Genomic DNA, 72089 nt, shown 5'->3' with positions numbered 1-72089 from the left:
TTAAACCTGAGGATGTAGATTGGCTTGTGTGCCAGTCGGAATCTGAAGGTGGAAGAGGATTGAACACTAGAATACCAAGAAATTTGCCCTTGCGGATGTAGGGATTTTTAGCGGAGATGGGCTTAGAGATGCCATCTAGCTGATTGGGGGGGTCATGCTTCCCAGGGTGTGTATATGATAGATCTTCAGAATGTTTGGGGTTCAAGCTTCCAAACGTATATCTGGGATAGAGATTCATAGATGTTCGGGGTTCGAGCTTCCGAAACATTTCTGTCGTAGATTTCAGATTATCCGGGGTTCAAGCTTCCGAAACATATCTGCTGTAGATTTCAGAACATCCGGGGTTCATGCTTCCGGAACGTTTCTGTCGTAGATTTCAGATTATCCGGGGTTCATGCTTCCGGAACATATCTGTTGTAGAATTCAGATCATTCGGGGTTCGAGCTTCCGAAACATATCTGCCGTAGATTTCAGAACATCTGGGGTTCATGCTTCCAGAATGTTTCTGTCGTAGATTTCAGATTATCCGGGGTTCAAGCTTCCGGAAGATATCTGTTGAGAATCTGGGGTTCAAGCTTCCAGACTGTATATTTGATAGAAATTGGTTTTGTAAATGATATTTTCATGATCGGTTGGTCGACCTGAAAGGAAAAGTTAGCTTTTGTGCAATGTCATGATGCATGTAATGTATTGTATGTTTTTTTTGAAATGAATGGGAGTGTTATGCATATGCCACGAGGTATATGATGCATGAATGTAAAAAGTTGTTAAAGACGACAGCAGATTGCAATAGTGTTTTGCGGGGAAAATAAATCCCTGGCTTTTCAGCACCTTTGAGGGATTCTTTGAATCTCGACTCGACTTCCCCAGATGAATTGGATAATAACATGTCATGCCCTTTGTACGTATTGGCGTTTTAGACAACTGAGCCCATCGTAGGAGATATTTTTGTTTCTCGGAGTATTTCTAAAGCATGCCTGTCGGGAGGGCTTCTTGAGATTTATGTTGTTATAAGTAACATGCCCAAGTATCATGAACTTAGGAACAATGTCCCTGATTAATCCGGGTCGGAGGTAATTTTCAACTATGCTTGGGTGAATGCCCCTGATTGTTCAACACTTTTGAGAAATTCTTCAAACCTTGACCTGATTTCCCCGGATTGACTAAATTATTACTCAACGGAGTATCCAACTGCTTTTGCGCCCCTGAGGGTGATCAGAATTTGAGATATTCTCGCTCGAACTCAACGAAGTTTTGAAGACAACTTGTCCTTTGAAAGGATTAAAATTTTCATTTACAGTTCATGATGGAAGCTTTCCTGGTGTCAAGTACTTGTTCATATGCAAAGAATGTTTATTATGAGAAACACAATTTTAATGCAAAGTTCATGTTTGTCTTGAAGTTTAAAAAGGAAATTTTTGAAAGGATGTTAAAACATCGATTTTTTTTTTAAAAAAGTGGTGTGATACCAACTCAAGCGTTTAGCAAAACTCCTAGGAGTCAGTATACCGTATTCTCGTTACAGTATGCTTTCGAATTAACCCTGCTTCAATTAGGACTTTTGAGGGTTGTAACGTGGCCAGGTTCATGGTTTTAGAAAAAAAGGATTATTAGGCTCAAAATTTATTGGTGCCCACCCCCTTCGTGATGTTCTCCAACCTAAGTTCAGTTAACTTGACGTGAGCATTCATCCTTCAAGAGGAGTTTGAGACGTACGATTGAGGAGTAGACGGGGTGTTTTGAGATGGCAGTCACTTGCCTTTTATTCTTGGTGTCTGATCACACGATCTTGAATTTATAGACACACGAATTTGCCCCTTTTTGTTGAGGATCTTTTTTTGTTTCCCTAACTTTTGCCTGGACAAATTCTTTTGAATTATGAGTTTGAAGTCCAGCGGGATGCCCTAACTTTTGCCTTAGTCATTTGTTTTCAAGTTATTGACTTAGCGGGCTTTCTTTTCTCTCTTTTTTTATTCGCTCTTTTTTTATCTTTTTTTTTTAGCAAGTCGTGTGATCCTGAGACGTCTTTGATTTGTAGGAAAGATTGTGACTGCCGCATTTCTTGGTTGACGAGGGATAGTCGTTGTTGTATCGTCATATTTTAACCTCCTATTGCGAGAGATGACCATTGCGGTCTCGAATTTTTCTCAAACTTTTGAAGGATAACCATTATTGTATCTTTAGATGCGAGCTCCTGCTGAATTTTGACCACTCAATCAGGTTAACTGAACACTACCCTGCCCCTGGGTTAAATGTGAGGGTTTTTTCGTATAGAAAAGAAACTCCTACTTCAAGGCTCAAAGTGGTTGACAAGGGATTAACTTCCTTATATCTCCAGTGTTTGGATTTGAAACGATGCCTGTACATCATCAACAGGGTTTTACTCGAAAGCACACCATTTGAGACTATGGGTATTATATGTTCGTCATTCTCCCTTCAGAGTCATCATGCTTTATCACTGAGAGTTTGGTATCACAAGCAAATAAAAACATATTAGAGCGAGAGCGAATGATTTTTTTCAAGACAAACATATCCATTGCATCGTTATTATAGTTCAAAAACAAACAAGTATTGCATATAGACAGTATTGAACAAGAACAAGAAAGATAACGCATGAAAATGCATGAGAAATTACGAATTGCCAATATTGAGGAGATTTTCTCCGTATGGACTTATTGCTTCAGAAGGTCCATTGAGTCGAAGGAGAACTTCAAATCTGGCCTGCAGGTGTGAATATGATAGCCTTTGCATCAATCAGGTCTTGTACCTTATCTCGGACTGGTTGGCAATTATCGATCGACTGACCAAGTGCCCCAGAGAGGAAACCAAACCAAGCGTTCGTATTTGAACTACAGATTACTTCTAAGAAGAAGATTCTGACGAAGCCACAAAGGAGTTGTAAGTATCAAGCTTTAGGGATTTGAGGTAGAAAATGAGAAGCTCGTTGTCTGGAAACCTGTTATGCAATGATGTGTATGCAAATGCATATGCAATGCTTTCAAGGATCTTTTTGGAACCCAATTTGCAACATTGACATGTAGTTGCAGCTTTGTTGAAGAACTTCGACTTCCGTCTTTGAACGTCCTTCTTTAAGAATCAGGCTCACCATATCCAGTGGGTCATAGCCTCTGATTCGGGGTATGGTACTTTTGAGCTTAAAAGCATGTGGCTAAAGGAAAACAAATCCTCTTTCCCCTTGATAGGAACTGTACCCTTGAGTTTGAAGGCATCTGGCTAGAGGAAAATAAATCCTCTTGCCCATTGACAGAAGTTTATTCTACTTTCGAGTTTGAAAAGCATCTGGCTGGAGGAAAATAAATCCTCTTGCCCCTTGATATGAATTAAGGCTCTTGATAGTCCTTCCATAACAGTACCTGGGAATTATGCATCCTAAATACCAAAGATCCCTGAAAAGGTTAGTCAGCACATTATGTAAAAGCATAGGGTAGTACGGACAAGTAAGTCCTACAAATAAAACCTGCAAGGAGATCAAGTGGTTAGATAACAAACATGTCACACAAGAGTCCTTAGGTTTACAGCTTGCATGGAGTATGACCAGGTGATTACCCTTCCCCAAAGGTACTTCTAAGGATAAGGATGATATCAGCAACGGGTTCTACCAGTGACCCAGAATTGTCAGCCCCTTCTAAAGCACCCTCGAACATGGTACATGCATACCACGCAATGATACTTTAGGAAGAAACCTATCTGAGCTGTAGTATCGGGCTGCGACCATAACTTGGCATGCACCAAGAATAGCCCTCCCACTACGTTCCTAAAAGTTAAGGTGGGTTAAAGGTGACTAAAGATCCTTGAGCTCCGACGCACCCAAAGATACATGCGTAAACCTCTCTCATGCAAAAGAGGTACACAATAACCAATGGAGGCCTAACTCAAGCGCGAACTTCATTTTGACCAATCCCAAGCATGCACAAGGGAGGTCTCCATGACTATGCCGCTCCTATCTTAAAGTGCACTCGAATCCGGGTATAGAATTCATCTTCCACAAAACCCAAGCAACCATGATAATTAAAACAATCAAACAAACAAATTAGTGATCTAAGCCCTAAGGTAAACCCCTCTTAAAGACTCCCCAGCAGAGTCGCCAGTTCTGTAACTCGGTGAACTGACTTTTATTTTTTAAGCAAACAATGTTGCGGTGAGCATGAGTCGCCACCGACTTTTATTTTGTCCAATGTTAGGAAAGGTAAAAAGTACAGAAAAAGACCTCTTTTAAAAAGAAACGGGCTCGGGGGGTAAGTTATGAAAAGGGAAGGTGTAAGCACCCTTTTCATCCGTAGTTATCTACGGGCTCTTAACTTGCTTAGCTCATGTTTGTTTGTTTTGAGTTGAAAAGGAGTATAAGGACTTTAGCGTAAATGCGTAGCCTTAGTTTTTTGAAAGAATATTGAAAAGATGTTTTTATTGAGCTAGGCAGTTTAAGAGCACTACCCTAATTGATTGGTCTTTTTCTGTAATTTTTAAAATTTCCAGGACTATCCATACTATATAGAAGTAGGTAGTCCTTGTCTTATTGGACGTGCGGGTCATCGAAGGGTCAACGAGGTCGTTTGAAGGCAACGGGTAGAGGTACCCTTAGCAATATTCGAAGGGACAATCATTGTTTCGTAGGCAACCACTCGAGGGACTAGATCATATTATCGAGGCGACACCGCGGGTCATCGAGAGACTCATGATCTTTGCAATGATTTTTGATTCGAGGGACTTTGCTAATTGGTACCTCTACGTTCGAGGAACACGACCATTTAATCGAAGGCAACCAAGAGGGGCGTACCCTAAGGGTGAGTGCGTGCAAGTGTGTTGGTTTCGATTATATTCAATCTTGAGTTAAAGTTAACTATGATTTGTTTTTAGTCTTGCCATACACATCCTAATTAGCATACATCTAACACAATAATAACAAAAATTGCGGAAATTAAAAGTGCGGGAAAGTAAATAAATTCACTATGATTTTTACATACTTTGACCTATATACATTCTAAGATCTTAAACAAAATAAATAAGTTAAATCAAACATGCGACATACACGGGTTTTTGAGATGAGAGAAGAAATCAAGAATGATTTTGAATTTGTAAAAGAAAATATTTAAAATTAAACCAATACCAATTTTACTCCTAGTTATAATTTTAATTAAAACTAAATGATTAATATTAGATACTAAACTAATTTATAAAACCAAACCTAATTTAAATTTAAATCTAATTATTTATCTTTTTCTTTTATTATTGATAAAAAATAAAAGGGTTAATTTTGATTTTAAATCTTTTTAGTGATTTTTGGTTGGTTAGTTTAATCAAAATAAAATAAAATAAAACAAACATAAAAGAAATTAAAACAAAGCAAAAAAACAAAAACAGCAAAAAAAACAAATAAATAATAGGCGCTGGGATCTGGTGCGGAATTTGAACGGTGGCTAGCGGTGATGTTTGCGGCAGTCACGAAGGATTCGACGGATGATGATTATGCGAGCACGATTCCTGCGCGGCGGCTGGACACCAACCGGTTGTACGGTGTTGGATCTGCTTCTATTTTTCCTGCAAAAATACTCTTTACAAATATTAATGAGATGTTAGTATGATAATTAGTAATGACTTTGCATAAAGTGAGAGTTGGTATGAATTAAGTGGTAATGACAATTGAATCATATGAACATCATGGTTGATGATGTAATTCATGGTATGTATAGTATGTACAATATTTTTATGGACACTGAAGAAACATGGAATTGGTTGAGATATGGTGAAACAATGAGGGATGGTTCGGGTCTGTTAGAAAATAGTTTTTTTTTAGTGATAAGAATTTTTGTTTGGTGAAGTGAGAATGAGTGGAAGAGTCTGTAAGGTAAATTTGTTTTGAGTTCTAGTGACTAGAAAAAAAGTTTGATTCTAAAAAGAAAAGTTTTTGTATAGAAAAAAAACAGGTATCGTGGAGGTTGAGTGTTGGTTTTTACGTGTGTCCCCCCTGTGAATGGATGTTGTTGCCTTTATATAGAGGAGAAGAGTGGGAAATGATGGAAAGAACAATGCTTTGATGATCATAAAAGTGAGAGATTATTTCCTAAAATTTTTTGAAAACTTTCTAAAACATGAGAGACATGGTCTTTGAAGGAGGTTTAAGACTAATGAATAAGTTTGATTTTGTTTCTAGAATCTTAAAAAAAAAAGCGCTACTCTTTATTTTAAATTTGTTTTGATTTTAATAGTAGAAATAATAATATCAACACTAAATCAAAAAATAAAAAAGTACTAGAAAAAACAAAAAATTTACTCTGAGTAAAAATAAAACAAAAAAAGAGATTTGGATTTTTAAAATATTTTATGATTTTTTTTGGATTTTTCGTGAATAAAATATGAATAAAGAAAAAATTTAATAAATAATAATTACGAAAATAATATTTAAATATTAAAAACAGGTTTTTTATTTATTTATTTTGAATATAAGTAAAAAAAATGAATATTCTAAAAAAAACTTAATTAAAAAACGAGAATTAAAATTAAATGATTAAAAAGAAAAACTTATTTTTTTGTGATTTATTTAAAATAAAATTAGAAGTAAAGTTAGAAACAAATAAAAGGAAAAATGGAAGTGGGATTCGAACCCGAGACCTTGTACCTACAACCCATGCTTCCTTACCAATTGTGCTATATTATTTATTCGAAATAAAAAGCCAATTGAAAGTTTATGAAGCATCAATCAACATTTCGCTATTTACTAAAATATAACAATTTAATAGTAAACTATTATATTTTAAAAATAGACTTTAAATCGAATATTTATAAAATTCAGGATATCAATGTGAATGAACCCAAAATTTCATAAAAATCCAATTTTCAAATAGTTTTGAATTTTTTGAAAGTGTGGGCAAATTTTGGGGTATGACACATAGCTTCAACAACAAACATCAACACAAGATCTCCTAGCATAGAAATTCAAAGATGATGAAGAAAAATGCTTGAGAAATCTTGAATATTTATGAGTTTTTCTCTCTTCTTCTCTTGCCCTAGAGTGTATGGTTGGTAAGAATGAAAAGAACAAGATAAGAATATCCCCAAAATATCTCTAAGTGCCTAAAAGTGGTCACTTGAAAAAGTACCTCCGCTTAGCGCCCAAAGGGCCGCTAAGCGGACCTCACAAAATATCTGCTTCCACGCTGGAGGCCGCTAAGCGGGCTGAGGCCGCTTAGCGGAACTTGCTGAACACAATTTTCCTCTCGCTTCTGGAAAGCGCGCTTACACGCCGCTGAGCGGCCCTTGCTGAGCAAAACTTCTTCCTTTGGCCTCCAAACTTGCTCCTAAATCTCTCATTACCTCCTAATACTTCCCAAAATGCATAAAACCTACAAAAAATATAAGAAAAGCTTATAAATAATATATTTACTACTAAACTCGGCTTTATTTATTTACACGATTACGAACCGTAATTAAGTGGAAAAGAATTGAGAAAAGTTATCAAAATACCACAAAAGTTATCAACAATTATCCACATTTTGGATTCTAACAACTCTCCCCAACTTTGACCTTTGTTTGTCCTCAAACAAGAACAACTCAACAAACACAAAAATAATATTTACAAGGTTAGAACATAAAGAGAATGGTTCAAACTTGACTTACATGCATGCTCCATAACCATCCCTTGCTTGTACAAGATCAAAACATGAATATGAGTTAGGTTCTAAACACAAACACTTCACCACACTTGCATTTTTCAAAATGATGTTCAAACTTGAATCACCTACAATCAACTTCAAAAATGAAGGACAAAGTGCTATAATCATGTTAACACAAAGGACTTATCACTCTCCCTAGAAATTATGCACATTCAAGACAATTCATACATTCATCTAACTAAGTAAACAAAATGATAGAAACAAAGATCACGAGGGCTTTTTCGGTTGTAACTTGGCTCGGTTCCAAACAAGTGACATTTCTACATAGCCAATGAGTCAAAAAGGGACAATTGCATGAAGAGCATTTATTCAATCACACTATTTACACAAACTTTCTTATTTCTCCATTTTGACTTTACAACACTAATCACTACAATGCATTCTTTCTTTTATCTTTTGATTTTTCATAACATTGTAATTTTTCTTTTCTTTTTCAATTCATTTTTTTTCTTTGTTATGAGTGCATTGTTCTATTATGCCACCATTTCCTTTTTTTTTCTTTTTCTCAAGTAAACTCCTCTCCCCAACTTTGAACAATTCAATAATTCAACACAATTATGCTCTTCATTTAAGATTTAAGTGCAATAGGGTTAAGTGTCTACCAAAGAAAATATTTTCCAAGTGAGTCAAAAGTTTTCTTTCTTTGCTTTTCTTCAACAAACTCAATAAGGGAGTACTTACTAGCTTGTCGGTTCTCATTCGAATCACTTGGCAAAATCAAAATTTAAGGCTCAAAATTGGTTTCAATTGATCACACTCTCACAGGTGGCCTTTTGGAAGGTGGTTTTTCTCGTAATACACAAAAAAAATTGCCTCGATCACTTCTAAGTTCTAACACTTTAAACAAAGCAGATTAAGCATGAATCGTCCCAGTTAACACCAATTGCTAGCACACACAAAAGTTTATAGTACACAATGGAAAGTCCTCTCACTTATGTAGTTATGTCCTAACTTGATTCAAATATGAACAAAATCTTTCAAATGCTAAGTGATGACAAGTTTTTGTATAAAGCACCTAAATCATATTCATACTAATATCTACAAAGCAAGAAAATCGTTACCTTAGCATGCATCGCATCAAGAGCATTATCATCACCATTCAACTTTGATGTTACAACTCTTTGATGAGACTTTGCTTGCTTGAGTTTTTTTTCTATTCATCACAAGGACAAACAACAACAAAATTTCTTATAATTACTAATATTATATTAAAACATAATTACTACTATTATATTATTAGTACTATTATAATATTACTAGCACTACTATTATATTTACTATAACTATATTATATAACTACCCAAACTTAACACTATAACAAAAACAAAAAATATAACACACACCTAATATGATAATATATTAGAGACAAATTGCCAATGGCAAATGCCTCAAAGATGTCTTAGTAGCACCATTTGCCACTTCATTACAACAACAAAAACACACATCCCTAAGGATGGTAACAAAACATTCCTAAATATTCAACATAAAATTAAAATACTAATAAATAAAACACAATAAAACACAACAACATCACCATAAAGGTATCATCACTCATCACCATCTTCCTCTCCTTCTTGATTTTCTTCTTCACCTTCCTCTTCATTAGCTCCTTCCTCATTTACTCCTCCTCCATTCCTAAATAATGGCCTATCCTCCGGATAGTTATAAATAGCCTCATACTGCTCATTTGTAGTAAACGAACTCACACTGGAAGGATCGCTCATCTTCAGGTACAAGCGGTGCAAAGAGTCGTGAATGGTAGCCTCCGACCTTCGCAAAGCATCCATATAATCCCAACTGTACCTGCACGCCATTTGTTGATTATACCTTGCTGGGCCGGCAGGAGGAGCTACTGCTTCAGGTTGCGGCTGATGATGACCCCTTGCCCTAGGAGAACAAAACCGAGCAACATAAATGTCATCCACCTTACTAGTAATAGCCATCTGAACCTCATCTGGAATCTCCACCCTAGCCCTCCTGCACAATCCCATAATCATAGCAGGATAAGGAAGTTGACCTGCAGGTCGATTCCCTAAAGCATGCCCACTATAAGCCACCTCTCGCATCTCCTCAGAAATAATCTGAGCAATGTCAATTTCAACACCTGTCATCATAGCAAATAACAAACAAGAGTTAGCTAATGTGAGATCACTGTTGTGGCTCTTTGGCTTCAAGTTGTTCAGAAGCAAGGTCAGGTAGAGTTGAGCCATCCGATTCATGTTCCCTCGGTCCATCTTCACTGGTATGCCAGCCGGGTTAAGAGAAAAACCACGACCCTGAAAGGAAAGGACCTCTGCAACTTGTTCCATATTCCATTGCCTTGCTCTATGCATCCTTGCATACTCACAACCATTTTCAGGAAGGGCCATTGGATCACCAAGATAAGAACTAATGGCAGCCCGGTTGAATGAAATGGCTCTCCCCCCACAACTGTTTTGCGCACATACTTCGTATCTTCCGTTGGCATTACATTCGCATAAAATTCCCTCACAATATCCACATTGATACGAGTGTCCGGTTGCAAAAGAACATCCCACCTACGATTGTGCATGTCTTCCACAAATTGCCTATAATCCCCATTAGGCTTGAGGTCAAAGATTTTCTCCGGTAAAATTTTTCTTCCGCACAACCGTCCAAACCACTCTTGATGCTCAGCACTCAAAAACCTTGCATTGTCAAATTGGGGTGCTTCGAGAACGGGAGCTTGTCCAGAACTAGAGCCTGGGAATCGTCCTCTTTTGCTTCGGTTTTGGCGAGAAGTCATCTGCACATCACAACAAAAAGCACACCACACTGTTAAATACATAATATTGCAATTAAACATAGCTAACTAATGGTGTTGGACCCAACTTTGAGTGCCTGAACTAAACCAGAAATAGAAAAAAATTTCTGTCATCAGCATCAGCCGCTTAGCGGGGTGACGGCCGCTTAGCGGACCTGCAATTTCTCAGAAAAATTTCTGCAGAAACGCAGTCTGCTATGACTTGCTAATTCATACACTTTCTTCACTCCTTCTGCATCAAAATGGCAACCAGTGATGAATACTAACACTAATTCTTATCCTAATCACTACACTAACCTAATTTGCACAAACTAGGGTTCTTAACACACATTCCAGAAATTAGTTCACAAAAACAACAACCTAATCACAATCTAAACACAAAATCTATATTTATGAACATATCTAAACATTGACTACTATTGCTATCAATTTACAAAAACTTTTTCAAAGAAAATAAACAAAACATTTACCTTGCAAACACAAATGGAAGAGATAATTGATGGAAATGATTTGAACAAAAGAACTTCCTTCCAATGATGGATGCAAAGATTGAGTTAGGATAAGAGGGAACTTGAAAACTTGGGAGAAATGAGGTGGCTAGGGTTTCTGGCCGCTCATCCCCTCATAACTTGTTTCTCTTTTGATCTGGGCCGGCTCAGACCCTCTGGCCCACTATATTTTTTTTCTGCATTTTTGTTTGGCCGCTTAGCGGCGTGACGGCCGCTTAGCGGTATCAGTAAAATTCTGTTTTCTGCAGAATTCTCAGCAGTCCCCCAAGCCCCGATTTTTCCCGACTTTCCTAACAGTCACAACACACACAAAGCATAAAATACTTACAATGTTGGGGTGCCTCCCAACTAGCTCTTTGTTTAACGTCGGTGAGCTCGACGGTCCGAGGTGGCTTTACGGATCAAAAATTGGAACGGCTTCCGAACTTCGATCGACTTCACCACCAAGATACGGATTGAGTCTTTGACCATTCACAGTCCAACTTTCATTTGTTGTCGGATTTTCAAGCACAACCGCTCCATAGTCTTTTACTTCCTTGATTCGGAACGGACCCGACCACTTCGACTTTAATTTACCCGGAAACAACTTCAACCTTGAATTAAACAATAGAACCATTTGGCCTTCCTTGAACTCCTTCTCCACAATCTTTTTATCATGATATCCTTTCACTTTCTCCTTGTAGATCTTGTTGGATTCATAGGCTTGTAATCACAATTCTTCCATCTCAAGCAATTGCAATCTTCTCATTTCACCACTTGCCTTATGATCAAAATTAAGCAACTTCAAGGCCCAAAATGCCTTATGCTCCAATTCCACAGGTAAATGACAACTCTTCCCGTAAACCATTTGAAACGGAGTAAAACCAATCGGTGCCTTGTATGCCGTACGGTAAGCCCATAAAGCATCATCCAACTTTTGTGACCAATCCTTTCTTGATGAAGAAAAAGTTTTTTCCAAGATTCTTTTAATTTCTCGGTTGGACACTTCGGCTTGACCATTAGCTTGTGGATGATAGGCCGTTGTTACTTTGTGCTTCACACCATATTGTTGTAAGACTTTTTCAAGTTGTGTGTTGCAAAAATGTGAGCCACCATCACTAATGAGAATCCTTGGTGTTCCAAACCTTGTAAAAATGTTTTTCTTCAAGAACTTGATTACGGTCTTTCCATCCGCCTTTGGACACGCTGTTGCTTCCACCCATTTTGAAACATAATCAACCGCAACCAATATATACTCATAACCAAAAGATGAAGGAAATGGTCCTACAAAGTCTATTCCCCAACAATCAAATACTTCCACTTCCAACATATTTGTCAATGGCATCTCATTTCTCTTGCTCACTCCACCACTTCTTTGACAATTGTCACAACTTTGTGCATGCAAGTAAGCATCTTTGAATAACGTTTGCCAATAGAACCCGGATTGGAGAACTTTTGCCGCCGTTCTTTGTCCACCATAGTGTCCACCATAAGGTGAGTTATGACAATGCCACAAGATTCTCATTGCTTCTTCCCTTGTCACACATCTCCTTAACACACCATCCACACCAATTTTGAACAAGTATGGATCATCCCACACATAAAATTTGGCATCATGAAGGAACTTCTTTCTTGCACTTTTACTCCAATCTTCCGGTATCCATCTCGATGCCTTGTGATTAGCCATGTCAGCAAACCACGGTCTTTCTTCTACCATGAACAACTTTTCATCAGGGAATGATTCCAAAACCTCTTCTTCTTTGTTTGTTACCTCCTTATTCACTAACCTTGACAAATGATCTGCTACCAAGTTTTCCGCTCCTTTCTTGTCTTTAATCTCTAAGTGGAATTCTTGTAACAACAATATCCACCTAATGAGCATTTGCTTTGAATCCGGCTTGGTAAGCAAATACTTTATCGCTGCATGGTCAGTGTAAACAACAACTTTCGAACCAATTAAGTAGGATCTAAATTTTTCTAATGCATATACAATAGCTAGTAATTCTTTTTCGGTTGTTGCATAATTAATTTGTGCCTCATTAAGAACCTTACTAGCATAATGTATAGCATGAAAATTTTTTCCTTTTCTTTGACCCAACACCGCTCCTACCGCATAATCACTAGCGTCACACATTAGTTCAAAATCAAGTTTCCAATCGGGCGCTATGATTATGGGTGCGGTAGTCAATCTTTGTTTTAATTCATTAAAAGCTAAAAGACATGCATTATCAAAAATAAAAGGCTTATCTTTGTTGAGCAAATTGCTCAAAGGCTTTGCAATCTTTGAGAAGTCCTTGATGAACCTCCTATAGAATCCCGCATGGCCTAAGAAGCTTCGAATTCCTTTGACATTTGTTGGCGGTGGCAACTTTTCAATAACCTCCACTTTTGCTCGATCGACTTCAATTCCTTTGGAAGAGACTTTGTGACCAAGAACTATGCCTTCGGTAACCATGAAATTGCATTTTTCCCAATTGAGGACCAAGTTGGTTTCAACACATCTTTTCAAAACGACATCCAAATTCTTCAAACAAAGATCAAATGAAGCTCCAAAAACGGAGAAGTCATCCATGAAAACTTCCATTGTCTTTTCTATGAAGTCTGAGAAGATAGCTTGCATACATCTTTGGAAAGTGGCCGGTGCATTACACAATCCAAACGGCATTCGCCTATAAGCAAAAATTCCAAAAGGACAAGTGAACGACATTTTCTCTTGATCTTCCGGATTGACCGAAATTTGGTTGTACCCGGAATAGCCATCCAAGAAATAATAAAACTCTTGACCCGATAACCTTTCCAACATTTGGTCCATAAAAGGTAAAGGGAAGTGATCTTTCCTAGTAGCTTGGTTAGGCTTTCGGTAATCAATGCACATCCTCCATCCCGTCACGGTCCTTGTCGGAATTAACTCATTCTTGTCATTTGTGATCACGTTCATTCCTCCTTTCTTTGGCACCACTTGGACTGGACTCACCCATGCACTATCGGTAATAGGATAAATCATTCCGGCTTCCAATAGTTTCACCACTTCCTTTCTTACAACTTCTTTCATTGTAGGATTCAACCGGCGTTGAGGTTGAGCTACCGGTTTAAAATCCTCCTCCATCATAATTTTATGCATACAATAGGCCGGACTAATCCCTTTTAGATCGGAAAGAACCCATCCTATCGCCTCCTTGTTTACTTTCAACACATGAATTAATTTCTCTTCCTCCTTGTTAGACAATGAACCACTAATGATCACCGGCTTCTTACCACCTTCTTCAAGAAAAACATATTTCAAATGGGGTGGTAACATCTTCAATTCTAACTTAGTTTCCTCCACCTTTGGCTCATCTTTCAACTCCTCCATCTTTGCTTCAAAAGGACTTATCTCTTCAAAAACATCAAGATCTCGCAAACACTCTTCAATCTCTTTTTCTTCTTCTTCATTGAGAACATCAAGAGCTTTGGTTAATGTTTTCTCAAGAGGGTTGAACACATGAGCTCTACTTTCAACTTGCATGATAACTTCCTCCATAACATCAATTCTAAAACAATCACCATTATCATTTGGATGTTTCATTGCTTCCGAGAGATTAAAACACACTTCCTCATCTTGGAACCTCAATTTCATCAAACCATCATCAATGTCTATCATCATCCTTGCCGTCTTCATAAAAGGTCTTCCTAGTATCAATGGGGTATCAACATCTTCCTCCATATCAATGACAACAAAATCAACTGGAAAGAAGAACTTGTCAACTTTCACAAGTAAATCTTCCGCTATCCCAAAAGGCATAGTTGTAGACTTATCGGCTAATTGAAGTGTCATTCTTGTATTTTTCATATCAACAATGCCTAACCTCTTGACCATGGATAAGGGAATCAAATTGATACTTGAACCCGTGTCGACCAAACCTCTTCCAATATGAATGTCACCAATAGTAACCGGCAAAGTAACTCTTCCCGGATCTCTTTCCTTTCTTGGTAAAGTACTTTGAATGATTGCACTACATTTAGCATCTAGGATAACCGTTTCGGGCTCAGTGTAACTTCTTTTCTTTGTGAGGATGTCCTTCATAAACTTGGCATATTTTGGCATTTGCTCTAAAGCTTCACCAAAAGGAATATTAATTTGCAATTGCCGAAATATGTCCAGAAAGCGAGCATATTGCCTCTCATTATCTTTCTTTGAGGGAGCATGAGGGTAAGGTAGATTACGAACGGGAGGACTCATAACTTTCTTCTTTCCCTCTTGAATCTTTCTCTTTTTCTCTCTATTTTTTCTTTTTCTTCCTCACTTTTTTCTTCACTCTCATTTTCAACTAACACTCCCTCATCTTTCTTTGGTTCTACTTCACTTTCTACCTCTTTCTCCTTTTCTATCCTAACTTCCTCCTCATCAACATCCTTCTCCACTTCACTTTCAAGCACTCTCTCACTCCTAGTTACAACCGCTTTGCAATGCTCCTTAGGATTGGTTTGAGTGTTTGCCGTGAATGATGGTCCGGTTTGCTTCTCGGCTAGTTGTTTTGCAAGTTGGCTGACTTGAGTCTCTAAATTCTTTATTGCCGCTTCATTACTCTTTTGATTCGCCATTGATGCTTGCATGAATTGATTTAGAGTCTCCTCCAACTTTGAAGGCTTGTCTTGAGAAGGTGGTTGTTGTTGATAAGGACTTTGTCTTTGTTGATAATTATCTTGTCTCCACCCTTGGCCATATTGTGGTGCATTAGGCCTTTGTTGGTATCCACCTTGATTTTGGTAAGGAGCTTGTCTTTGTTGATAGCCTCCTTGATTTTGATTCGCCATGTAATTCACTTCATTCACCGGTGGACAATATTCGGTAGGGTGGTCTCCACTACAAAGCTCACACAACGCAATTTGTTTATTCTTGTTAGGATCTTGTAGCTCTTTGAGTTGTTGAGGTAACCTTGCCATTTGTTTTGTAAGCTCCTCCACTTGTTGAGAAAGAAGCTTATTCTGAGCAAGAATAGCATCATTGGTTCCTAATTCAATAAGCCCCGGTTTCTTTTGAACAACTCCTCGGTTATGTTGCACCTGATGATCATTTCTGGCCATTTTCTCAATTATCTCTATTGCCTCCTCTGCTGTCTTAGCCATCAAGGAACCTCCAGCTGTAGCATCTAACAGAAGCTTAGGTTGTGGTTGTAAGCCATTACGAAAAATGTGAATCTGAGTAAGTTCGTCAAATCCATAACTAGGACATTTCTCAACATTGACTTATACCTTTCCCATGCCTCATTGAGAGTTTCATTTACACCTTGAGAGAACACTGAAATTGCTGTTTTTGCTTCAAGCAACCGTGACTGAGGGAAGAACCTATCAAGAAACTTTTCTTCTAACTCATTCCAATTTGTCATGGTTTGAGTGGGTTGGTCTAGATACCAATCCTTTGCTTTGCCAATCAAGGAGTGAGGGAATAATCTCTTAAACACCTGCTCTTCCTCTCTTTCAGGGGCTCCGACTGCTCCGGCAATTTCATAAAACTTTGTCAAGTGTGTATATGGGTCCTCATGATCAAGACCTGCAAAGGGACTAGCATAAAGTAGCTGAAGAATGCCAGTCTTCATGGCCTGCCATCTCTTCTTCTATAACTTGTGGTGCTGATGAAGTAGTTGCTTCTTGGGCTAATCTTCGTTCTTTGGCTAGTTTCCTTCTTCTCCTGGTTTTACTGTTCAATCTCCTTGCGGTTCTTTCAATTTCTGGATCAAAAAGAAGCTGATCTGCAGGTACACTCCCACGCATAAACCAGAGCTGAAACACTAACCAAAAAGTGAGCAAAGACTAGGCAATAATAATAATATTTATACTCAAAACACACAAAAACTATTGCTATGCTTATAATATCTTAACGCCAATCCCCGACAACGGCGCCATTTTGTTAGAAAGTATAGGATAAGTATTTCTAGTATCGTCTCCTCAGGGATTGATGCGATATTATCGCCGTTCTACAGCTTAGTGTATTTTGAGTTAAGATTCTGGATGTTTTTAGTGTCATGAAAGATAAATAACATGAAAAGAAAATAAAGACAATAACTTAGGGTTTAAAAACGGTTTGGTAAAACTGTGTCAAGATTAGTTTTCATTAGCTTGCTTTTGAATATACTCTGATGATCATGTATATGAACATATCAATGATTAATACAATCACGTATCCTCTCGACACTGTTTATCTCTAAAGCAGTATCGTGATTGTTATTATATTAACTGTCAGATGATCTCTCATGCCGACAATTGATATAATAAACTTTAAAGTTTGATACAAGTGATTATCAACTCACAAATCTATCTCTAGAGTTTGATTATTGATAGATGAATACCCTTTTGGTCAAGATTTGAAACATATCTCTCAATAGTGTATCAAAACAACATATAAACATGAATACAAAGATATTCACCATATATTAATCACCAACAAGGTTCATATACAAAAGATCAAGCTGAATACATACTCTACAAGCTAACTACCTCTAATCTTGACACATGAGGAGTTTAGCTATCCATAGCTTCAACAACAAACATCAACACAAGATCTCCTAGCATAGAAATTCAAAGATGATGAAGAAAAATGCTTGAGAAATCTTGAATATTTATGAGTTTTTCTCTCTTCTTCTCTTGCCCTAGAGTGTATGGTTGGTAAGAATGAAAAGAACAAGATAAGAATATCCCCAAAATATCTCTAAGTGCCTAAAAGTGGTCACTTGAAAAAGTACCTCTGCTTAGCGCCCAAAGGGCCGCTAAGCGGACCTCACAAAATATCTGCTTCCACGCTGGAGGCCGCTTAGCGGAACTTGCTGAACACAATTTTCCTCTCGCTTCTGGAAAGCGCGCTTACACGCCGCTGAGCGGCCCTTGCTGAGCAAAACTTCTTCCTTTGGCCTCCAAACTTGCTCCTAAATGTCTCATTACCTCCTAATACTTCCCAAAATGCATAAAACCTAAAAAAAACATAAGAAAAGCTTATAAATAATATATTTACTACTAAACTCGGCTTTATTTATTTACACGATTACGAACCGTAATTAAGTGGAAAAGAATTGAGAAAAGTTATCAAAATACCACAAAAGTTATCAACAATTATCTACAATTTGGATTCTAACAGATCTCAGAAGAGCGAGACATGTGGTGTCCTCTAGGAGCCCAAAATCAACAAGAGGTTTCACCCTGTTGAAGTACACACATGCCATAAATGAATAGCGAGACTGTAATACGGTGAACTGACTTTTACTTTTTATAAGCAACAATGTTGCGGTGAGCAAGAGTCGCCACCGACTTTTATTTTATCCAATTAGGAAAGGTATAAAAGAACAGGAAAGACCTTCTTTGAAAAGAGATTGAGTTCGGGGGGTAGGTTATGAAAAGGGAAGGTGTAAGCACCCTTTTCATCCGTAGTTATCTACGGGCTCTTAGTTGCTTGGCTCACTTTTGTTTGAAATGTTTGAAAAAAGGTGGCGTGTGTGTTTGGAAAAACAGTTTGATTTTGAGAATGTCTGAAAAGACAATGTTAGAAAACATGGTGTGAAAAGCGTTTGATTTGGTTTGTTGTGAGCAAGCACTTAAGAGTTCCTACCCTAGTTCGTAAAGTCTTTCCCATACTTTAAAGTTTTCCTTGGGCGATAGTACTATCCATACCATTTGAGGGTAGGTAGTCCTATACATTGGATGTGCGGGTCATCGAAGGGTCATCGAATCGTCATAGAGACTATCCATACCATAAAGAGGGTAGGAAGTCCTATGAGATGTGAATAGTCATAAAGGCAACCAGTAGGGATACCTTAGCGTTCGAAGGGACAATCATCATTTAATCGAAGGCAACTCGAGGGACGAGATCATTTCATCGTAGGAAACTCGAAGGGACTATGATCTTTATTCCAAAGGGACATTGATGATTTTGAATCGTAGGCAGCATATGCTAAGGTATCCCTACGCTCGAAGGGACTTGACTATTTTGATCGAAGGCAACTGAAGAGGGGTTACCCTAAAGGTGAGTGAGTGCAAGTGTGTTGATTCAGATATATTATCTTGAGGTTAAATTAGCTAGCGATTGCTTTTATTATCTTATATCATCATACAAACCTAAGGCATTCATCTAAGCAATAGAATACGAAAAAAAAAGTGCGGGAAAGTAAATAGACTTATTTAAATATTTACATTTTTGACCTATATACATTCTAATATCTAGATAAAAGCAATAAAATAAACAAACACGCGCCATACACGAGATTTCGAGATGAGAGAAGAAATCGGGAGAAAGTAAAATATTTTTGTTAATTAGAATCCTAATTTAATTAAACTAATTCTAGTATTTCCCCAAAAAGGACCGAGTTAAAAATTTAATCGAAAACATAGAATTATTTTTGGTATTTTTTTTATAATCAAATATTTTAAACATGATTAACCAACTAAAATAAATATCCTCATTATCTACCCTAATCAATTATTTAATAAAATTACCAAAGAAAAGATTATATACATACTTCTTCTAAAATCTAAATTAAATTAGTTGTTGAAACTATTTTTTTTGATTTTATATCATTAGGGGTTAATTTATTAATTAATTAATTAGTTAATAAGTGAAATTAGGTTAGTTTAAATAATTAAACAAAAAAAACAAAGCAATTAATGATAAAAAAAACGAGTGATCCAGTATGATGGATCCATGATGGTCCTCAGTAGACCTGTCTCCTGATCCTTCAGATCTAGTTTCAATATAGATCCAGCGGCTGGGATTGGAGACTGTACGATGCACCTGCATGAGCTAGAAACGCCTGATCTGTAACAAGCAAATGTTGTGAAAAAATAAAGGTCGTAGTGAGGGATCGAGCCTGGGACACCAGCATTACCAACCTTCCACTCTCACCAATAATGCCATCAGTTTTTGTTGTTAGTGAACTGGATCATGAAAATAAATATAATAACATACGCGTAAATCAAAAAGTCAGAATGTAGACCGAGTGGACCCCATTGTTCAACGAATAAACCAATCGTGAACGGAGAGAGGCAGTGCACGGTTGACCGGCCAATAACTGAGATGCACGTGTAGTCAATGTTTCAAAGATCTTGTTCATCATCTTCATCAAGGATACCTGCGGATTTTTCCATGGAAGTTGCTGCGCTTTTTCCTGCGAATTTTCATGAGTATTCCTATACAGATTCAAACTAAAAAAATACACGTTAGAAAAACTCAAAGGGAACCCAGATCCACTCAAAATTCCCTCCTGGTCATGAATATAGCATTAGTTTTCGATGAATCTTCTTTCATCATCGAATTCGAAGGTGGAGCTCCCTTATGCCCTAACCATGGCAAACTATGATCTATGCGTTAAAGCTCATGTTTAAGGGTTCAAACCTCTTCTAAACCAAGCCACAAACTCAAAAGAACGGTTATATTACGTTAAAACATGCAAAAATATGAATTACAAAAATTCGATTTGTATATGAATATGATGAACGTGATACATGCATTCCGGGTGTTATGAAGCTTAGTTATTGATTAACCTTACCCTTTAGTACCTTTGAAGTGGATTGGGATGGTTGCAATGCTTTGAAAATGACTGGAGTAGTGTACACGAATTGGCCTCTTTCTTTGAGAATTTTGCAACTATGATGCTTGCCTCCTTGGAAGAATTTCGTCGTCCCCTCTTGTGTAATGTTTGTGCATATATATGACCATAGAATTAGGTTAACTCTTATGGAAAGAATCAAGCCTTTTGATTGAAAAATATTTGACTTCATTTTTGTATTAAAACTTTCTTTCTTGGATTGCATTCTATTTTCATGCTCTTTCCACGTATTATTGGTCTTCTCAATCAATTTAAATTGATCAAATATTTATGGAATCCATCACATAATATTTCTCATTATTCATCCATGATTTTATTTGATTTTCATTGAAATTAAATAAATAAAATCAACTATAAGTGAAACAAAAACATGGAATAAATAATATTTGATCTTATGGGCCCTTTGGATGATTAAAATAAAACCTCATGAATTAAATCAAATATCTTTATATTTACTTGATTTATTTAGATTTTAAATAAATAAAATCCAAATAAAATAAATAAATATCATAAAAATAGGGATCCTTTGAAGCATATGGGAAACCATGAAGTCCACTTGAGGTGTCAAAAATCTCTTTTCATTGAGAAGAAACAAAACCCTAATCGGGGCCCTTTTGCCTAGGAGAAGGATGAGTATGCTCAATTCTTGTACAACCTTGTGAATTAGAAAGTCATGTGAGTCAAAATATCATGGGCAAATTTTGGGGTATGACAGCTGCCCCTGTTCAATCTTCTTAAATCTGAGGATGTAGAGTGGTTTGTGTGCCAGTCGGAATCTGACACTACTAGAAAATTCGCTTTTAGTGACCGAATTAGAGACCGAAAATGCTTAAAAATCGGTCACTAAAACGTTTAGCGACCGATTTAGTGACCATTATATTTCGGTTGAAAAAGTGCTAGTCGCTAAGCATCTGCGACGAATTTAGTGACCGAATTTGTGACCGAATTCAGTGACCGATTTAGAGACCGATTTTAGTAGTCTTTTTCATAAAATAAAATCAAAAGTTATGATACCTAGGAATCGAACTTGTGACCTCCGCATATTTTAAGAAGAACTTACCACTACACCACTTTACATCTATTGTTATATTTTATATTTAAACATATATACATATAGTTTTTTACAAATATATTATATGTTAAAACAATAAAAAATATGAAAATTTTATTAAAAATTAAAAATTGAAAGAGAATTAAAATCTTTAAAAAAATGGAAAGGAAATAATAATATAATAAAGAGGATTAAAAATAAAAAAACAAAACAAAAAATATTAGTGACCGAAATTTCGGTCTCTAATTTATATATATAAATTAAATTGCATAAAAAAATATTTTTTGTGACCGATTTAGTGACCTCTTTAAATTTGCTCATGAATATCAAATTTTGGTGGCGAATTCGGTCACTACAGTGACTGAAATTTCGGTCACTAAATTTTGGTCTCTAAATCGGTGGCTAATGTATTTTAGTGACCGATTTAGTGACCTATTAAAATTGGCTCATGAATATCATATTTCGGTGGCTAATTCGGTCACTACAGTGACCAAAATTTTTTGGTCACTAAATCGGTCACTAAAAGCGAATTTTCTAGTAGTGTGAAGATGGAAGAGGATTGAACACTAGAATGCCAAGAAATTTGCCCTTGCAGATGCAGGGACTTTTAGCGGGGATGGGCTTACGGATGCCATCAGGATGTTGACATGAAGTTGTCTGAGATGGGCTCAAAGATGCCATCTAGGTGTTGATAGAGTATAGTCTAAAGCAGTCGCTTTTTAGACTGAGTCATATACATTGATTGTGTCTTATGAAGAAACTCATCAAAATGAAGTGATGTCTTATAGAAGACTACCTGAAGTGATGTCTTATGAAAGACTACCTAGAAAGGTTGGTAAACGTCTTAGAAAAGACTACCTAGAAAGGTTGATAAACGTCTTAGAAAAGACTACCTAGAAAGGTTGATAAACGTCTTAGAAAAGACTACCTAGAAAGGTTCCTATAAAGGATGAGAAATTCTTTGAATCTTTCTGAATTATATTTGAAGAAAGCCTCAGGATGAAGCTTCAGAATTGTATTTATGTCTTGAATGAGCATTAAGATTGAATTGTTGATACAATCGTCTTTGCACTGTATTTGAATGATAGAGTTCTTTTGATTGTAAATTGACCTATAAAGGAAAAATTAGTTTTATACAATGTCATGATGCATGCATTGGTGATATTCTCGAAATAAACGAGAATGATGAATGTTATGTATGTAATGTGAATGATGCTAGGATAGACTATATAGTCGAAGCATATTGATAACTTTGTATTGCAACTGTTGGTTGAGAAAATAAATCTCTGCATGCTGCTGGAGATGATGACAAGAGTATTGAGAATTCCTGTCTTCCGTTTGAAGATATCCAGCTGGGGATTTTTTATCTTCGCTTGGGGATGAAAGTAGCTTGAGTGATCTGATCCTGATGTATCCTCGGGACAAGAGAGAAGAATAACCTTCTGATGTATTGTCTGATCGAGTTCAACTGTGAGTGTCAACTTTAATGGAAATAGTGAGTTTGAATAAACCATGTCGGGGAAGAAGATTGTGTCGGAGAACTGGCAATGTCAGAGATGTAAACTCCGTTGGGGAAACAGGCCTCTGTTGGGAAGAGACTTTTGGAAGATAACTTCTCGGGGAGTACTCTGTGGGGATATTTTGTGAAAACAACTCTGTAGGGAAGATTCCCTGAGGTTTCGAATTTTCATTGCCCCATGTCTTCAGGTATTTCGTCACTTACTGTTGGAAAACATTTTCTTGACCATTTGTGGCCCTTTGCATGTGGGAGTCTATCTGCCCCTGGATTCAGTAATCTAGTATGCTCGATGATGGAGATTACTGGAATTTGAACTTCGAAGGAGAGACAGATATTGACATCACCTGATTCTAGTAGTTAAACAACTCTTGCTGAAAATTGTGACTGATGCGACGTGCCCCCAGTGATGGATTAGCTTTTTTTGGTTGCTCAGCATCTTTGAGAGATTTTACGAATCGTGACACGATTGCCCCCGGTAGGTGGGATAGTGATGTGTCATGCCCCTTGTATATACAAGCTTTTTAGCTGACTGAGTCAGGCGTATGAAATGTCTCTGCAACTTTATCTGTCGGGAGGACCTTTAGTCATTAGTCATGCCTCATGCAGATCCTTCCTGATGTCAAACATTTGAAATTACGTAGACAAAATTGTTTTATAATGACACTCATAAAAATGCAATGCATATGTCTGTCTCGGAGTTTAAAAACATTTTCAGTGAAACAAAAGATGTAAGAAAGTGATATTTGTAAAAACTTGATATCAACTCAGAATTTGTAGTAGACCTCAAGGAGTCAGGATACCTTTGGTAACAGTACGCTTTCGAACTAACCATGCTACAGTTAGGACTTTCAAAGGTTGTAACGTGGCTTGGTTCACGGTTTTAAGAAACAAAGGATAATGGCTCGAAGTATATTTATACCCATCCCAATCTTCGTGATGTTCTTCAATCCTATGCTCAGCTAACTGTGTGCTGGTGCTCTAAAAGACTTTGGAATTGTAACATTGACATTGGTGAAGATTCAAAAACCTGAAGTTTATTTAAAAGGCAGTCATCTATCCCCTTCTTCTTGTAATATTCTTGTCGAGGATTTGTAGTGACCTCTTTTTGACTTTGGTTATCCCTAATTTTTGCCTGACTGTTTATTTTGAAGTTACAGTCAGCGGGATGTCTCTATTTTTGATAAGCCTCTTTTATAGGTTTTGACTTAACCGTTTTTCTTTTGAAGGATATTAACTGCCTGATGTTTAATGATTATAAGAACTCACCACCGATGTTGTAAAAGAACTACCAGCATAATTGAGTTAGCTGAATAACTACCCTGCCCCAGGTTATGATTAAGGGTTTTAATTTGTACAAGAAAGAAAACTCCTACGCCTTGGGCTCAAAGGGGGTTGACTAGGGATTAACTTCCTTATATCTCCACTGTTTGGGAATTGAAACAATGCCTGTACATCGTCAGCACAGTCTGTTCAAAAGCATACTGTATGAGGTTACGGTATCATTTTCGTCATCCTCCCTCAAAAGGTTCACAGCTTTAGCGAGAGTTGAATATCATAAAGAAAACCCAATAAAAACAAAGTTTTAAAATAATAGTAAGAAATAAGTCAAGACAAACATATGCAATGCATTAATGATTATTATAAAATAAATAGAGTCTGACATAAGACGAATGTTTAAACAAACGGGAAAGAAATTGCGAATGCAAATAAACTAATGATCTAAAAAGCCATCCTTCTAGATATTGATGCATTAGACTTTCTGAGGCTCTTCTGGATGGCCGAATTCAATGATCCCTTCTTCAATCAGGTCTTGAATTTTATGCTTCAACGGCCCACAATCCTCTGTATCGTGACCAGGACTGTTTGAATGATAAGCACATCTTGCATGATGCTTGTACCCGGGAGCAGGATTTGTCGGAGCTGAGTATGAAGGCAGTAGAGTTATCAGACTCCGATTGAGCAGGTGCTGTAAAGCTTGAGATAATGGCATATGCAGTGGAGTAAATGACCTCTTGGGTTTGGATTTCCAAGTACGTTGGCCACCTTGCTGCTTACGCTGATCTTTTTGTGGTTGTTGTGTTGGTGCCTGACTAGAGACCAGGACTGCCCCAACAGTGTTGGATTCGTTCTTTCTATCGTATGGCTTTTTCACAGCACCGAAAGATGTAGCCACCTGAATTTTTCCGCTTTGGATACCATTTTCAACACGCTCCCCAGTCAGTATGAGGTCGGTGAAGCCAGCTGAAGAACTTCCAAGTAGATGGCTATAGAAAGGACCAGTCAGTGTACTCATAAACATGTCAACCAACTCTCGGTCAGCTAACGGGGGTTTAACTCTGCCAGCCAAGTCTCTCCATTTCTGAGCATACTCCTTGAAACTTTCTTTCGGCCCCATAGACATGCTTTGTAGTTGCATGCGAGTCGGTGCAAGGTCAGCATTGTATTTGTATTGCGTGTAGAAAGAAACAACCAGATCTTCCCATGTATGAATGTTGGCACCGTCCAGTTGATAGTACCACTCAAGTTGAGTTCCAGATAAGCTCTCTTGGAAGAAATGGATCCACAACTTCTTATCAGCGGTATGAGGTTGAATCTTCCTCACATAGGATTTCAAATGCAACTTGGGACAGGAAACTCCGTCATACTTGGCAAAGGTAGGAGTCTTGAACTTGGGAGGGATAACTACTCCAGAGATGAGTCCTAGCTCTTCCAAATCCAGCCCAGGTATCTTCTGAATTTCCATGGCTTTCATGCGTTCTTCCAGCAACTTGTATTTGTCATCAGGATGTTCATCCTCATGGTAGTAGTCCTCTTCTTCCTCAGAGGGCTTGGCAGAGTTGTGGTTACTTTTCGCATCAGTTTTGACACTAGCACCATCGTTTTGTTCACCGTCGTCACTGTCTTCAGAGGCTTCGGATTTCCTGAGTTGCAAGATCGGACCTCCGAGCCTTTTCCCCAGAGTCTTCTTGCCCTTCTTCTTCTTTTTAGTCAGCATGGTTTTCAGCTCTTCTTGCCCCTTGGACAAATTCAGGATCAAGGCTTGGAACTCAACATTCTGAGCCTGAAGGTCTTTGACTGATTGTTCGAGATTCATGATGCTGAAATAAACAGCGAGGAAGGATGAGAAACCCATTATAGGAAACCTGTTATGTGATGCAAATTCAATGTTTTCAAGGATCTTTAGGAATTTAGTTAGCAACATTAGACAATGACTTGGTCGCCTCTTTGTTTGAAGAATTCTGATCCTTGGATGTTCTTCTATGGGAATCGAGCTCACCATGCCGAGTGGGTCATCGCCTCTGATTCGGGGTACTTTTGAATTTGAAAGTATTTGGCGAGAGGAAAATAAATCCTCTTTCCCCTTGATAGGTATTGTGCCTTTGGACTGGAAGATATATGGCCGGAGGAAAATAAATCCCCTTGCCCCTTGATAGGAATTCGGTCCTTGAAAAGAACACCTGAAATTGTGTGCCCTAAATCCCTAAGATCCTTGAAAGGGTTAGTAAACATGCAATGTTATGATGTCATGATGTCATGATGTTATGTGGGTGCAATGCATCAGAAAAAGCGTCAGATAGTAAGGACAAAGGAGTCCTAAAAAACCTGCAAGGAAATCAAAGGGTTATATAACAAACAAGTCACACAAGAGTCCTTAAGTTTAAAGGCTTGTATGAAGTATGACCAGGTTACTACCCTTCCCTAAAGGTACTTCTATGGATAAGGATAAAATCAGCAGCGGGTTCTACCAGTTACTCAGAATTGTCAGCCCCTCTAAAGCACCCTCGAACATGGTACATGCATACCACGCAATGATACTTTAAGAAGAAACCTATCTGAGCTGTAGTATCGGGTCGCGACCATAACTTGGCATGCACCAAGAATAGCCCTCCTACTACGATCCTAAAAGTCAGGATGGGTTAAAGGTGACTAAAGGTCCTTGAGCTCCGACGCACCCAAAGGTACATACGTAAACCTCTCTCATGCAAAAGAGGTACATAATAACCAGTGGAGGCCTAACTCAAGCGTGAACTTCATATTGACCAATCCCAAGCATGCACAAGGGAGGTCGCCATGACTATGTCACTTCCTATCTTATGGTGCACTCGAATCCGGGTATAGGATTCATTTTCCATTCAAATGCCCAAACAACCTTGAAAGGTAAAGCAATCAAAACAAACAATTATTAAAGTGAACTAAACTTTAAGGTAACCCCTCTTTTTAAATATCCCCAGCAGAGTCGCCAGTTCTGTAATACGGTGAACTGACTTTTACTTTTTATAAGCAACAATGTTGCGGTGAGCAAGAGTCGCCACCGACTTTTATTTTTTGTAGAATCACAACTGCAACAAGAATAAGAACTTCAACACAAAATACAACCAGAAAGATAACCACAAAAAAATCAAACTTGTGAAGAAGCAACCACCTACATAGAAAAATCTAAGTCACAATTCAGTTGTGTTGTTTCTTTATTTAAAAATTATTTATATTTTAAAAAAAGCAAATGTTTGTTCGTCCTTATATAGGGATGTTCATTGGTTCAGTTAAATCCAAACCAAACCGCAATCCAAACCAAATCATAATGTTTGGGTTGGACATTTTATCAGTTCGGGCAAAAATCGAACCAAACCAATGAAATCCAATGACAATTGGTTCAGACATCGAATTTTCAATTTTCTACCCGCAAACCCAACCCAAACCAATCATAATTAATTACCATAAAAATTACTACCAAACATTCAACTTCAACAAGAAAAAAGTGAAATGTTGTATGTGGATAAAATATGTTATTTTAATTAGTTATTAGAAAATTATTAGTGTATTATGGTAATTGAGCACAGTTATGAAACACATTCATTATCATACTAACTCAAATAACTAATTATAGATTCAAAAGCTTTTATGTTAGATATTGTTCTTGTTAAATATTTGTAATCTATTATGAAAAAGGTGTTAGTTTTATATTTACAATTGAACTCTGTTAATACTATTTATTTATATTATTATAAAAAATTAATTTCCATAAATAAATTATTTTTTTCAAATATTTTTGCATTGTTTATCTAACCGATCAATCCAACCCAAATCAACCCGTTGTTTCTTGGTTTGGTTTGGTTTGGACTTTATCGCAAAAATTTACAAATTCAATCCAAACCAATCCATATAATTTTAATCGGTTTGGGTATCGGATTATCTCAAAACCGAACCAAACCGGCCCGCGGCCACCCCTATCCTTATATACTTTCAACTGGCTTTTTATTTTGAATAGATAAACATAGCACAATTGGTAAGGGAGCAGAGTTTGTAAGCACAATGTCACGAGTTTGAATTACACTAACTCACATTGAGCTTTTTCTATTGGATAATTTTCTTTTTGGTGTTTTTAACCTAAAATTATCCATCTATAAATAAGGCTCTCTTCACCTTATTTTTCTCACCAACAATTTTCTACAAATTCCAAGTTATAAATTTTTTCACACATTCTTATGTTTCAAACCCTTTTCTCAAACATTTTATTTTCTGTTAGTATTACTTTCAAACTTTTTTGGTCAATGATTTCACATGAGGCCCCTTCCCCCCTTGAGTTTTTTTAAACTGTATGATGATAATCTGACGGTTTCTCCCCCTTTACTTTTATCTGTTGCTACACTTTAGTTTTTTTACAATTACAATCCACTTTTTCCAAACCCTTGGATTTTCCCCTTTTGGCCGATGATTAACCTATGAGGCTTCCCTTTATCAAAATTCATGCATTTTGGCCAATGATTTCATATGAGGCCCCTCACTCCTCTTATTTATCAAAACCTTGTTTTCAAAAATTCGTTTTCTTTTTGGCCGATGATTAAATCTTTGATATGAGGCCCCCTTCCTTTTTTTTTTTTTTAATTTTTATCAATTAGTCCACAATTGTGATTTGTGTGATTCTTTCCCTTTTGGCATCTAAAAATTATATTAGAGCAATTCTCAAATCACCCTCCCAAGGTAGTTGTACTTGACAAAAAACGTTAAAATTGCTGATCTTGACGAACAACAACAACTAAAAACCCAAAAGCACTTTTTTTTTTTTTATAAAAAAAACCTAAAGGCTAAATGGGTCCCCTTGAGTACAAGGGAGACAAAGGGTGCCTAACACCTTCCCTTTGCCTAATTTACCTACTTACCCAGATCATTTATTTTAAGGGTTTCCCACTTGCCATGTCCTTTCATTAGGATAAAACTAAGGGTGGAAAAACGGGTCAGGCCCATCGGGTCGGCTCAAACCCACCATTTTTGGCGGGTTGGACTGAGATTTTCGGCTCGGTATCTTAAGTTGGCCCACCCCGCCTAACCCGCTTAAAAAAGCTGGCCGAGGCGGGGCAGGTTTTACCCGCGGGCTTTTTGTTAAAACTTTTTTTTATACTTAGAATTAAAACAACTTTAATTGTAAAAACAACCCCATTCTCTTAAGATTATGTTGATTAAATTGTATTCTAAATTATTATACATATAAATTGAATTAAAATTTTAACGTTCTTTCTATAACTTTCTAATACATGTGTTGATTATAAAAGCTTGAAATAAAAGAACAATTGTATGGCATGCATAATTACTAAGTTCTCAATACATTAGCTCACATGTTTTCTTTAGAAATAGATGTTGATTTTAAGAAAAAGAAATTTGATTAGTGTAAACGTGTGACAAATTTAGGATTTAATTATTAAGGAATCGGTCAATATAAGAGTCTATATGATGTAAACAGTGAGAAAGTCAGACGTTGATATTTTATGCACTACTATTTTATTCATTATGATGTATTATGCAATGTAATTGTTATCACGGTTTGTCTTGTCTATATTCTTAATTGGGTTCTTTTAGTAGTTAGTTTTTGAATATGATTAGGATGATATTGTTTATTTATTTTAATACCTTTTTTTATTGTGCTAGAGTTTATTTCATTTTTTTGTTGTAATTCACCTTTAAGACATGTTGAAGTTCTATTGTGCGTTGTTAAAAAAAATCTTTTATTGACCTCTTTGGTAATAATTAAAAAATTTGTAAATTATGTAATAAATATAATTGTAAAATAAAAAAAAATAAAAATTGGCAAGCCAACCCACCAACTCGTAAGTAAACGGGGCGGACTTGACTTTTGAGCTCAGACACCTAAGTTGGTTCGTCCCGCCCACCCCGCTTTTGGACGGGCTTAAACGGAGGCGGGCCTAAATGGATCGGTCCGCCCGCTTTGCCACCCCTAGATAAAACAAGTAGTGGGTGGCGGCTCGTTTAAACGTAAATTTTAAAGTAGGTTGCTACACGTCGAATCGACGATCCTCACATTACAACACTAACAAATTAGTTGGACACACTTGTGGTAAACATTAAGGCTTTTAATTGAAATATGGAATTAAACATATTAAGTGATCCAATTGAAATAAAGAACATGCAATAAAAATAAATTAAGTTGCGGGATTAAAGTAAGGCAAGGAGATAAGCGTACAAAGTAAAATAGGAAAAACAAATAAAATGTAAATAATGCTGAATATAATAAGAACCTACTTCGAACGGAGACTTAAATCTTGGTACATCGAAAATAGACAGAAATAACTTGAATGAAATGTAAATGGCGGCAAGATTAAAAGCTACAAAGTTAAGTGCTCCAAACTCAATGACAACAACAATGCAATAACTTTCTGATGTGAAGAATTAGAGCTTTTAGAATGTAAATTATGGCCTAAGTTGTACTAAGCTTGGATCCCCCAAAAAGTGAGGTCTTACTTCTATTTATAATGTTCCAAAACCCTAAAATGTTAAATGGTGGTTGTTGAGTTCGTGTGATAGAAGGTAGAGAGAAGTGGAGGAAGTGGAAGACCATGCCAAGCCATTTTCCAACTTCTTTAACTGTCCCAAAATTTTAAAGGATGGCGACTACCATCCCCCTAGTGGCAAACACCACCTTCACAAAATGGGTCCCAATGGACGTGTCAATTTGTTTACCGTGGAGTTTAGTAAACAAACACTAGTCTTCCAAAAGGTTACTTGTAGGATCGACTAGATGTTCCTAGGACATATGTGCATACAGTTTTCTAGAGTTTGTATGACTTTATGTAAAAAGACAAAGATCTCGAGGTAGGCGAAATCTTAAAAGTAAAACAAAGGAAACAAATTAAAGATGCTGGAACTGTAAAAAAGGCTTCGACAATGGTCGAAGTTAAAAGAATTGAATATAAATTCTGAAAAGTAATTTTAATGTAAAAGACTTTGCATTAAATGAAAATGGTGTTTGCATACATACATTGCACTCGATCAAACTCGTTTCTTACTTCACACGGATACTTTGAGAATTACTAAGTTTCAAACACTACTGCGTGCATAGGAACTTCGACACATTCACTGAAGCAATCATGTCGAAAAACTCTCCAACATGTCTGTCGAAAAGAACCAATAGGACCATTCAAATTCTACTAAGTGTTTCTTCAATCTTCTTCTTGATATGCTAAGATTTGAGGCATGTCGAAAATCCTAGCTAACAACCACCAACAACCACTCTAATTGGTTGTTCTTATGTATTCGGAGCATCGTTCTGGGGAAGGGATGAATTCTTTGATGATTAACGAGACATCTTAACAATTTTGCCACTCCTCAAATGCACAAACACTCAACGACTCAAACCATTTTGCATGTGTGAAGAATGTAAAAAAAAACACATACACTCTTCTGCAAAAGTTTGATTTTGCACAAAAGTAGTCCCACTCGGCGTGTCAATTTGTTTACCGGTGTTTTTAGTAAACAATCACGAGTTTTAGTTCATTTATAGGATCAAACACGAAAACCCTAGACAATACTTTGTGTAAAACGTTTTGAGCGAATGTAATAGTGCTGAAGAATAACTAATGTAGACAATAAAAGAAATAAAGGAAATGCACTTGACTTAACAAAAAAAGCAAGTAAAAAAGTAAACAGTAAAAAGCAATCGAAATGCTGGTATTAAAAATGGAACACAAGTTCATACATTTCTCACAAAACGCGTTATCTCACTGAATCAGACGTATAAGTTCTTAAGAGAATAAAAATGAAATGCAAACCTTGATTATAAAGTCGAAATCTACTTATATACTAGGTACATCGTCAACACTCAACAAACAGTTATCTCTTCAAAATCTTACACATATACTGCTACGTGGGTTTTTTCGGCTTTTGCTTTTGTTTTCACATGTCTTTGGCTCTTGAAATACTTCAAACTGTCACTACTGTCGAAAATGTCTTTAAATCCTCCACTCACATCTATCAAAAGATCAACCTATCGAGTTTGTGACCTAATGTCGAAAATATGACTTGGTTACTTAGCATTTCTATACATCTTATATTCCATATTTATGTCAAAATATCAAGCAAAATATCTCAATCTAAGAGACTGTAGTACCACTGATGGATCATATTGAAGAATCACATTGGGTTTAAAGTAACAATACAACTGAAAGAGACATATGTCCTTCACCTAAAACATTAAGACATTAGGTATATAAAAGTTCTCTCTCTTATAAAGTTTATGACCTCAACTCTTTCAAACAAATACCATACTTTTACCTCACACTTGCCATAACAATCATATTCTTTAGAAATGTTGGCAATTAATCTATCTATTCTAAGAAAAGTCTAATGATAGGTAGCAAATTAAATTTTAAATCTCATCGCACTGTTTTTTCTCATAAATGAGTATACATGAGATCTTCACTAGTTACTAATATTAGCAAGGGAATTCGATATACGAGATCTTCACTAATTATCTAATGTATTGTTGCTTACATTTTCTCCTATATCTTTACTTTTGAAACGAGCTTCTGCTGTAACAGTTGCTGGCAAGTGTTGGGTTATCCAGTCTCTAGTATTGGCTGCAAATAACTTTGAAAATCACTAATCCGTTCAAAACATACCTTAAATCTATAATAAAAATAGAAAGGAAGATAGATTAAACGATTTTTGCTAGCAATGCATAGTCTATGGCGGGCTGATACGGTCTGATGCGGCCGTTGCGGTGTTACGATGCGGTCGTTGCAGCGTTTTTATGCAGTTTTAAATGTGATTTACGATCACACCGCAATTGCGGCCTAATGCGGACGTTACCGCAACCACAATATTAAGGCCGCATCAGGTGATGCGGTCCGCAATTTAAAACCATGGCAACATTTTCATTCAGAATAATCATCAATAACACAAAGTTTGAATAATTGAAAAGCAATTGGTCTAAAGAAAATTCAAAAGATCTAAAATAAAATCATTACAATAAAAAGATTAAAATAAGAAACAAAGCAAAACTCATCATATGCATCCATTATATCTATGTTTTGCAAACATATCTTCTATTCTTATCACAACTGAATGCTCTCTCAAGCTGCTCCACTCTTTGTGTCAAAGATGTAAGAACTGAAGTTTGCTTCTTACTATCATCCTTAATCCTTCTCACCATTTCCAAATTCTCATCCATCATCATCCTTGTCAATATTTCACTATCAATCCATACCTTCGTCACCTCCTCGTGCTTGTCTGCGAGATCCACCGTTTGAACTTGATCAACAAATTCATCAAGAAAAATAGCCTTATTGATAAGTGATTTTCTGAACTCCCTAAGAGGGGAGCAAGGAAACACTATAACAGAATCTAACCTAAGAAGCAAATCCATGATGGCTCCATTCATACTTATTCTCTCTTCTTGCTTTTTCTTCATGATCTTCACAGTTTCTTTGTTATTCACCTTCTTCTCAATCTCATCCAACTCCATCTTTATCTTCAGCATCTTCTTCATGTCTTTCCTCACAAGATACCCTCTAGCAACCATCTGAATCTTCGTCGCCGCCCTAACCCTCGCGCATTTACCATCATCGTCGTCATCCTTATTCTTCTCCTCCACCATTTGAATTTGATCAACAAATTCTTGAAGAAAAATAGCTCTCTTAACGAGTGACCTTCTAACCCCCCGAAGCGCCGAACAACCAAACACTCTAACAGAATCCAACCTAAGAAGCAAAGTCGCGAGGCTTTCATCCATCTTTAACCTCTCCATCTGCACTTCCTTTATCATCTTCACAGTTTCTTCATCATTCACCTTCTTTCTAATCTCCTCCAACTCCACCTTCATCTTCATCATCTTCTTCACACTCTTCCTCACCAGAAACCCTCTCGCAACCCTCTGAATCTTCGTCGCTGAATCGGCTATATTTCTCTCCGATCCAACGGAATGAACCGGAGTCAAAACCACCTTGGATGGTGGTTGGTTGTGACTACTAGGATTAGGACCCCATTGGGGTGTCGACGGTGGCTGGTTGTGACAATTAGGACCCCATTGTTGTCTGGAGAAGGAAAGTGGTGTTGTTTTCCTCTGGTTAAAATGCATCTTGCTAGGTCGCTGATCCATGGAACTGTAAGCAAAACAAGAAGTATCAAACGAAAAGGAACGGCAAAACTTTTATAGAATGACAAACCCTAGTTTATGACGTTAGGTAAACTAGTCCATCCAATTTTATAAAACCCTAACATGTATTGGTGTATATATATATAGTAGAACAGAAAATATTATTATTCATAAAATCTTTATTATAATGGTATAATATAATTTTCCATATAATTAAAAAAAATTAAAACTTAATTTTAAGCTTTTTTTTTTAATGTCATTGGACCTCCATTAAACCCATAAACTATTATTACAATTTTCAAAAATATGAATATGACTGTTATTTTTTAAAAGTTAAATATGATTTTGTTGCAAAATTAATTTATATAATTTATAGGTGAACACTATGATATCTTTATTTTATTTTATTTTAAATTAAAATTAAAATATAATTTATGATAAAAGTATTGGTACTCAACTTAAACTCATGGGTACCACAGAATTTATCTAATTTATATCATACTTTTATTCAGGTTATTTAATAATGTCAATGTTTCTTTTTTAAGTTACCATATCCAAATATACTATTTTGAAAATAATTATATACTTATTTACCCATGACTTTTTAAAAATTAATTAAGAGCATATCTAATTATATCTAAATATACTTAAGAGCATATCTAAATATACTTAAGAGCGTGTCATACTGTTAACTTTTAAAAGTTATTTTTTTTTTTTTTGTGTAAGCGAGATATATTGATAAAACGGAGAACTAAGGGTTCTCCAACCCAATTACACAAGAGAACGGGAATAACCCGACAAAAAGAGAATTACCAACCAATTACAACTACGACAAAAAATGCAAAGGATCCTTGCAAAACTCGTAGAGAGAATAATTGGGATGAGTAATTTTCCCGCAAAAAGACCACCTCCACACCAAATGTTTTATATTCCACACGGTATTATTCACATTCCATTCATCCTTCCGAAAACAAACTCCATTCCTTACCAACCAAATAGTCCAAGTGGTGGCAAGCCAAACCAATCCTAACTTCCTAACTTTAACTTTTTTAGTTCTAAAGAACAAGTGCCAATCCATAAAATTCGACAAACACTCGACATCTACTCTATCCCCTTTACCAACCCAATTAGCTACCTCACTCCAAATATTTTTCACCACCAAACAACTAAAAAATAAATGGGAACTAGATTCCGACGAATTATCACAAAACGAGCACTTTAACTCATCCAAAGGAATAGGAATACCTCGGTTCTTCAACAATTCTTTCACCGGAAGCCTATCCCGAAAAAGACGCCACCCGAAAGCCTTAATTTTGAACGGGACTTCCAATTTCCACAACAATTCAAAAGCCTCGTCATTCCTATTAGCGGGGCCATAATGAAGACGAAGATTGTTGTAGAACTTATAACACGAGGCAACCGAAAAAACCTTCTCCTCGGAATAAATCCACTCAACGGAATCCCTTCCTTCCTTCCAATCTACAAAACCCTCCACCCACCCGATAAGCTCCTCAAAAACCGGCTCCAAACGTAACACATCCTCCTCCCTCGCCGACAAACCAAAATCACCCCACTCCCACATACCTTCCTTCCAACCACCCATAGCCGCCACCGAAACATACTTCAAACGCGAAATATCGTATAATTCCGGAAACACTTCTTTCAAAGGGAGATCACTCAACCAATTGGCTTCCCAAAAGAGGGTGGAAAAGCCATTGTAAACGGAAAACCTACAAGAATCAACAATAGGATCATGGGAAGAAGAAGAAGAAATCTTTAATAAATCTTTCCACCAACAAGAAACTTTTGAAGATTTTTCAAGGCTTCCTCCTCCTCCAAAGACTTTGGTAGAAATATCTCCATACCGCGAGTGCAAAATATTAAACCACAATCCGTTATGACCTTGAATTATCCGCCATCTCCATTTGTTGAGAAGAGCCATGTTAAACAAATTAATATCTTTAACTCCAAGCCCCCCTTTGTGTATTGGAAGAGTGATGTCGGCCCACTTAACCCAATGAATTCTTTTTCTTTCCTCCACCCCTCCCCATAAAAATTTGCTTTGAATACTAGTGATCTTCTTAGCCACCTTTCTAGGCATCATGTAAAAAGACATAGTGAAAATGGCAAGAGAACTTAACACGGACTTTAAAAGAGTAATCCTACCGCCCAAGTTAAGAAACCGATTCGACCAACCTTCCAATCGCTTCTTTAACTTCGCCAAAAGAGGATTCCATGTCGCTTCCTTTCTTGGATTGAAACCAATGGGAACCCCAAGGAAATAAAAGTTGCTATCTTCCAATTTGCAAGAGAAAAAAAGAGAAGCCGCCTCCAAAAAATGCGGGTTGGAATTAATGCCAATCAACTTGCTTTTACGGTAATTAATTCCAAGGCCCGACACAAGCTCAAAAGCCCGAAGCACCGCTCTTATAGCCCACACATGATTCCAATTGCTCTCACCAACAATTAAAGTGTCATCCGCAAATTGAAGCATATCTACCGAACAAGAACCATTAATGATAAAGCTTTGAAAATTCCCCACTTCAATAGATTTTCTAACAAGTCCCGCCAATCCCTCCGCCACAATAACAAAAAGAAAAGGAGATAGAGGATCTCCTTGTCTTAACCCTCTATTCACCACAAACTCCTTTGTCGGGCAACCGTTCACCAACACCGACATGTTGCTATTGAAAACAAGCAAATCCATCCATTTCAACCATTTATCACCAAAACCCATCCTAATTAGCATGAATCTCAAAAAACTCCAACTAACCTTGTCATAAGCTTTTTCGAAGTCCACTTTGAAAAGGATGCACTCCTTTCCTTCCTTTCTCGCATAATCCACCACCTCGTTTGCAACCACCACCCCATCCAACAAGAACCTACCGGGAACAAAAGCACTTTGAGAAGGAGATATAATTGAATTCAAAACACCTTTTAATCTACCCGCCAATAACTTCGCCGCCACTTTGTATATGCAACCAACGAGGCAAATAGGCCGGTAGTCGTCTAGGCCAATGGGATTATTAGACTTTGGAATTAAGGATAAAAAAGATGAAGTGATTGCCTTTGAAATAGATTGCCTTTTAAAAGTTATTTATTTACTCATGATTCCCTTAAAAAAAATAAAATTGTTATCCAATAATGTTTATAGTTTTTTTTAAAAAGTTGTCAAAATGTATTTAATTATTTTTGCATATTTTAGTAACTTTTTTATAAAAGTTATTAAATTAAAAATCAGCTTAACAAATATAGTTAATGAGTGGCAAATGGGCATGCCAGACCCGTTTAGGCCTGTTCCGCAAAAATTATCAAGAAAGCGGGACGGAGTGTGGCGGTCATAGTTGAGGGTGCGGGCCTAAAATCTTGGCCTTCCACGCAAAAAAAAAGTAAGGGCGGACAGGCTAAGCCCGCGGACACTGCACTTTTTAAGCATAAAAATACAAAATTTCTGTTAATGCACGTGCCCGCATAAAAAACGGGACGGGGCAGGACGGCCACACTAGAGGATGAGGGCCTAAAACCTTGGCTCGCCCCGCATAAAAGTGCAGACAAAACGGGCATGCCCAATGGGTCAGGTCTGTCTTGCCACTCATAGTCAAATTCACCGAAACCGCTCTAAAAATAGATTTGACTAAGTTAATGGGTCAATATGATTTTAAAAAATAACAATTGAATTTCGAGAAAAATCAGACGTGGTCCATAAAACCCAATTAAACCATAGAGTGCTATGAATGGTGTCCTCTTAATGGCGGTGTGAAAATAAGTATTATACCAAAACTCGCATAGATGGAGGAACTTATACCATTGACGAGGGTTATCATTTGGAAATCACCTCAGGTATGTCTCAATAGAACGATTTATGACTTCGGTTTGCCCATCGGTCTTCGCATGATAGGTTGTGCTATATTTCAAAGTAGTGCCTTGACTTTTGAAAATTTCTTCTAGAAATTGCTAAGAAACGAAGGGCCGCAGTCAGAAATGATGGATTTAGGAATCCCATGAAGTCGAGAAATTTCCACTGAGAATCTAGAGGGTAGAGCTTGGGAAGTGAACTTGGAGGGCATAGCAATGAAGTGTGCGTATTTTTTGAGACGATCGCAAACAACCCAGATGACTGTGTGACCAAAGGAATTTGGTAACTGCGTTATGAAGTCCATCTTTAGTTCTTCCAAGATTTGTTTCAGAAGAGGAAGAGGTTGTAGTAAGCCTTTCTGTTTTTGTGTTTGGTATTTGTTTTGCTGGCAGGTGGAACAACGCTTGATCAAATCTTTTACTATAATGTATAAACCTGGCCACGCAAAAGATGCAGAGATTCGGGCCATAGTTGCTTTAACTCCTGAATAACTAGTCGTGGGAGTATTATGAAATTCAAGAAGAAGGCTATTACGAAGTCCGTGAACATAAGGTATGAACAATTTGTTTAGTAATAGAGTAAACATTTTGAAAACTTGTAGAGTTAAGTATTATTGTGTTGTAAAATATGTTCCACTAGTGTCTTACATGTGCTATCTTTTGCATAAAATGCTCAGAGTTTCAACAAAAGATCAGGAATTGGGGACGACAAGGCCAGCAACAAGGTGTCTTCAGGGTGAAATTTTCTACTTAAAGCATCTACAACCAGATTGGATTTTCTAGGTTTGTAAAAGATTTCGAAGTTAAATCCTTGCAATTTAGAAGCCCATTTCTGTTGTTCCGGTGTTTGTATGTTTTGTAAGAGAAGGTTACGTAAGCTCTTTTGGTTTGTGTATATGTCAAATTGTTGTCCGATAAGGTATTGACGCCATTTTTATACTTCCTCTATAACAACAAACATCTCACGCACATACACTGAAGATGCTTGCATACGGGGACACAACTTCTTACTGAAGAGAGCGATAGGAGGACCACCTTGGGACAACAACGCACCAATCCCAACTCCTGAAGCATCTGTTTTGACCACAAACGTTTTTGTAAAATCTGGCAAAGCCAAGACCGGCATGTCGATCATCTACTTTTTAATTTTGTAAAGGCTACGACCGCCTCTATACTTCATGTAATTTTAGTAGAACATAATAAATCGGTGAGGGGAACGGCGAGTGTAGCATAGTGACGCATAAAACGACGATAAAAACCAGTAAGACCCAAAAATTCATAAAGAACTATGAGTGAACGTGGTTGAGGTTAATCCAATATGGCCTTGACTTTTTTTGGATCATGTGCAACACCTCCCACTGAAATCACGTGACCGAGATAATGAACTTGATTCATTGCAAACACACACTTGGATGATTTCACAATAAAAGAATTTAATACTAACAACACGAAAATAACTTGCAAATGCGCTAGATGATCATTGAAATTGGCACTATAAATTAGGATGTCATCAAAGAAAACTAAAACGAATTTGTGTAAATGAGGCCGTAACAAATCATTCATAGCCAATTGAAAAGTGGAAGGGGTGTTTGTAACGCCCCGATATTTAATTATTTATTTAATTAAATATTTTGGAATATCTTTAATTAATTGGAATTTTATCGTCGAAGTCGAAATTATTTTATTAAGTCGGTATATTAAAATAATCGGATTTTATTTCAATGGAATTTAAGCGGAAGTATTATTTTTACATTAAATGTAGAAACGATATTGGGCTTAAATAACGATATCGCGAAATAATAGGGTGTATATTTTATTAGACCCATTTGTGTGGTAAATGAGTAAGATAGTGTTACTTTTGAAATAGTAGTGGAACAAGTTTAGAGTTATCGGAAAAATAAAAAGAGGGGAAAAGCTAGGGTTTTGTGAGGAGAAGAATGAGACCAACTGACCAAGTGTGTTGCTCACAAGTTCCTTTCCCAAATCTTCTATTGATTTTTCTTAGAGATGCACTCAATCCAAGGTAAGGGAGATTCTTACTACCTAAATGGGAATATGATGAATTGTACGTGAGTTTACAGTATAAATTGTCACAGTGTTGTGTTAACTTTGATTTTTGTTGCTATTAATTGAAATTAAAATAATATGAATTCTATTGCTTGACCTTAGCGGACGGCAGTGTGCTATTTTAGCCTTAATGTTTCGTTTCTACTATTCCATAGTGTTATGTTCTTTTTGTTTTTCTTGCTGTGTGTGTTCTCTTTCCCTGTTCCACACTATTACTTAAGCTATATAAAATAATATAATGGAAATGAAACCACCTTACTTGAGCCATACCGTTTTCGTTTTGGAGCTAGTTCATTGTACTTTGTTATTTGTTTTCTTTTTGTTCCATGTTAATATACAGTTACTTAAGATATATATAAGTATAATGGTATTAAATAATTGTAACAGTAGGATTAATAAATGGGAAACAGAAGCCTTAGTAGAACAAAATGTTCTGTACAGTATAATGCTAGAGTTTTTTTTTTTTTTAAATCAAGAAATATATTAATGCTTCAAAGAGTCGATATTACACCCAACAAAACGAGAAAAGAAAATTACAGACCGATTGAAACCTAGCTTAAGTAAAACAATGAGTTATTGCTAAACTCAAAGAAGTTATAATTGAAATGAGTAATTTTCCTGATGTACGACCACCTCCAAACGAGCGCTTTGCAACTCCAAACAACATCCCGCGAATTCCATGCTCCGTTGTTAAAAACCATGTCATTCCTACGCAACCAAAGACTTCATAAAATAGCAAGCCAAACGGTACCAACTTTTCCGTTTTTGACTTTCTTCGAACGGCAAAAGGAACTCCATAATAAATAATTCTCTTTAAAATCCAAACCGATTTTAAAGGGTAATCCAATCCATTCGGCCATTTCCCTCCAAACAATTCCGGCATTCCGGCAAGATAAGAAAGAGTGAAGAAGAGATTCGTTGCAATTATCGCAAAAGACACAATTAAGATTCGAGGTATTAGAAAGAATACCTTTATTCCAAAGAGAATCCTTAGTTGGGATTTTGTTGATAAAACACCTCCAACCAAAAGACTTCACTTTCAATGGAACTTCCACCTTCCAAATTTCATCGAACGCCACATCAAATCTATTAACCGGACCGAAAGGAACCAAAAAGTAACAGAGGTAATGATAGCAAGAAGCAACTTTAAATATACCATCCGTTTCCAACTTCCAAACAGCCGCATCCGGCTTTGATTCCGACAAAACAGCCCCGGACAGAACCGCATAAAAGCTGGACAGAATTTGGTCGCGGGCAGCAGCTCCCTCCGCCGCGACAGGGGCCGAAACAGCGGCCATGTTCAGCCTGGAAACATTAGCTGTAACCATGGCTTCATTCGGACCAGCTCCAGTATCGACGGATTGGAAATGGAATGGAAATTGAAGTGAATTGAATTAATATAGTGTGACATTAATTGGTCGATTAAACTAATAATTGAATTATTTTCAATAAGTCTATTTTATTAGAAAATATTTGGACTTGAATCAATTATGCGGTTTATCGGTAACTTACGGTATCTTGAGAATTTGACCCAATGTTTTAAAAACCGGACCGGTCATCAAACCGGTAAGGGTACTGGGTCACTGGTTCATCGGTCGAACCACTGGGTCACTGGTCGAACCGCATGACAAACCGGATTAAACCGGATTAAACCTGTCATTATAATAAAACTATATAATCCATTAAACCGGTATAAAACCGGTCGAACCGGATCATTCAATATCTAAATAAATTATAACTAGCACTTAAAAGTTGATCCATTAACAGCATAATCTATAAATAAGGCTCTTAAAAATCAAGAAGTTGTACATTAGGTGCTGAGAATACTAATAATCCATATAGTTTAAGGCTCTTAAAAAGCACAAATGTAGTTTGCTCGCCACTTAAAAATTACAAATTTAGTGCAAATTTAAACATAAGTATTACACATAACAAAGTAGTACAAATTAAAAAGTTTAATTGCAACATAAACTAATTGAATACTTTAGAACCAAAACACTCAAATATCTATTAAATTTAGTTCCAAGGAGGTAAAATTATCTCAATGTTAGGATCTCCTTCAATATCAAAACCATCTCCGACAAAATCAATCGCATTTGCAACATCTTCCCCATCAATGATATCATTATTTTGGTTGTTTTCTCCGGAGTTAAGTGGTGCATCTTGTAATTTTAAGAGTGCGCCTAAGAGGGGGGGTGAATTAGGTTTTCAATGATTTATCCGGTTTTTAGAATACTTGTACTTATTTTTGGTTAAGTGTTTGAAGGCTTTTGAATGGTTCTTTTCTTTTCTTGATAATAGTGATGAAAGCGGTAAAATACGGAAAAGTAAAGAACACAATGATGTATACTGGTTCCCCTCACAATCCGAGAGTACTCCAGCCCCCTTTCAAACACGAAAGAGATTTCACTATTGTTAGATCTTTGTACAAGCCTATACTAAGACTCCTCCTACAATCTTCTAACAAAACCACCAAGAACAATCCTCTTGGATTTCAATAAGTCCTTAAGAGAACACCCTCCCTAAGGATACCTCTTGTTTCCAAAACTATGGACAACAAGGTTACAATTACCAAGAACAATCCTCTTGGATTTACCAATTTGATTATGAGAACAATCCTCTCACTAATCAACAACCCTTACTTCCAACAATCTTGGATAGCAAGTCAAAAATAACAAAATATATTTTAAGTAGAAAGTTGATGAACATATATCAATCTATAAGATTGATCTTCTCTTTCAAGCAAAAACAATTTACAATGATATAAAATAGTGCTCAAGTGTTTATGTATGAATGAGAAACTTTTCTAACAATATGTAGAAAAAGTTTCAATAAAAGTTTAAGTATGAAACACTTGTATGCAAATATATGATGAAAATATATGATCAAAAAGTGTGGTAAATTGTAATGAAAGAGGTGTCATATAAAATCTGAAATGTATAGTATATATAGGTGACTATATGCCTCTTAGAATGGTTGCATATTGATAGAACAATGCAATGGTTAAAGGTTTGAAAGATGAATTCGTTTGGGACAGATTTTAACATGAAGAGACACACTGGTTCAGTAGGAACCGGTTCCTACCTGGGACAACCCGGTTCCTGCTGAACGTTACAGCAGAATATTTGAATTTTGAACGTGGGAACCGGTTCCTGCATAGGGACAACCCGGTTCCCCATAGTAAACCACAGAATGCTGAAAACTGAGAATGCTGGGAACCGGTTCCCCCATAGGGACAACCCGGTTCCTAAAACCTTTATTTAGGATTTTGACTTTGAAAAAGGTTTCAACAAGAGTTTGCTTTGGAGTGAAACTTATGCCATGCATATATAAGTTTGAGTATGTATGAATGAAAGTTTATATGATTTTTTTGAGCACTAAAGAATATCAAATGTAAAAGTATTTAACTTGTACCATTATGACTTGAAGATCAATCAACCAAAGCTAATCTTCATGAAAGTTGCAATCTTGATCCATAGCTTATTTGATCTTTTTGCTCATCCTTTATTGATGCATACTTATGATAGTTGTCTTCATCAAAACATAGTATTGTAGAAGCTTGCTTTCACACATCTCCCTCACCATCAACCTCATCCAAATTTAATTCATCTATAACAACATCAATTTAAAGAGTTTAGAAATTGACATATTTTAAGAAATTAAAATAACATAATTGTAATCACAAAAATCAATACCATACCAATATCATTTGAAATAGGTCGGATTGTCATACTAGCAAGATCTTTGCGTAGTTCTTCCACCTCCTCAACGGTCAAGAATGGTGGTGAATCCTCCAACACCCGATTAGAATGATCACCGAGTGTTTCAAAATTAATAGGATCATAATTTTGTTTCTTCTTGGTTCTACAAATCATTAACGACAATGTCAAACATAGAAATATCACATTCTTAACAAATCTAACAATAATATACATTCTTAACAAACTAACAAACAGTAGCATATTTCTTAACTCTAAAACCGTATCATATATTCTTAACCATAGAACCAATATTCATGTCATCAAGTATCAAAACAATAGCATATAAAGCATAATAAGTGCAATACCTATTTTGTAGCCGTAAATTGTAACGAACATAAACAAGATCGTTAAGCTTTTGATGCTCCAACCTATTTCTCTTTTTTGAATGAATGTGTTCAAACACACTCCAATTTCTTTCACAACCAGATGCACTACAAGTTTGACTCAAAATTCGAATAGCCAACTTTTGCAAATTCGGCGGTTCGGTTCCATAAGTGTCCCACCATTGATCTAGAATAATGCATGTGAAAAAAATTAGAAAACATTTTAAAATACATATTGACATTGTATTAAAATGCTTAAAGTTTATCATTTAATTTTACCTGGCAAAACTTCATCTCGGTTTTCTACCGTTGTTGTCCTTCCAAAACTACCTTCACAATTTTTGAATGAAGTCATCTCAGCAGTTAATTTAGATCGCAAGTCCTTACTATCATAAGCATACTTTTCAATGAAATCCAAAAGGCCTTGGGTGGTGGACTTGTTTTTTTCATATTCCGAACCAAATCTACAAGATGGATTTAACCAATAACCAGCAGCATGGAGATTTTTCCGAAGTTGTGCATCCCAACGGTTATCCAAGATCTTCAAATAAGGCTCTACTTTCAACTTATTTCTTCTAAACCTCTTCTCAATCTCCTCTCTTGCTTTATACATAGCTCGATAGAGATATCCCATAGCCGGCTTATCTTCACTATCAACAATACGCAACACACATATAAGAGGTTCTGTAATTTTCACTATGTCAGCACATTTAGACCAAAAGCTTGAGTCTAAGACTTGTTCCACAAATTGCTTTGCCTTGACATCTTTGGAATAAGTTGTGGTTGTCCACTCTTTGGATGTTACCATGGCTCTTAGTGCATCTTTATGAGACAAAATACTTTGCAATGCAATGAAATTAGTAGCAAAGCGGGTTGGAGCCGGACGGAGTATTTCTCTTCCACCTGTATTTTGTCTCATCAAATACAATGCAAAACAATGATTATATATGTATTTGGTAATTTTTGAAGCATGTGACACTGCCTCACTTACTTCATCCAATTTCCCCATGTCTTGCAACATCAAATTAATACAGTGTGCTGCGCAAGGAGACCAAAACAACTTAGGAAACTCCTTTTCCAACAACTTTCCAGCAGCAACATAATTTGCAGCATTATCTGTAACAATTTGAACAACATTTTCCGGTCCAACATACAACACCACTTCCTTGAAAAGCTTAAACAGTGTTTCTGCAGTTTTAGAAGCACCTGAGGCATCAACAGACTTTATGAACACAGTTCCTTTGGGGCAATAAACTAAAAAGTTGATAAGAGTTCTCCTACAACGATCAGCCCACCCATCTGCCATAAGAGTAAAACCTGTATCCTTCCAAATAGAACGATATTGCTCTATCTGTATCTTCACGTCATCAACCCACTTATTTAACAAATTACCACGAAGAGCATGCATGGTAGGAACTTTATATCCAGCACCCATACAACAAAGAGCATCAACTGCAGGTTGAAAATACGGTGAATTTGCAGCATTGAAAGGAATAGATGCATCAATAAACCACTTGGCAATAGCAAGATCACACTTTTCTATCACTTCTTTACTTTGCATCACACTTTTTAAAGTAGGCTGAGTTCCCGGAGTTGTTCTTGGTTAAAAATAAGTACCAATACGAGCGTCATTCTTTTTAGATGTACCAATTTGCAATTCACCTCCCTCCGCAGTAAATGAATCACTTTCAGCCACATCTGAAGCTTTTCTTTTCTTGCTCCGCTCATTGAAATGTTGTTTCATCTGGAAACGAATTTCAGCAGACACTTTCTTACAAATTTCAACATTTCCTACTATTCCAGCCAAGTGTTGCTTTACCCTATGAATTCCACCTCCACCAAAAGATTTGTGACAGTACATACAAACAAGAGATTTTCCATCAGGACTTCTAGTACAATGTGCCCAAGTGATATCAGTCTTCCCTCTAACATTATTTTGAACTAAACTTTGAGCTGAAGGTGCTTCTTGTGATGGTGGTTGTGATGATGGTGTTTCAGAAGATGCCATATTTCCTGTAAACACTAATTGATATATGCTAAAAATATATTGAATGATATGTTTTTCTACTCTAAAAATAATATTTGACACATAAATAAAATAATATTTGACACATAAATAAAATAATATTCGACACATAAACTACATACTAACCTGGTGATGAAGGTTATCAGTCTTTTCTCCTCTGTCTAGAACCTACATAAATTATAAAGATGTGATTAATTAAAAGTGACTTTAGCATAACCTACATAAACATGTCCCTTATATGAAACAATTATATAACCTATATTAAACAATTATGTCCCTTTAATTAAATCATTTTCTTTTAATAAAATATCCATTCTATATCCATAGTGTATCCATTCTATGTCTTTATGCTTGTTATTGAAAATAAAAGCTATGAAGTTAATTGCTATTGAAAATGAAAACTATGAAGTTAATTTTGTCTCTTCATATGGTTTTTGTACGTTTGTGACAAATAATAGACCTAGGAAGATATCATTCTGAACCTTGATTGAAAATATATGAACAAATGTTAAACCTTTTTATATTTTATTCTAGGTAAAAAGCTGCTATACAATTTATTATTTTTGAAAGGGCAAAAACAAAAGCATTAAAACTTGGACTAAGAAATGCAAAATAAAACCAATACATCATACATTATCAGTTGCCAATGAACAACACAATTCAGTGATGGAAGGGGCTATTAAGTAGAGCTACCATATTGCGACATTTCAGCTCCCTAATAACAACTTACAAAAGGTGATATAATAACTATTAAGCAGAACTGTTATGGTGTGAATATCAGCAGGAAGAAGCCTGGTGCCAAAAACTCATCATCATAGACCAAATTTCACCCCTCATAGTCAATATCACAACAAAGAAAGACACCAACTCCTACGGCTGTAACTCTGAACGCCTCACACAATAATAGCAATCACTTCATCCCTATACACACTCAGATTCTCAATCATCAAAGTAGTTGTTTAAACTTTAATTTAAATTTAAACTAACCCTAACTTTTTAACACATGATAATCAACAATGGAAAAACTTACGGTGGTGCGGCAAGATTGATGATGGATGCGCGGTGGAGGAGAAGAAAGCGGCCGGTGGCGGAGAAGAAAACTTACGGTTGTTGTTGTTCTTCGTTCGTATGGTTGTTGTGTGCTCTGTAGATTGAAAAAAGAGGGGTCCGTATGCGTGTTGTGTGGCTGTGTTGTGTGGCTGGAAATAAAAATATTTTTTTTTAAATTTAAAAAACTCAAAACGACGTCGTTTTGAGTAAAAGAAAATTAAAAAAAACATAATAACAATTGAACCACCGGTTCGCACGAACCACCGGTTTTCCCGGTTGACACCGGTTCGCGCCGGTTTCCTCCGGTTCGGCGACACGGACGATCCGCCAACCAAACCTGGCCGGTTCCCGGTCCGACCGGCCGGTCCGGTCCGGTTTTTACAACACTGATTTGACCGTAATTGTGTTGTGGTTGAATATTTAAGTTGAGAATAATATATTGCTATGCCAATGATGTTGTTTTGATAATTAACATTATTTCTAATTGAGTTAGATGATAATTCGAAGTTGATTCAGTTTACTTGATATATTGACATATTGTGATTATTTTACGAATTGACCGAAAATGGTAGTTTAGGTTTGGATGCATTTGTTGCGAATAATGTTGTGATTGTCGATATGATTATTATTGTGCATTGTTCCGTGGGTAGCCTTATGGTGTGAATCCTAGCGAATTTTGATATTGTATATATGTGTGGTGAACCTTTGGCTAAAGTTGAACGGTGTGATTATTGATATGTGACCATTGTTGTGTTGTTATTATGTCGTTGCTTTGTTGTCGAGTTGTGATCGTTGTATATTGTCGCATAGCATAACATAAAGTTGGCCTGGATTGACAATGTTCTAAATTGGAGCTAATGCTCATTAAAGTTGGCTTAGATTGGCACGTTCTAAGTTGAAGGCTTTGCCTTATGCCTCGGAATTACTGGCAATGTTCTAAGTTGGGAGTTTAACTCCAATGGAACCACATGCATATGCACAGTTGAGTCGCATTTTTGTCGTTGTCGGTTGTTGTTGGATGGAGTTTTTGTTTATACATTGTGATGCTTATATGTTGACTCGTTGAAGATGCTTATGTGTTCATATCATGATTATTCATTGATGATGTTATTTGTGTGGTTTTATGTTGATGTTGTGTGAAGCGGTGATTCATTTATATTCTTTACCTAATATATGATTTTATCATGATCCTATTTATATAGTTTGATATCTCACCCTTTATGTTTGAATGTTGCCTCCACGTGGGTAACGTGTAGGTAATCCAGATGAGTAGTTATTTTCGCTTATAATCGAGTTTTGGGATGTCATTGCTCTGATAAGTAGCACTCGGAGGAAATGAACACTTACTTTATGTTGTTATTTGTTTATTGAACCTTATGATGTATCTGAGGAGTTTGTGTCTATTGTTGCTATTTTATGATTCAAAGATGCTATGTCTATTTGGTGAATCATTGTGAATCCGCTGCATGTTGAATCTAAGTTTGAAGTATGTTATAAATGCTATGCTTATTCATAAGTTAAGATTTATATTATGGAGCATGTGTTTATGAGTTATGTTCATTCCAATCCTGAAAGTGTTATGTATTGGTTTAAAAAAACATGACATTTGTATGTTTATGTTGATTGTGTGACATCCTGATTGTGTTGAGAATTTTTATAATATGATATTTTCCGCATAAATGCTTGGGATAGAATTGGGGTGTTACAGTGTTGGTTAGCCCAAAGGGCATAACGAGAAACTCATAATGCCCCATCAAACGTTCAAAAAGTTGTCTTATGTGTGTCTTTTGATGCAACTTTGATATGGTAATAACCTAAGCGTAGGTCTAACTTTGTGAAAAAATTGGCAGAACCCAATTCGTCTAAAAGTTCATTAATGGTAGTTATAGGTAAATAGTATTTAATTTTAACAATATTAAGAGCACGATAGTCCACACAGAATCGCCAAGATCCGTCTTTTTTTACAGTTAATACGGGTGAGAAAAAAGGGTTGTGGCTAGGAATAATGACACCCTATTGTAACATCTCCAGTATAATAGAGGTCATTGCTTCCTTTTGTGAATGTGGATAACGGTAAGGTTTGACATTTATGGGGGTCGTGTTGGGTTCTAGGGAGATATGATGGTCATGTGGCCTTTTAGATGGCAGGCCTGAATGTTGTTGAAAGATGGTGGGAAAAGTATTAATCAAGGAAGAAATTTTAGGATGTAGGTCATGTGGTAAAGTGTCAGAAATTGATGTGGTGGGGTGGGAAAAGGTGGGGAGAGATCATTTGGTTGGAATGTTATTAAATGAAAAGAAGAGACTGAATTTGTGTGGATGAGATGATGAAGTTGGTGGAAGGTTGTATGGATTGGTGAGATGTAGGCTCACCTTTTAAGGTAATGGAGTTGTCTTGATGAATGAATGAAATGGATGGTATGGAGAAATAAACCTATATTGGGTCTGAGGTGCGTAGACATGCCATGCCTAAAACCACATCAACGCCTTCAATTGGCAATATGTAAAACGGAAGTTTGAAAGGCTTGTTCTGTAAAAGAAGTTGCACATTATTGCAAATACCTTCACATTGCAGAGAATTGGGAATGGGGGTGGCCTTGAGGTTTAGGTGGTGGGCAATTCTTGGTTGAAGAATATTTTGAGTGTTACCTGTATCCACGAGTACCATCACTGATAAGCCACCAATTAGGCCTTTAAACTTTAGTGTTTGAGGTAAAAATTGGTCAGTCATTGCTTGAGTTGATAATTGAAAATAAGTATCACTTTTGTTCAACTTGGTAGTGTAAATTGATGTGGAAGGGGTTGGAAAAGGTGGGGAGGGATCAATTGGTAGGAATGTCATTGAATGAAAAGAAGAGACTGAATTTGTGTAGATTAGATGACGAAGTTGGTGGAAGGTTGTATGGATTGGTGAGATGTAGGGTCACCTTTTAAGGCAATGGATTTGTTTTGAGGAGTGAACGTAATGGATGGTATGGAGAAATTAACCTGAATTGGGCCTAAGGTTCGTATCCACGCCATGCCCAAAACCAAATCAGCGCCTTCAATTGGCAATAGGTAAAATGGAAGTTTGAAAGGCTTGTTCTGTAAAACAAGTTGCACATTATTGCAAATACCTTCATATTGAAAATGGGGTCCATTGTCCATCATTATAGAAAATTGGGGAATGGGGGTGGCTTTGAGGTTGAGGTGGTGGGAAATTCTTGGTTGAAGAATATTGTGAGTGCTACCTGTATCCACGAGTACCATCACTGATAAGCCACTAATTAGGCCTTTAAACTTCAGTTTTTGAGGTGAAAATTGGCCAGTCATTGCTTGAGTTGATAATTGAAAATAAGTATCACTTTTATCCAACTTGGTAGTGTCAAGTTCATTGTTGTCATGCAGTAGGTTATCTTCTTCTGAAATGTCATCATCACCCAAAAGAAGAAGAAATCTGTTTGTGGAACACTTGTGTTCTGTTATGAATTTTTCATCACAATTGAAACTAAGCCCTTGAGCCCTTCGTTCTTGAAGTTGGGCTTGAGAAAGGCGTCGAATTGGAAGTTTTGTAGGGATAGTTAAAGGTGGGGTTTTGGAAAGGGTGGTTCTTTGTGGATAAGGTGAATTGAGGAGTTTTGAAGGCTGAGAGGTAGGGGTAGAGGCGTTGTTTTTTTGGAAAAGGCTAGTGAAAGGCTTGGAGAATTTGGGTTTAGAATCTTTTAGTTTGGATTCAATGAGTTTTACAAGCCCAATAGCATGGGAAATAGAATTAGGTTTATGAATAGCCATCTCATTTCAAATTTCTGGTGTTAGGCCTGAAATGAAACAATTCAAAATAGCATCCAGAGGCAAACCCACAACTTGATTGTCTAATTTTTCAAATTTAGTTTGGTAGTCCACAAGAGACCCCTCTTGTTTCAATTTGAAAATTTCATCTTGATGATTTTCATAAGATGAGGGACCAAAACGCAATTATAATCTGATAATAACAAATTTTGATGCATCCATTTAAACCATCCTAAAGCATCATATTTCATGTAAAATGAAATTAAGGATAATTTATTTTCATGGGGAAGATTATAAAAACTAAAAATTGCTCCGCTTGAAACAACCATTCGAGTGGGTTTGAACCGTCAAACATAGCAAGTTCAAGCTTAGGTGTACGGAAAGGTGGTAGAAGGGGAATATGAGAAATTTGGGGGGTAAGGGTTTTACTGGAAAATGGGAATATTATAATTCTAGGTGTGTGGAAAAATTGTGTGGGGTGGGATGTATGGGGAAAAATGGGGAAGTGGTTGAGCTCATGTATGCCGCATCATTGATGTGACAGTAGGTTGTGTGGGAGAGTGTGAAAAGGTGGTTGAGTATCGTAAAGGTATTTGTGGAGGAAGTGAAAGGGATAGGAGTGGTGGAAGCCATGGGTGTAGACAAAAGGGTATGAGTAATACCTGAAGAACTTGTTATAGAATGAAAAATAGTAGATTACTGCTGTTCCTTTTATGTAAAAAAAATAGATAAATTGTGGCGGCTAAAAAAGTAATATTACAGCGGTTTCTACCGCAACAATTTACGAAAATGACGTTTTAAAAAACGCGGTATTTTGCTGCCGCTAGGTATAAAATGGCGGTTTCCAATTGACTACCATACAAACCGTTGTAATATTCCAAGCATGTAACGTCGGTTTAGTTTGGTAATTAATGACTGTTTAAATCACCATAAATTACGATGTTTTCAAAAAATAAATAGAACATTAAGGCTGTTATAACCGCCATAATTTTCATAAATTTTTAAAAAAAATAATAATAGCAATTCCAACTGGATCAGAATTTTAAAACTGAGTTCCTCACAGCCGTCATAGCATTTCAGTGAACAAGTTTAGTGATTTGGAACCGAAATGAACTAAATTTAGATCTGAACCATTTTCATCATATCCTCTGTATCTTTGACAAATTACTATTAATTAAAGACAAACATAAGGAACTTTAAAACACACATCGTCAAACACTCCAATAAGATAATTCAAAGCTAGTCACAATGCATCAGTACAGTAAATGAGTCGCAACAATTCGGAAATCGAGCCTTCGCCTGAATAATAGTTTCTATTTGCTATAACTCTGAATAATTTCCAATTCTTGCAACTGTAGGATCTCCAAAAACTACGCCAAGGCTTAATGATTATTAGTTTTCTATGTAAATCCTTCATATGATCCAAATTTAGTTTCCTGAGTAATCCTGCAGAATGATAATACAATATTAAAAACCCTATTTAAGTGTATGAATATATAAAGTAGGCATGATACTTCTGGACTCCTCAATTGTTGTATGTAGCACCAAAATAGTTACAACAGAGACTTTTATTGATGATGGAAACCTCTCTATACATCGATGAAAACACTTTTATTGATGATGGAAACCTCTCTAATTGATGATGGAAACCTCAATCGCTTGAGTTTGCTTCTTTATCTCATCCACTAGCATGCTTGCATCCTTCAAATTACCTAAATATAAATACCTATCATGTAAGAAATGGGAAATTGCTCAATTTTAAACCTGTTAAAAAAAATCAATTTCAATCGAATGGATCGAGGCTAGAATCGTGAACAAAATCACTTTCCTTATAAGTATTTCAAGCACTCTCAATATGTCTTAGAGTTGGAACGCAGGAATACCCAGGATAATTCAGCCTTTTATCGAGTTTGCGTAAGACCGACGAAAACTCGGATGTAGTGAAGAGTGTCTGGAATTTTAGTGAAGATGATAGGCTTATCAAATGTACATTTATGTTATTTTTTCTGAATCAAGAATGAGGTTTTTATAGGCCACTTTAGTATTGTTTCATAAGGTAGCGACCCTTCGTGAAACATTTCCTTTTCCAAAAGTTACAATGCTTGGCCTATTGCAACATTTACCAAGAGTTGCATGTTTTCATTCTGCAACACTTCACAAAGTGTTACATATTTATGATTCAAACTACAAACAGCTTATTGCAACACTTCACGAAGTGTTGCCTATTTTCATATTCAAAATACAAACTTCACATAGATATTTTCTTGTCATTTTGGAACACACCCATGGTGATTAAATATTATTAAGTATTAGTAATTTCCAACAATCCCCCACTTGTTCTAATAATGACAAGATTAATTCCAGAAAAAGGGAAACAAAGAATGTTAATACAATTAAGTATCTTTCGATTTTAAACTTAATCTTAGTAAGGATAACGCAAAGTCTAATCGGAATATTAGGTAGCAATGCTTTTAAACCATTAATCCATATGATTATACCGGCGTTACGTTACACACATTCTTTAAGGGTTCTTCGCCTACATTTCTCGCCTAGCACTTATTTATGGCCATGTGCTATCCTGTTTCATGAATTTTTCATGAGAGAAACTCCAACTCTCACTTTGAGACGGCACCATCTCGAAATTCACATAGGTGAAGTTCATATTGTGTCTTTTTCCATAAGACACGTACCCTCGGTATTGAACTTCATTAAGAGTTTGAAATAAAACTCAACCCTCGTTTTAAGGTCAACATTACCACGAAATGTTTGATAATTATCCAAATCAACGACTTGTTGTTACCCATTGAAAATCTTGAGGTTAATGTTTTGTTAACGTAAGATTGGGTTGCCGCCATTGTCGGAACTCTTACTCAAGGAGTTTCAACCTCCTACATCTTGAGGTTGTTTTACTAAGTCTCTGGCCAGTGGCTTAGTAAATGAATTTCCCGAATTATAGATCGATCGTATATATGCGAGTAAATGATTACATCTTTAATCAATTTTCTCACGAATGTCTAAGGCCTCAGTGCCCAGACTTTCCATTTTACACTTATCTGAATTCTCTTGTTAAATTGGCTTGACTAACACATTGTGTTAACACCTTTAAAACACTGTATTTAGCCAATGGAGCTTCCGACAGAAGGTCCCTCAACCATTTAACTTATTTTATTAGTGGAAGCGAGATCCACACACCATGGTTCCATGGTCAAGAGAGTGATGCATGTTTGTTTCTTGCTCTTCCAAGAAATCTCACCTACAACTAGTGTAAATATCCACTCAGTTGTAATTTTATGATCTCCAACACTCGATATCCAACTCATATTGGTATTTCCTTCTAATATGATAGGAAACCTACCGTGATGGAGGTCAAGATGTTGGTTTCTTTAAAAGATAATCGAAAATCCTTGTGATGGCCTTCCAATGCTCACTATTTGGATTTCTAGTAAATCTACTCATTTACTAATTGCAACTGCTATATTGCATATAGTATATTGCATTAGAAAACCAATTTCACTTGTGTATTCTAATATATCCATAACACTGTCATTATCATTTTAGCACTAAGATCAAATTGAATATTTACTTTTTGAAACGTGCAGTTTGAACTTATCAAGAACTTTCTCAACAAAGTGTATTTGACTAAGTTCATAACCCCCACTATTTTCGCATTACGTTGATCCCCAAAAAGTGCCAACTAGTCCAAGATCTTTCATCTTGAATGTGAAATTTTTCTCAATATAGTGTATTTGACTATGTTTTAAACCCCCACTCTTTCGCTTTACTTTGATCGAAAGGAGTGTCCACTATTTCAAAATTTTTCATCTTGAATGTGGAAGCTAGAAACCTCTTTGTTTCTAAGATTCAATTCATCTCGTTGCTAATGATCAACATGTAATCAACATAGAGACAAAGGAATATCACAACAGTCTTACTCAACTTTGTGAACAAACACTTATCCCAAGAATTAGATGAAGAAGGTTTTTAGATGATCATGCATGATGATCCAAGAAGGTTTTTAGATGAAGTGAGAGATAAACTTATGAGCAATTTAAAATAAATAGTATGAATTGCAATGAGTACCTTAGTTATGTTCACTTCTCTAAAATCTTCTCTTGAACTTCTATGTTCAACCTTCTTGATCAACCACATCATTGATGTACATGACACTTTAGATCCTTTTATTATTTGATAACCTTTGTCTTCATCAAAACTAAATATAAGATGTATTCTTCACAATCTCCCCCTTTTTGATGATGACAAACTCTTTGAATTCTTGTTTTGATAATATTGAAAATTCTCCCCCTAACTTGTGTGGTTCCTCCTTAATCGGAGAATCTTACAATGACAAAGTCAAACTTTTAATGTCATTGTTTCGGTGCTTGTTTTAATCCATACAAGGATTTAACAAGCTTATACACCCTTTTGTTCATCAGTAGGAACAATATAACATTCTGATTGCTCCATATAAATCTCCTCATTGAGATTTCTATTTAGGAATGTCCTTTGACATTTATTTGATGAAGCTAATGCAAACAAAAACTATAATTTTCATTATGCTTGCTTCTAGTGCATATGTGTCAAAATAATCAACATCTTTATTTTGTCTAAAACCCTTGGTTACTAATCAATCCTTGTAGATGTTTTAATGTACCATCACTATGATACTTTTTTCTAAACATCCGTTTGCATCCAATGAATCTTAATCTTTTAAGTAGATCGAGAAGTTTCAAGTATGGTTTGACATTATTGAATCTATTTCATCTTGGTTATCAGTATTCCAAAAATAGAGTCCTTTGAAGCTATTGCTTCCTTATAAGTCTTAGGATCGTCTTCCACTTGAAGAATAAGAATATTTTGAACTCTCACTATTTCCTTCTACACAAGAGAAATAAGTTGAAAAGTGATTTTGTTCGGTCCTAGATCCTTAGCCTTTCAGACTTTCTGCTCTTTCTAAGTTCGATTTATTTTCAACAGTCGTTGACGAACTTTCAATTTGTTTCAACAATCTACGAAGAACCTTCCTCACGAGGTTCTTCGAATTCCTTATCCTTCATGATAAGGTTTTCAAAATTCCACATCTCAAGATTCAATAGTTATAAAACTCCAAATCCAAAAGTCTATAAAAATCATGATCATTTTCGATTGATCTTTATATACATTGTAATAATAAATTTCATTGAATTCAAACAATTCACATAACATATTTATCATATTTCAATTGCATAATTTAAAATTATAAATTTTAAATAATTTGACCACGATATAATTCTAAATTAAATCACACACTTTTCACTTCAAAATTAAATAATATATTGAAGTTCATAAGAAATCAATTTTCTATTCATTTACTTGCTACTTTTTATTTTCCACTTATATTCCCCATATTTTACTTTATGTATAATACTTTTATAGTTTCTTTGTGAATCAATTTACAAAGTATAATAAATTGAATAACCTCTACAAAACCACTTGAAATTTCATTGGCAGGTGTATTTACTATGATCATCATTTAAAATAAAGAAACATGAATCATGAACCAATATCCATATTATCAAGTACAAAATTAGTTACAACATTATATATTCATTTAATTTTCCTATATTTCATAATGTCATTTATGTTTTGCACTCCAAAAAAATTATTTCAATATTCATTGTTTGATAGCAAGCATTTCATAGCAATCATTTCAATGTTTTGTGAAACACAAAGGCACCAATAATAATTTAATACTAAATGTGACGTGTGGCCTTTTTGCTATAGACCAAATCAAACAGAAGCAACATACCTTTTGGTATAATTTCATAAAGTAACACATACCTTTTCGTTAAAATTATATATGAAGCGGTGCAATGGTTCGGTGAAACTGGTTCTCCCTGTATGTGCTTTATGAGAACCATAACCTGTGAAGGCTGTGATAAATCCGGCCAATGAAACTTTTTTTTTTATCAAATTCATGATATAATGTGTTTAGAATGTGTCCACAGCACAACAGTTTATTCTTTTATGCTTGAAAGAAAGCCTCGCTGTCATTGAACAAAATACTTATAAGGTTGTTAGAAAAAATCAATTTCAATCGAATGGATCGAGGCTAGAATCGTGAACGAAATCACTTTCCTTATAAGTATTTCAAGCACTCTCAATATGTCTTAGAGTTGGAACGCAGGAATACCCAGGATAATTCAGCCTTTTATCGAGTTTGCGTAAGACCGGCGAAAACTCGGATGTAGTGAAGAGTGTCTAGAATTTTAGTGAAGATGATAGGCTTATCAAATGTACATTTATGTTATTTTTTCTGAATCAAGAATGAGGTTTTTATAGGCCACTTTAGTATTGTTTCATAAGGTAGCGACCCTTTGTGAAACAGTTCCTTTTCCAAAAGTTACAATGCTTGGCCTATTGCAACATTTACCAAGAGTTGCATGTTTTCATTCTGCAACACTTCACAAAGTGTTACATATTTATGATTCAAACTACAAACAGCCTATTGCAACACTTCACGAAGTGTTGCCTATTTTCATATTCAAAATACAAACTTCACATAGATATTTTCTTGTCATTTTAGAACACACCCATGATGATTAAATATTATTAAGTATTAATAATTTCCAACAAAACCTTATTCAAATAAGCATGGGAATACAGGTCCAACCAAGAAATTAACCAAATATGCATGGAATTATGCTCTCAAATGCTTTTATGATTTTACCTTAACACATCATGAGCAATGGCAAAATTTTGCAAAGTTGAATCAAGTAACAAGTAATAAAAAAGTTAGGAGACTAACCCTGCCCAAAATGCTCACTAGATTAGTAGCAAACTTGATCGAATCATTTCCTCTCACAAAATTATATGTTACTCTATTCATATCCTGCATGTCAAAATCACATTGTCATTTATTTATACAAACAAAGATCATATTAGTTTCAAGGTTAAGTGAAGCTTTTAAAGAGAAGCAACAATGAAAATTCCATTCCCTATGAGCGATATTATGATACATACCACCTCAGGACTATAAAAAAATTGCACTTTGTCAAAAGAATGTGTTGTTCGGGAGCTCCACTACTACTTGTTCCAAATTCAGCAGACCCCTTGAATAAAATATCAAAAAAGTCAAAAATATTGCTCAAAGGAACAAATTATTACAACATAAACAACCATGTATAAATATGATTTTAGATTCCAGGACTATTGTTTAATAACATACTTCTTTAAAAATTTTAACCTGCAACAAAAAAAAATTTGTTTTCATGCATGACACACACTCTAAAAGTATATAAATTGTCACACTTTAGGCTGTGTTAGAGAGACTTGGAAAAGTTTCAATAAAATTGATACCGTTATATGTGATATCGATTTGGGAACCCATTATGCCGAGACCTTAGGCTCAAGTCTTTAAAGTAGCTCTTAAGTAGTTTATATTTATCAGTCAGCACCATCTTAAACACAAACTACGTAGGGAGTCGATGAATATAAGTGAATGACCCCGTTTTTAATAAATAATTGATTTAATTAAAAAATAACCTTCTAAGTTAGGTGACCCTCCCCGATCAATTAGCCCAACAGTTGTTAAGCCTATAAGGATTTAATAATAAGGACCCATTATTAGTTGGTCCAGAGGTCACTAGTACTAGACTTGGTAAGGCGAGCTACGGTTTGATCCCTCGTAGCCGCAATTGGGAAAAATGGGGCTGCACCGCTTAAATACCTGAACCTCGTGCTAAAGAAAAGAAAAGGATCATAGTAGCAAACTGATTTCTCTACTATGTGCGTATACAGATAACGAGCTTAATGTGATTGCGCTTGAAGGAAAAGAGTGAAAGCAAAATAAGAGATATAGGTAAAGCTATAATGACACGATTCGAATTGGTTTGCATAAAGAGGGAGTCTTTGAATAATGTGTCGTTATGGTGTCCTTGGTGTTAAACATTTAGTACCTATCGACCTAACATTAGCCTAGCAGCCACGTATGATCAAGAGTCGTGTCGTGTCCTTGTTTCAAGCCGCGTTGAATCATATCTTTTACCGTGTTGGTTGATTGTTTGAGGACAAGCAATTGTTTAAGTGTGGGGGAATTTGATAATGCGGAATTATATCGTATATTTGACTTGATTAGCATGAGCTTTTTTCTAGTTTTTATTTATTTATATTTTATTATGTTAGTATTTTGTCGTATTTCAGGTACTCGATTATAAAATAGCTATAAAAGAAAATGGAAGGAAAGAAAAAAAAATGAAGTGGAAGGAAATGGAAAAGAAATAAAAAAAAGAAAAAAAATATAATAAGTGGATAGTGGAGCCCACCACTTCTCAAAGAGTGGCGTTCACTTCTCCACTAAGACGCAACCACTCACCACTAAGAGGCAACCACCTCTTCCTTTAGTGGCCACCGCCACCTCATCATAGAGGCACCCGTCTCTCTCTTTGCAATTTTCTTCTTTCTTCAAGAGTGTCTGTTTCTCACGCAAGACTCCGTTTTCTTCGTTCAACTCCTCACTCCGGTCTTCATGGCAACAGATTTTCACATAAATAAACTTGGATTTCAGCTCCCCTAATTCCCAAGCTGTTACAGTTACGAAGCTAGAATATAAATAGAAGGAGAATAATTTGTTTTAGTGTCCAAGTTTTTTTTAGTTATGAATTCAGAATATCGAATTCAGAATATTGATGTACATGGATCAAGCTTTCAATATAATATTGCTGTTATTTTTTATTCCGAAGTTTTCCTTTCAATTTATTACGTTTAATTTCCCGCACTGCATTATTCTTCCGTAAGTTTTCGTTTAACTTTAATTTCCCGCATTTAATTGTTTCAGTTTTTAATTCCGTAAACCTTATTATGTTTATGCTTGTGATTTATAATTTTAATAGCATGTTCATGTTTAAAGCCATGTCTGGCTAAATCATTTGATATCGGTATGTGATAACCGTCGTCCGAACGGGATTCGGTATTAATTGGCGTTAACTTCTATAAACTATTTTTCTGGTCTTAGTTTCTAATTCAATAGTTTAAACGGTTTTTTGTAACGAGAGTAAAAAGCCAATAAATGTTAAAATCAACAGAGTGACAATTTGAGATTTTAACCGGATAGTAGAGACTAGGCATTAGAACTTTTTAATTTTCAAAAATTTCTTTTAATTCGAATGAGTGAGCGACAGCAAAGCATTCTGGTTTAGGAGTATAGTCAGAGTGAATAGCGCGACAGTGTGAGATAAAGTCTTTTAAGTTAATATTTTTTGCTGAAAAGTATTTTGACACATTTTTACGCCAATGTTTTTATTGAATCCCCGAAGTTTGATGCGAGTTACATATGGGTGTCTCGTTATTTAATATCTTTGCTAAAATTTTATTTCCTCGTTTAAATTTTATTTCTAGTTTTTGAAACTAAAAATATTTTTCGATGGTCTTAGATTTACAAAACAATAGTAGATAGCAGTAGGTTGACTATTGGTCTCTGTGGATTCGACAATCTTTTATATTAGTTTAAATTTTCTACACTTGCGGACGCATCAAGGGAGATCAAAACTATTTAAGTAAATAAGATGATCAATTTCGTTAGTAAAATAAAACAAAATGACCAAAATTTAATCATCTATTATCTTATTTTTCTCTTTCTTGAATTGTTTCTTACTACAATGTTTATGCTAAATCCAAATATATATTTTTTACTAAAACACATTTAGAAGTTAAACTACACATGTTGATGAAACTTCTTTAAAAATATAACACTCCTTTCAATCTTTATTATAAAAAACTAGTAACAAACCCGTGCGTTTGCACGGGTTCTGGTACGGGAGGCGCATTTATTTCATAAATATATTTTTAATAGAAAAATATTTATTAAAAGTAATTAAGTTTGTTGGAAAAAATAATAATATTTAACATTAAATTGTGTCTAAAAAATGAGGAACAAAATTGAAAGCACCAAAATTAAATTGTGTCTAAATAACCTTTTGTAACTTCAAGTTTTCGTTAATAATCAATATTGTGATTAGTAACCTATTGTTCCCGTTAATATTCACTATTTTGATCAGTAACTCCATGTTTTCGTTAATAATCAATATTTTAATCAGTAACTTCGGGTTCTCGTTAGTATTCATATTTTAATCAGTAACTTTAGGTTCCCGTTGTTATTTAATATGGTGATCAGTAACTTTGTGTTTCCGTTAATATTCACTATTTTGATCAGTAATTTCATGTTCCCGTAAATATTTAATATTTTAATCAGTAACTCCAAGCTCCCGTTAATATTTGATATTTTAATTAGTAACTCCAAGTTCCCGTTAATATTCAATATTGTGATCAATAATTTCATGTTTCCGTTAATATTCAATGTTTTAATCAGTAACTTCAGGTTCCCGTTAATATTCAATATTGTGATCAGTAACTTCATGTTCCCGTTAATATTCACTATTTTGATCAGTAATTTCATATTCCCATTAATATTCAATATTGTAATCAGTAACTTTAGGTTCCCGTTATTATTCCATATGGTGATCAGTAACTTCAGGTTTCCGTTAATATTCACTATTTTGATAAGTAACTTCATGTTCCCGTTAATATTCAATATTTTAATTAGTAACTCCAGGTTCCCGTTAATATTCAATATTGTGATCAATAATTTCAGGTTCCCGTTAATATTCAATATTTTAATCAGTAACTTCAGGTTTCCGTTAATATTCAATATTGTGATTAGTAACTTCATGTTCTCGTTAGTATTCAATATTTTGATCAGTAATTTCATGTTCCCGATAATATTTACACTACTACGGAAAAAGGCTTTAAAAGCGCTTATTTTGGGCTTTAAGAGCGCTTTAAAGTGCTGCCAAAGCCAGCGCTGCCATAGTTAACGACAACGCTTTTGAAACTCCAAAAGCGCTCTCGTAGCCCCCCTATAGCAGCGCTTTCTCCATAAAAGCGCTCTCGTATCCCCCCTATAGCAGCGCTTTTACCAGAAAACCGCTCTGGTAGCCCCCATATAGCAGCGCTTTTTTCAGAAAAGCTCTCTGGTAGCCCCCCTATAAGAGCGCTTTTGTCCAGAAAGCGCTCTCGTAGCCACCCCTATAGCAGCACTTTTTCAGAAGCGCTTTCGTAGGTTGCGTTTTTTTATTTTTTATGCTTTTTTTTAATCTTAGGCAGCGCTTTTAGTAATAAAGCGCTTTAGTAGGTGGCCCTTTAAGAGCATTTTTAAAAGCGCTGTCGTTGCTAAATGAGGTATTTTAAAGTGCAACCTGTAATTTAAGCCTCCTAGTTCGACCTGTAATTTATATTTATTTTCAACCTGTAATATTTTCGACCTGTAATATATTTTCAACCTATAGTATTTTCGACCTGTAATATATTTTCGACCTGTGATATATTTTCAACCATAGGTAGGACTATATATATATATATACTAATATAATACCATTACAATATCCAAAATTATATATATACATCATTATAGTTCAATTCACATGTAACTAACTCATGTCAAACAAACTAAATCAGTAACATCAACAATATTATACTTTAAATATTGGCAACAGTATGAACAAAGTTAATAACCACCTATACTATAATATTATACTTCAAAAGTTTGATCGTTCCCCGGCCTGGTCCTGCAAAGTATGAACAAAACAACACGGTCAATTAAAGGCTCAACAACAACAAAAACAAACATGAAACAAACTATCAGTTTCAAATCAATCCACCAATGTAATGTGTCATCAATCCAGTTTCAAATCAAACTATCAGCACCACTTAACAACAACAAAATCAAACATGATTCATATAGCAACGTCATCATCGTCAACTAATATTAAGCAAAATGAACGAACATCCACCAAAGAAACTCAAACACAAAGTCATTATCAAAATAATGTATTCATAAAATTGTTCACACAATAATGTATTCATACCTATATGAATAGTTGCTGAATATAAAATTGACACAATTCCTCTTTGATTTCTCCCAACTTAAGTCTCGTGTAAGAAGCAGCATAGAAGTCATCAAAGTACTACATAACAAAAACATAATATGAATGTGTGGACCTCCGTTTTTTAATTCCGGGCCATACCTCTATTCTGTAGAGATACGTGAACTGACTCTTTTTTATCGCTTAATGCTTTCGCATTTTTGAAAATTCACAGAGTCGCCACCGACCTTTTATTTTATCCAATTAAGGAAAGGTTTATAAAAGAAACAGAAAAAAGACCTTTAAGAAATTCTGGGTAAGGGGGTAGGTTATACAAAGGGAAGGTGTTAGCACCCTTTGTATCCATGGTTATCCATGGGCTCTTAAGTTTGCTTAGCTCACTTGTTTTTCGATCACTTTTCAATTGCTTTAGAATGCTCATATGTGGTTTCAAATACTTTTGTAAATTGAATTTTGTAATGATCCGTGTGTGGATGTATACAAAATGCTTGTTTATCTTTCGAAAGATGTTTTGAAAAGAACGTTAACTTTGTAATAATCCGTGTTTGGATGTATACAAAGTATTGTCTTTTTTGGAAAGTTTTGAAAAAACAACAGTGTATGAGAATTTTGTTTGTTTTGATTTGAGCAAGCAAACTAGGAGGTCTACCCTGAGTTGTATGGTCTTTATCCTATTTCCTTTAAAAATCTATCCTTTCACCGGATATAAACGCAAGGTTCGATTTTGTACTCAAAATAGTAGAATTTTGACTTTGATTTTGAAAAGAATGAGAAGGGATTTACCTTAAGAGGTGCAAGTGTGATTGTGATTGGATTCAGATATTTTATCTTTGAAGTTAGTGATCTAACGGTTCAATTTTATCTTTGACATACACGCAGTTTATATATGCGGGAAATTAAAATGCGGAAATGTAAAGTGCGGAAAGTAAATCTACGCTATTACATCGATTGTGCAGGAAATGTAAACTAACCTATTTACATGAATTTGACATCCTATACATTTATCTAGGAATTTAAATTGCAAGAAAAATAAAAGGCATGTTTTTGGATTTTTTATGATTGATTTTAATTATAATTAATGCATGATTAATTAAATTAAAATGAAGAAAAAAGATGAAAATAGATTTAAACCTAGAAATTAAGTTTAAAATATGTACAAAATATTTTTCAATTAATTTTAAAACAAAACTAATTTTTTTGGAATTTTTGGAATTGATTTGAAATTGATTTAAGTTAATTAAAACATAATTATGCAAATAATTATACAAATAATTAAAACTTAGAGAGAAAATTATTCAAAATATGTAAAAAATTAGTTTATAATATATAAACAATATTTTATATAAAGAACAATTTTTTTTTATGATTTTTTGATTGGTTAGAATAATTAAAAAGCAAATATATAAATATATACTAATTAATTATGCAAAATATTGAAATTTTGAAGAAAAATAAAATATTTTTATTTCAGAAAATAATATATTATTTTAGAAGTCGAAAAATATTTTTTGTGTATTTTTGGATTTTTAAAACTATTTTTAATTAATTTTGCAAAGAAAATTAAAATAAAATAGAAAATAAAAGGATACATGATCAGGTGTGGTATGCATGTGAGTCCATGGTATGAATAGCTTGATCTGATGCGTTGGATGAAGATTTGAGATGATCCAAGGGCTCAGATCATGAGGGAGCATGATATGATGGTGGGGAACATGTGCTGAATCCAAGGAGATTCAAACTTTCTGACTGGGACCCACATGTGCACGCGTGGATGGGAAGACTGGTTGACCAGCCAATGATCAAGAGCCACACTAGCGGAGGGAAGAGTCAGCTTTGATTGACGAACCACGCTTGGACGCGTGGTCGTCTTCAACCTCCATCTCTCTTATTTTTTCAAACAAATAGCGGGGGTTTTAAACCTCCCCTATTTTTATGATAAAAACGCCATTTTTTGGTAGCTTCCCACACCTGCAAAAATAAACGTTAGGAATAAAAACAAATGACCCAGATCCCCTAATTAGGATGCTCTGAGTCCAAATATGATGTTAGTTTCGCTGTTTGAAAGCTGTAGCTATGGATTCGATGGAGTTGAAGTTTTAGCACGTATGAACACTTGTTAATGGCATGGAGTGATTCTCACGTGGGAGCTTACATGTTAAGGCCCAGATCTAGCTTATAGGACCTCATAAACTCAGTGGAATGATTAGATTACATTGAGGTTGATTAAATATAGGAAAACGAAAATTAATTATGTATGAACATGAAGAACACTATGCATGTGTTACGACTCTCATGGGACCATATTAAGGGTTCATTCTTACTTTATATGATCTTAGAAGATGATTGGAATGATTGTTTTGTATTGATATTGATTGGAATATGAAATTTGAAAATTACAAAGTGTATGGAAATTTTGAGAAATTTGATGAGTTTTCTTGCTATGCTTGGGCTATGATTTCGCCTGTCTGGCTTCTCCTTTGTTGCTGAAATATGCTTGCCTATTTATAAGCCATGAGGTGCTTAAAATTGAAGCTAAAAGCATTGATTGCTTTTGTTGAAATTTTGACCTTTTTAGCTTAAGAATCAAGCAACTCTTGCTTAATTTTTCCACACCTCTTGCCATAGACCTTCCTTGTATCTCATGCTGCAGAATTGGAGTGATTATTTGATGAGTCATGCTTGGAAAATAAGCTACATATTATCCTTCCTTTTTTTCCTTTTTTAATTTAATCTTAAATGATAAAATTAAATCAAAAAATGGATAAAAATGTTGTGGGCTTTGTCTTGGTCGTGGGAGGCCCATTATATTATGGAAATGATGTTTGAACCATGAAAACTTGGCCCCATTTGGAAAAAATACATTTTTGAGCAATGTTGATTTCATGCATTTTCCCAAAATTTAGCCAACTTCAACAAGGTGTAAATCCCTCAATTTTTGTCATATGAAGGAGATCTTGCACTTTTTGGAAACCTCAAAGAGTCCTCTAACCAATGTCTTTGGTCTCATGTCAAAATGATTTTTGATGCTCCTTGTGTGTCCTTTTGAAAAAAGTGTCTTTTTGTTGACTTTGAAAATGACCTGTAATGTCTTTGATCATATTTTTCAAATGGTGAATCCAATGACCATGGGATCAATGGCATTTGAAAGATAATTGAATTTCCTTCAAAATGAGCTTTGGTTTGAATTTTTTGGATGAAGGATGAGAGAGTTATGATCAGTCAAAGTTGAGTTGACTTTTCAGGCAAAAACCCTAATTTTGAATCTTAGGGTTTTGTTGATTTTTGATCTTTCCTTGATGAATTATGATCATCCAATGATCAAATGATGAATCCTTTGACAAAATATGGACTTTGACAAAAAATTTCATTTTTGACTGTCTGTTGACTTTTTTGGTCAAACGGGTCGTCTGTTGACTGTTTGAGCTGCTGACGGTGCGTCTGAGTGAATTGAAGTTTGAAAATTTGTATGATGGTACTTTGAGATATATGGATGTGCATGAAATCCATTTGAGCTCTCAAAAACTTGTTTCTCCTGTAAAAACAAGAAAACCCTAGTCAGGGACTGTTTATGTAGGAGACAGTTAAGCGTACCTGATTTTTGTGCAGTGTTGAGTCTCTGCTAATCGCGTGATATTCAGAAGACTTCTAGAACAAAAATCTTGGAATTTTGAATTGTGAAAGATTGATTTGATTGATGGTACAAAACACTGAGAATTGTACTGCCAGCAGTTTGGCTGTCGACTGACTGTTCAGGTATTGACGTAGCAGTTAGAGTGAAAAATCAACAGTCAAAGTTAATTTTCTTTTTTGTTGTTTTTGTTTTATGTGAAAAATGAAAGTTATTTACATGACTTGTTAAAAACACAGACATAATAAATAACTAATATTTACTGTTACCAGTACAGTCTGAGTTTCCTGATTCTGCGCCTGCAAAAAGATTTAACTCTGTACCAATTGTGTCAGTACTATTTATCTGTAAATAAATAAATAGCATGTGTGAAGTAATAAACAGTATTTGGCGTTTGCGTAAGAATAAATTCAACTGCAAGCCAAATTACTGTACAAGAAAGATTAAAAACTAAGTATTTCATATGTCAGGATATTTGTTGAAATAAAAATCCATGATTATATGAGACTCTTAATTTTCAGATTGGAGTTTTCTTGAAAAAAGATGCGGGCAAATTTTGGGGTATAACAGTTGCCCCTATTCAATCTTCTTAAACCTGAAGAGATTGTCTGGAATCTGAGGGTAGAAGATGATTGAATATTTAGATGCCCTGAAAATTTGCACTTACCTTGATCAGAAGAGATGTTGGAAGTTGCATTTGAATGTCGTCTGCGACATGTTGTTGGCAGATTGGAACATTACCTGAGATGGGCTTTCAGATGCCACCTGGTAAATGGGTTGAGGGTTTGTTCATCAGAATGAATCCATTGATTATATCTTGATGAAGGATTTGAAAGTCTTTGTGTTGACTGTTTCGGAACCGTCCAAGGTTACCGCTTTAAGTCTTGGAGGATGATTGCTACGGAACTTGTCCAAAGTTTTTTCTGCTTTAGATTTTGAAAGTTGATCATTGTGGAACCGTTTGAGGTATCAGCTTTAGATCTTTGATGTTAGATCATTCTTGAACCGTCTGAGGTATCGACTTTAGATCTTCAATGTTAGATCGTTCTGGAACCGTCTGAGGTATCGCTTTAGATCTGCAACGTTAGATCGTTCTGGAACCGTCTGAGGTATCGCTTTAGATCTGCAATATTAGATCGTTCTGGAACCGTCTGAGGTATCGCTTTAGATCTGCAACGTTAGATCGTTCTGGAACCGTCTGAGGTATCGCTTTAGATCTGCAATATTAGATCGTTCTGGAACCATCTGAGGTATCAACTTTAGATCTGTGATGTTAGATCGTTCTGGAACCGTCTGAGGTATCGCTTTAGATCTGTGATGCTAGATCGTTTTGGAACCGTCTGAGGTATCGCTTTAGATCTTTGATGCTAGATCGTTATGGAACCGTCTGAGGTATCGCTTTAGATCTGCAATGCTAGATCGTTCTGGAACCGTCTGAGGTATCAACTTTAGATCTGTGATGTCTGTTTTTGAGTTGGTAAGTGATCAGAATGAATCTTCGACTTGATTATATCTGAGAGAACCGTTCATGGAATTCAGGTGAACACTGCATGTGATTGAGAACATCTTTGTTGAAGATATCTGTCTACCTGAAAAATCAAGTTAGTGATATGCAATGTTTATGATGCATGTAAATGTGAGATATTCCCGGAGAAATATGCATGTGATGTTGTGTATGAATATGCGTATGAATATGCGCATGATGCATGATGTATGAATATGATGTATGAATATGAATATGTGATGTATGAATGTGAGATGTCGAGCTTCTATTTGGGAAAATAAATTTCCGCCAGTCATCTGGATATGACTATATTGTGATTGTTGATGATCTTTTGTCTTGTTTGAGTACCCTTGGCTGGGGAAATTCTTTGAGAATCCTGGTACTCTGTTGAAGGATCTTTGAATATCTCTTGGGAATGAAAGGTAGCTGGAAGTTCTGATGCCCTTTCAAATGGGAATGAGGAAGATGCATAATCCTCCGATGCACTATCTGACCAAGTCCGGGTGCGGGGATCACACCTTCTGAAGATAGTAATCTGGAACAACCCTGCTGGGGGATAAGACTTCTTTTGAAGAGAAAATCTTTTTGAGGAATTTGCTGAGAAATGCAGTTCTCTTGGGGGTTTTCTTCTGATGGGATGATGTCCAGATAATTGGGACATTTCCTGAATGCTATTCCTGTTTTTCCTGGTAAACATCAATCATATTCAAATGCACATGTTCATTCAAAATTATCATTGGGACGCTTACGTATTTAAAATAGAAAAAGTGAAAATAGTGATTTTTGAGCCTAAGCTGCATTGATTTTTTGAAAAAGAGCCATGACAGGCTGGTTAGCACAGGGAGACAACAATCCTAGAAGTAGGAAATTGTCAGAAAGCTTTGGAAAATATTTATGAAGATAAATAGCTATGTGAAAATGATCCAGTCAAGTTTCAACTCTGCTATTGCCAATCTGTCTTCGAGCATCTCATCCCTCACTTGTTGGAAGAAAGTGATTGGACTGATCGGTGTCTTTGAGGTGTTGAATCTTGATGGTGAGTAGGCAGCTGAACGGAACACAGTTGTATGCTTCATTCCCTAACTTTTGCCTAGGCTGCCCTTTCAGGTTTTCAGCCTACCGGGATAGTATTTGTTTAGTCTCTAATTTTTGCCTGGACCGCCTTTCGGGTTTTCAATCCACCGAGACGCTCATTTTTGCCTAAGTTGCCCTTTCAGGTTTTCAACTTAGCGAGCTGTTTTTTTTTCTTTTTAAGCGAAGTATTTTTTGACTATGTCAGCATTCACCGGGTGTGGGAAATCCTCACCATCCATGGTGGTAAGCAACATGGCGCCGCCGGAGAATATTTTCTTGATTATGAATGGTCCCTCGTAGGTGGGAGTCCATTTGCCTCTGGGATCACCTTGTGGTAAGATGATGTGTTTGACAACCAAGCCACCAGTTTGGTATGCTTGACTTTTGACTTTTTTGTTGAAGGCTTTGATCATACGCTTTTGGTATAGCTGACCATGACAAATAGCTGCGAGCCTTTTCTCATCAATCAAGTTTATCTGGTCCAACCGTGTTTGAATCCAATCGTCTTCGTCTAGATTGGCTTCTTTCATAATCCTTAGGGAAGGAATCTGAATTTCAATTGGAAGAACTGCCTCCATACCATAGACTAAGGAAAATGGAGTTGCCCCTGTTGAAGTACGCGCAGATGTGCGATAACCATGAAGAGCAAAAGGCAACATCTCATGCCAGTCTTTGTAGGTTACTGTCATTTTTTGTATGATTTTCTTGATGTTCTTGTTGGCAGCTTCCACCGTGCCGTTCATCTTTGGTCGATATGGAGAGGAATTATGATGCTTGATTTTGAACTGTGTGCAAAGTTCAGTAATCATTCTGTTGTTTAGATTTGTGCCATTGTCCGTGATAATCCGTTCAGGGATGCCGTACCGACAAATGAGATTGTATTTGATGAACCGGGCCACCACATTTTTGGTGACAGAAGCAAATGAAGCTGCTTCTACCCACTTTGTGAAGTAGTCAATAGCGACCAGGATAAAGCGATGTCCGTTGGAGGCAGTAGGTTTGATTTCTCCAATCATATCAATACCCCACATTGCAAAAGGCCAAGGAGCCGTCAGGACGCTTAATGGAACTGGAGGTACATGTACTTTGTCAGCGTATATCTGGCATTTGTGACATGTTCGGGAGTGATGATGGCAGTCTGTTTCCATGGTATACCAGTAATAACCTGCTCTCAGGATCTTTTTAGCCATTGTATGTCCACTGGAATGAGTACCGAAGGCACCATTGTGTATTTCTTCCATGATCTGTTCCGCTTCCTTCTTGTTTACACAGCGAAGTAAAGTCGAGTCATGGTTGCGTTTGTATAGGGTTCCATTGCTTAGAAAGAATTTGGCAGCAAATCTCCTTAGAAACTTTCTGTCGTTAATGGATGCCCCTTCAGGGTATTCCTGAGCTTCGAGATATCTTTTTACTTCATGGAACCATGGTTTTTCCTCGGTTCCTTCGGTATTGATCTCATTGCAATAGGATGGTTCATCTTGCCTGTAAATGGTGATCATAGGCGCCTCGTTGTCCCACCTGACTTTGAACATGGATGACATGGTAGCTAAAGCATCAGCTAGTTGATTTTCCTCGCGTGGGATGTGTTCGAAAGTGATTTCTTCGAAGTAAGGAATCAAACTCAGCACATATTTTTTTGTAAGGAATTAGATTTGGGTGCTTTGTGTCCCATTCCCCTTTGACTTGGTAGATTACCAAGGCCGAGTCTCCGTAGACTTCCAGGAATTTGATTCTTAGATCGATTGCAGCTTTAAGACCCAGAATACATGCTTCGTATTCGGCTATATTGTTAGTGCAATTGAAGCATAACCTGGCAGTGAATGGTGTATGACCTCCTGCGGGGGAAATGATCACAGCTCCGATGCCATTGCCAAGTGCATTAGAAGCTCCGTCAAAAACCATAGTCCACCGGGATCCTGGCTCGGGTCCTTCTTCTGGTCCTGGTTGTTTGTAGTCATTGACTAGCATAATGTCTTCGTCTGGGAAGTCAAAGTTCAATGCTTGATAATCATCCACTGCTTGATGAGCCAGATGATCAGCTACCACACTTCCTTTGATTGCTTTTTGTGAAGTGTATTGAATGTCATATTCTGTTAAGATCATTTGCCATCTCGCTATTCTTCCAGAGAGAGCAGGTTTTTTGAACACGTATTTGATGGGATCCATCTTGGAGATTAGGAAAGTGGTGTGATTTAGCATGTACTGTCTTAGTCGGCGAGCTGCCCAAGCTAAGGCACAACAAGTTTTTTCGAGTAGTGAGTATCTTGTTTCACAATCGGTAAACTTTTTGCTAAGATAGTAGATTGCGTGCTCCTTTCGGCCGGATTCGTCATGTTGTCCTAGTACACACCCCATTGAGTCTTCTAACACAGTTGGGTACATTATCAGAGGTCTGCCTTCCACAGGTGGCAACAAGATTGGAGGTTTTTGGAGATATTCTTTGATTTTGTCAAAGGCTAACTGGCATTTGTCATTCCACCTTTCCACTTGATCTTTCTTCAACAGTTTGAAGATCGGCACACAAGTAGTAGTCATGTGGGCAATAAATCGGGCGATGTAATTTAGACGTCCCAAGAATCCTCTGACTTGTTTCTCGGTACGAGGTATAGGCATTTCTTGAATGGCTTTAACCTTGGCG

At 36.0% G+C, this 72089-nt stretch overlaps 2 protein-coding genes across 2 annotated transcripts; both read right to left on the bottom strand.

Annotated features, from left to right (window-relative positions):
- Positions 1 to 33409: 33409 nt before the first annotated feature.
- On the bottom strand, positions 33410 to 34483 carry LOC131613361 (uncharacterized). The gene has a single exon (XM_058885035.1). It carries the CDS (start codon positions 34481 to 34483, stop codon positions 33410 to 33412), a length of 1074 nt encoding a protein of 357 aa, XP_058741018.1.
- A 9484-nt stretch (positions 34484 to 43967) lies between these two features.
- LOC131613360 (uncharacterized) lies at positions 43968 to 46047 on the bottom strand. The gene is made up of 4 exons (XM_058885034.1): positions 44766 to 46047; positions 44469 to 44673; positions 44103 to 44266; positions 43968 to 44011 (listed from the first exon to the last, which is right to left on the bottom strand). The coding sequence occupies exons 1-4, from the start codon at positions 46045 to 46047 to the stop codon at positions 43968 to 43970; spliced, it is 1695 nt and encodes a 564-aa protein (XP_058741017.1).
- Positions 46048 to 72089: the final 26042 nt, after the last annotated feature.

The sequence above is a fragment of the Vicia villosa genome, linkage group LG6, assembly GCF_029867415.1.
Source record: "Vicia villosa cultivar HV-30 ecotype Madison, WI linkage group LG6, Vvil1.0, whole genome shotgun sequence".
Lineage (NCBI taxonomy): Eukaryota > Viridiplantae > Streptophyta > Magnoliopsida > Fabales > Fabaceae > Vicia > Vicia villosa.
The sequence above is the reverse complement of the archived record's forward strand: the minus strand, read 5'-3'. Positions and strand labels throughout refer to the sequence as shown.

What these genes read in the sequence shown, in the direction of transcription:
- LOC131613360 (XM_058885034.1), bottom strand. Translation starts at nt 46,047, where the DNA reads ATGCAAAGTAAAGAAGTGATAGAAAAGTGTGATCTTGCTATTGCCAAG. An exon ending in CCGAGATGAAGTTTTGCCAG is followed by an intron (nt 44,674 to 44,765) that starts GTAAAATTAAAT and finishes GCATTATTCTAG; the next exon opens with ATCAATGGTGGGACACTTAT. An exon ending in ACCTATTTCAAATGATATTG is followed by an intron (nt 44,012 to 44,102) that starts GTATGGTATTGA and finishes ATGTTGTTATAG; the next exon opens with ATGAATTAAATTTGGATGAG.
- LOC131613361 (XM_058885035.1), bottom strand. Translation starts at nt 34,483, where the DNA reads ATGGATCAGCGACCTAGCAAGATGCATTTTAACCAGAGGAAAACAACA.